Raw genomic sequence first — 69,389 nt, 5'->3', positions numbered from 1 at the left:
AGCAGGCTGATGGTGAGACGATCCCAGTCTTCTGGTTTGGCCCTCCGCCCCTGGCCTCGGGTGAGCTGGAGGATGCTGCCTCAGGTAGGTGTGAGGGGGGGACCGACCGGCTCCTTACATGGAGGTTGAGCCTTTATTGCCGGGAGGGGATACAGACCTACCCACTGTTGTGCAGCGCGTCAGGGCAACAGTCATGAGTGTTGCTCTTTTGGCATACGAGGAGGAGGAGGAGCGGGGCAGCCGGGGCATCGAGCCTGAGGCCGGCCCCACGACCCTAGGGAAGGATGGATCCGAGGCCGACTATGTGGACTGTGATCCATGATGATTTTAGCTTGGAACTGCAGGGGGCGGCCAAGCCGTCCTTCATGTCCTCCTTTAAGCGATTAGTACAGGTCCACTGTCCAGAGATCTGTTTTCTATGCGAGACTCGATTATCCGGTGCGGGGCTTAGACGTGTGAGGCAACGTTTGGAGAGGGACTGGGAGACCTACGCAGTTGACTCCCGGGGGTTGTCGGGAGGCATTTTGGTCCTGTGGAGGTGAGGAGTGGTGACCGTTGATGTTTTCCACAATTGCCCCCAACAGGTAGTCATGGTAGTATCAAAGCCGGAAGCCGCTCCGTGGATACTCTGTGGTGTGTATGCGAGTACGGATCACAGGGTTCGGAGAGTCCTCTAGCAGGAGATCACTAACCTCATCACCCAGGGCATCCCGACGGTGGTGGTCGGTGACTTTAATTGTATCCAGGATGAGAGTGAGAAGCGGGGAGGTGTTGCCTTCACTGATAGAATGGATAGGAGGGAGTTTCATGACTTTGTATTGCGAAACGGCCTGGTAGACCTTGGTTTTTCTGGACCTAAGTTTACCTGATGCAATAATCAGTTAGGTAGTGCTAGGGTCTGGGAGCGCCTAGATAGGGCCTTTGCATCTCCAGATTGGATCCTCCGATTCCCTACTTGCCGGGTCAGTCATCTTCCCCAGATTGCCTCTGACCATTGCCCCTTGCTTCTATCCACCTCATCGGCACACGTCCATCACAGCCCCTTCCGATTTGAGAAGGTTTGGCTATCATACCCCCACTCGTGGGATGTAGTTCGCGACGCGTGGCGTACCCCGGTGCGTGGCGATGCCATGCAGGCGGTTTTGCGCCGATTGGAATTGACTAAAAGGCGTCTTCGTCGTTGGAACCGTGAGGTTGTGGGCAACATATTCCGGCAATTGGAAGGGGTCGAGTCCTCGATTGCTGAGTTGCAGAGGAAGGAAGACCTAGGAGGTGTGCTTCTGGAGGACGATATGTCCGACCTTCGGGGGTTGCTAGCGACTCATCATTCGCTGCTACGGCAGCACGAGATTTTCTGGCGACAGAAATTTCGTGTGCAATGGGTGAGTGAGGGTGATCGCAACACCAGTTTCTTCCATCGGTCGACGATTATTCGGAGGCAGCGGAGCATGATTCATTCTTTGCGAAATGGGACTGGCCATCGGGTAGAGAGTGAGCAGGCGGTTCGGCAGACCTTCTTTGATTTTTTCCGCGCCAGATGGATGGAGGATGACGAGGCCGGTGACGGTGACCGCCCCGTGAGGGTGGAGATGGGTATTGGTGATGTTGAGAGGGCATCCTTAATTCGACCGATGTTAGCACAGGAGGTGCAGGAGGCAGTTTGGGCACTGGCTGCAGATAAGGCCCCAGGGCCCGACAGTTTTCTTCCTTTCTTCTTTCGGTAGTACTGGGGCATTATCCGCCGAGGTGTGATGGAGGCTATCCAGTGTTTCTTTACCCAAGCTGCTATGCCTGAGGACTGGAAGGCCACATTCATCACGCTTATACCAAAGCGTCAGGATGCGGTTAAGCCCAGTCACTTCAGGCCCATTAGCTTGTGCACAACCTTGTATAAGGTTGTGGCAAGAATTATGGTGGGCAGAATGAAGCCCCTTTTGCCTGGTATCATCAGTCATGAGCAGGGGGCATTTGTAGCTGGTAGAAACATCTCACACAATATTTTGTTGGCTCAGAAAATGATGTGGGATCTTCAAAGAGCACCGAAGCGGCGCAGCTTGATGGCCATCAAGCTGGATATGGAGAGGACTTACGACAGGATCAGGTGGAGCTTTCTTGAGCGAGCACTGGAGGCGTACGGTTTTTACAGGCAGTGGATTGGATGGATCATGGGGTGCATCCGGGGACCAAAGTTCTCTATCTTGGTCAACGACACACCCTCACTGTTCTTCGAGTCCCCCTTGGGATTGCGGCAGGGATGTCCTTTATCCCCATATCTGTTTATTATTTGTGCTGATATCTTATCACGAAGTTTGCAGAGAGTTTGCGCCGACCGGGAGCTGGAGGCGTACAGTCTAGCACCGGGGGCCCGACCTCTCTCTCATTTATTTTTTGCTGATGATTGCCTTCTTCTGACCAGGGCACGAGTGACGGAGGCACGAGTTCTTCGCAGGGTGGTGACGGACTACTGCATGGCGTCTGGCCAGAGAGTGAACTTCCTGAAGTCAGCAATCACTTTCAATCCCAATACGGAGATCAGAGTCCGACAGGAGATCCGGAGGATACTGCAGATACCAGAGCAGGAGGAGACGCTGACCTACCTGGGAGTCCCCATCAGTGGCCGGCAGCCACGAGTGGCAGAGTGCTCGAACCTGGTACAGCGGGTCTAGAGTAGGCTTGAGGGATGAAGAGCGTCTTCCCTATCCATGATGGGGAGACTAACTTTGATCAGATCAGTATTGGGTTCCATACCATTGTACCTCATGGCCAACACTGTGATGCCAAAGACGACTCTGTTGAGGATCGAGCATCTTCTTCAGAGCTTCTTGTGGGGATCACACGATGGGGGCCATGGCGTGCACTTGATGGCTTGGGAGCAGGTTTGCCGTCATACCAGTGAGGGTGGCCTCGGGGTGCAGTCCCTGATGGGGAGGCGTGAGACTCTCATCGCTCGGCATGCGGTTCGGTTTCTGCTTGAGCCACACAACCTTTGGAGTCAGGTGATGGCAGCCAAATATGGCCGAGGGGGCCTAGAGGGGGCATGGAGGGATCGCCGAGCCTCTTTCATGTGGCGCGAGATTGGAAGGTACTTGCCGACTGCATCAGCGAACACCAGGTGGCTGATAGGTGATGGCAGAAGCATTGACGTGACCAGTGAGCCGTGGGTGGACACCCTCCCATTGAGGAGTTGGCCGACTATGGTTGGTGTAGAGGCAGTAGAGGGACTACGGATTTGCGACCTTTTGGCAGCAGGTGGAGCAGAGTGGGATGATGCCAGACTTCGACAGCTATTTGGGGTACATCTAGCAGCGAGGATCTGGTCCCTCCCGTTACCAGGATGTGCAGGGCCGCATGTTAGGGTATGGAGCACTTCGAGCCGGGCCAGGGTCAGGCTGGGAGATCTCTCCCGTGTCATCCAGCCAGAGCAGGAGAGGGGGCCGGATTGTGCATAGATCTGGAGGTACGGTCTCCACCCGCGGGCAGCCCTCTTCTTATGGAAGGTATTCTAGGACCGCCTTCCGACGAGAGCAGCACTGAGCAGGCGTGGATGGGGGATCCCCGCAGAGTGTGGGACGTGTGGAGCCGTGGAGTCAGTGGACCATGTGCTCTTCCAGTGTATATGGGCGAGGCTGACATGTCAGTGGGCCGGGATCCCGCATGAGGCCCGGAGTGAGAGGCTACAATTTCTTCATACGATACGGCAAGTGGCTACTCAATACGAGGACGTGTCAGGAGGCCATTAGTGTTGGGAAGCCGCCCATGCCGCTGATATTTCAAAAAAAAAATCAGATGGCAGCGGAAGAGGCATGTGCGGGATCGACGTTCATCGCATGAACGTTGTTTCATGAACCGTTCGTAGTTAGGCAAGAATTAAAAACTTTTAAAACATTTAGGAAGATCAGATCTTCACCTTGTGTGGGTAGATGATCACCGCAAACTGAAGTTCGTGGTTTAGGATGAAGGTTCGCTTGAAGCCGTTCAAGTGCCCGGCCTCTACGGGTATCCACACGAAGCAGAGGACCGATCAAAGCTTTCTTGTCTTTCCGGGGTGCTAGCTCTCTTGCAAAGACTTCTTTTGATGGCTGATCTCCTCTCTTTCAATCAACCCTTGATTGTGCTTGAGAGGAGGAAGAAGAAGGATGAAGGAGAGGAAGAAGAAGAATCCCCACGCAGCCTTCTTTTCTTCCTTGCGTTGGATGAAGGAAGGGAAGGGGAGGAGGCCGCCAACTCTTGGACTTTTCTTCCTCTTTGCATGCGGCTGAAAAACAAGGGAGGAGAGGGGGCGACGGCTGAAAAGAAGAGAGCTTTCTTATGCCCTAGGGTGCCGCCACTCGCTCCCTTTTAAAGGCATCAAGGGCCCTTGATGTTTTACCAAGAGGGGCGCCGGCCCCTCTTGTGTTGCCGCACCAAAGAAGAAAAGGAGGAGGGGCGCAAGCCCCTCCTTCTTGTGATGCCCTAATCCTCTTTGCATTAGGTTTGGAAGGCCCTAATGTGGCTAAGCCCTAATCCAATTAGGTTTAGCCCAAGGGTGAACCAATTTGGATCCAATCTAGGTAAGTCCTAATCCAATTAGAACTTAAATCAATTTTGACTCAATTGAACACTTCAATCCTAATCCAATTAGGAGTCTTATTGATTTATTAGATTAATAATTAATTGTGACTTAAGAAACCCTAATCCAAATTAGGACATATTTAATTTTAGTCCTAATCCAATTAGGACTCTATTTGAATCCGAAGTCCTAATCCAATTAGGTCTTCTAGGAATCCTATTCCAAGTAGGAATCCAATTTTAATTCAAAACTCCTAATCTTATTAGGATTGCAGGAATCCTATTCCAAGTAGGAATCCCAGTCCTACTCCAACTAGGATTCCCAGTCCTAATCCAATTAGGACTCTAGGAATCCTACTCGAAGTAGGACTCTTGTTTTAAGTCCAATTAATTAATTTCCTTTGTTCCTTCTTCAACTGAATATCAATCGAATTGATTACTTGTGATTCCTAATCACGATTCAACCATCGGATCGGTCAATACTTCTAGTATGTGTGACCCCATAGGTTCTACTCTGACTGGTAGTGAGATATATTGCGATCTCTATCACAATATCATTGAAAACTCCTTTCAATGGGTTGGAACGATTCCAACTCAACTCATTAGGGTTTATCGATCATCTAGATAATCCCTATGAGTCCCACCATCCATCAGTGACACCTAGCAGCATGTAGTGGCTACCCAGTAGAATAGAAAGATGAACCTCTAGGTGCAGTTATCATGTGATACAGTCCCACTATCGTGGATCCCTACAGTACGGAGGTCATGGACAACTCGTCAAACCCCATCGTCTGTCATATGTGAAGATTTATTCGACTTAAGTTCGAGAGTGGAAAACTCTTTTTCCACTGTGCATATTGCCCCGGCCGAGGTCTTACGAACTCAGTCTTATAAATCACATAGGATCTCTCCTTATCTATCAAGGTCGATAGATTCCTTATAGGTGCATACCCTACTCCTACAGTGAACTTACTGCAGCCAATCTACACTGCATGGACCCATATGGCTAGAGACCATGTATGTGTGCAGTCAAACTACAATAACCTCACTGTGAGTAGCCGAAGCACCGCAGGTCAAAGGACCAGTCACACTACTGCAACATCAAGCAAGTCACTGACGAGTGGATAGACATCCAAGTGACTTTTGTCTTGGTCACGCTCAGTACCCTTGTTCTCTAACAAGCACCTGCACTATCACTTCAGTGTCCCTACACTGTGGACTCAAGTCTCATCCATCCAGAAGGAAAGTGATCTGTGCACTGATCGGATCGATCACCGTCCTCGTGATGATCCATTGATCAGGAGCATTTAGAAATTAATCACCAATGATACATGGCTCAAATTCTCAACTCTTGAGAATATGCATCATCATCTTATTAATTTCTTGGACGATTCATAGACACATAAATAATATGAATGAAAAGATGCCTTTTATTTATTCAATAATAAATAGTCAAGTACAAAATTATGTCCCTAGAATTAACAATGTGTCAGCCAGATTGGCTTCTAGGGCATACATCTAACAATCTCCCACTTGCACTAAAGCCAATCAGTCATATATCTAAGCCCCATCTTCTCAAGGTGGGCTTCAGTCTTTTGCTGACTTAGCTGCTTAGTGAACGGGTCTGCCACGTTATCCGCGGAGTCTACTCTCTGCACCTCTACATATTTCTTCTCAACATAGTCGCGTATGAGATGGAAGCGCCGCTCTATATGCTTGGACTTCTGATGAGACCTTGGCTCCTTAGCAAGTGCTATGGCGCCATTATTATCGCAGTAGAGTGTTATGGCATCTGATGACATTACATCCAATTCCGCAATGAATTTCTTGAACCAGAAGCCTTCCTTAGCAGCTTCAGAGGCGGCGATGTATTCAGCTTCCATAGTAGAATCAGCAATGATCGGTTGTTTAGAACTCTTCCAATTCACCGTACCACCATTGCACAAGAACACATATCCAGATGTTGACTTCCTATCATCGACATCAGTCATGAAGTCTGAATCTGTGTATCCTTCTACCTTTAACTCTGATGATCCTCCAAAAACCAAGAATAAATCTTTAGTTCTTCTCAAGTACTTAAGAATATTCTTCACAGCTGTCCAGTGTTCTTCACCTGGATTCGACTGATATCTGCTTGTGACACTCACAGCAAGAGCTATATCAGGTCGTGTACATAGCATGGCATACATGAGGCTCCCTATTGCCGATGCATAGGGTATCTTGCTCATGCGTTGAATCTCCTCAGATGTGTTGGGGCACATCTTTTTGGAGAGATGAATTCCATGCCTAAGGGGTAAAAGACCCCTTTTGGAGTTTTCCATACTGAACCTTTTCAGCACCTCCTCTATGTACATCTTCTGTGAAAGGCCAAGCATCCTTTTAGATCTATCTCTATAGACTTTTATTCCCAAAATATAGGATGCTTCCCCAAGATCTTTCATGGAGAATTCTTTTGACAACCAGACTTTGACCGAGGTTAGCATGGGAATATCATTCCCAATCAGTAGGATGTCGTCCACGTACAGTACGAGAAATACGACAGCGCTCCCACTAACCTTTTTGTAAACACATGGTTCCTCTTCGTTTTTGATGAAATCAAATGTTTTGATTGCGTCATCGAAACGAGTGTTCCAACTCCGAGATGCTTACTTTAGTCCATAGATGGACCTTTGCAGCTTGCAGACCTTGTGATCTCCATCACTGGAAGTGAAACCCAAAGGCTGCTCCATATAGATATCTTCATCAAGATATCCATTCAGGAAGGCAGTTTTCACATCCATCTGCCAGATTTCATAATCATGAAATGCTGCAATGGCAAGCAATGTTCGGATGGATTTTAGCATGGCTACAGGTGAAAAGGTCTCCTGATAGTCAATGCCTTCGCGCTGACTATACCCTTTCGCCACAAGCCTTGCCTTATAGGTCTCTACCTCTCCATCCGAACCTATCTTCCTTTTGTAGATCCATTTGCATCCAATAGGTACAATTCCTTCTGGTGGATCTACTAAGGTCCAAACTTGGTTGGAATGCATGGAGTCTAACTCTGACTTCATGGCTTCCAGCCATTTCTCGGAATCGATATCAGATATTGCCTCGTTGTAGGTTTTGGGATCCTGTATGTGATCCCTATCTCCCTCTAGGAACATTTCCTCGGTATCCTCTTCTAGTATACCTAAGTATCTATCGGGAGGATGGGAGACCCTACTAGATCTACGAGGTAGTCGAGGGACATCGTGTACTGGCTCTGTATGAATGGGTTCAATAGGATCCATGACTCGTTGCTTTTCAGAGACTTTCTCTTCAAGCTCAATTTTCCTCCCACTGCCTCTATCAAGGATAAACTGATTTTCCAAGAAGATGGCATGACGGCTCACAAACACATTGTGATCCTCCGAGACGTAAAAATTGTATCCTAATGACTCTTTAGGATATCCTATAAAACGAACACTTATGGTCCTAGCCTCTAACTTGTCTGCCTATAGTCTCTTGACGTGGGCCGGACATCCCCAAATCTTGAGATGACCAAGACTTGGTTTCTTACCATGCCATATCTCATACGGTATGGTGGGAACTGATTTAGAGGGAACTCTATTTAATAAATAAATCGCTGTGAGTAAGGCATCTCCCCAAAGGAACATAGGTAAATCAGTGAAGCTCATCATGGACCTGACCATATCCAATAGGGTCCGATTCCTCCTCTCTGACACCCCATTGAGTTGAGGTGTACCCGGAGGTGTCCACTGTGAGACTATGCCATTTTTCTTGAGATAGTCCCGGAATTCCCTACTAAGGTATTCTCCTCCTCGATCTGATCGAAGAGCCTTAAGGGATTTTCCAGTTTGTTTTTCTACTTCATTTCTGAACTCTTTGAACTTTTCAAAAGATTCAGACTTGTGTCTCATAAGATACACATACCCATACCGTGAATAATCATCGGTAAAGGTAATGAAGTACGAATAACGTCCCCTGGTTAGCACATCGAATGGGCCACATACATCTGTATGTACTAGGGTAAGCATTTCAGTGGTCCTCTCCCCATGTCCTACAAAGGGCAATCTAGCCATTTTTCCTTAAAAACAGGACTCGCAAACTGGATATGACTCGGAAGTCAATGAGCCTAAAAGTCCATCTTTATCCATTTTGTTCATTCTGTCCTCTCCAATATGGCCAAGTCTGAGGTGCCATAAATATTTTTGGTTTATCTCATCTCTGGATCTTTTGGATCCTTTGGCACTCACTTCTTGCTCGGTAACATTCACAGATACATCCATATGTAAATGATAGAGACTGTCAATCATAAAACCACGTGCAACTATTTTATTTCTGAAATAAATAGAACAGCAGTCTTTGTCAAAAGTAAAAACATGACCTTCCTGTGCTAGACTTGAAACAGAAATCAAATTTCTGCTAGCAACAGGTACATAATAGCAGTCTCTAAGCAATAAACTAAAACCAGACGGTAGTCGCAGATGGTAGGTGCCCACAGCCACAGCAGCAACTTTTGCCCCGTTGCCAACCCGAAGGGTTACCGCACCTTCCGCCAGCCTTCTACTTTCCTTTAGACCCTGCATGGTAGTGCATAGATGAGCACTAGAACCAGAATCTATAACCCAACTAGAAGTAGAAGAAACCGTTAGATTAGTTTCAATTATGAGCAAGTCTATACCTTCTGAAGGTGTGTCACCTTTCTTGTTCTTCAGGCTCTCGAGGTATGAAGGACAATTCCTCTTCCAGTGGCCGTCGACATTGCAGTGAAAACATTTTCCTTTGTCATTGGCCCTTTTCTTTTGAACTTCCTTCTTTGGCTTCTTGTCTTTCTTCTGCTTCTTAGCAGGCTTCTTTTTCTTCCAAGTAGACTTTCTCTTGGAACCAGAAGTCAACTCAGCAGCAAGGACATTGCCCCTTGAACTTTTCAAGGCTCCCTCAGCAGTTACCAACATGTTTATCAGTTCAGTCTTAGTGCATTCAATTTTATTCATGTGGTAGTTTACTATAAACTGACCAAATGAATCAGGAAGTGACTGTAGGATCAAATCCACTTGTAATTCCTTGTGCATGTTCATTCCGAGCTTCTCAAGCTCCTCTAGGTCCTTGATCATAGTCAGACCGTGATCATAGACAGACTGCCCTTCGCGCATTTTTGTCTTGAAGAGCCTCTTAGACACTTCAAAACGAGCTGTGCGACTCTGCTCACCATACAACTCTTGCAGGTGTGCCAGTATGTCCCTAGCAGTCTTCATATTTTCATGCTGGCATTGGAGTTCATTAGACATGGATGCCATCATATAGCACTTGACTCTAATGTCATCATCCATCCACTTTTGATGCATCTGACGCTGAACATCAGTAGGACGTGTTGGTAGTGTGGGGCTATCTGAATCGAGTATGTAGCCTATTTTCTCACAGTCCAAAATAATTTTGAGGTTTCTAAGCCAGTCCTTGTAATTGGTTCCGGTCAGTCGGTTGGTCTCAAGAATATGGGTCAAAGGGTTTGAAGCTGACATTGTATCTGCAGAGAGTAAAGATTCTAGTTAGACTTTTGTACTTGATTCTAATTTGTTCTAAGGTCTTTTAGAACAAATGTAACTCCCACTATTTTCTCGAATCCCTCACACTCCCCTGGTAGGGAAACGGAAATCCCACACGACTAGGGTTTCTAGTAGGTACTGCGGTCTCACCAATTTACATGCCACCTCACCTAACAGTTATTGGTGACACATAGATTGATGAATATACAACTCTTGTACAATGCTTCTCAAGCATGTTGCAGTGTAACTTGGTCTCTAAGCCATGAAAACCTCACCTAACAGTTATTGGTCCCATTTCTTAATTAAGTCAGACCCACCGTATAACCGTAGGAATAAAGTCGTCATTGGGTCCTCACCTAACAGTTATTGGTGCCCAACCCCACTTTTACCCTACAACATCTCATGTCTATAGAGAGGTCCAGCCCCCCGATGCAACTTGCCCACTATGTCCAGCCGAGACAAATCAACATCAGAAAGACCTTAGCAGCTCTACTACAGTGGAAGACCTATTGACTTAATATTGGTTAATCAGGTCTTAGTGTTTGCAACTTGAGCTCTTCATAAGAGGTAATCGAACAATTGGCCAGGTAAGCAGGTGGGAGGCTCCCCTTACTCAGAGAGTAAGGTCCTAATTAAGTAACCACCTTTCATGCTTTCCTAGACACCAATTAGATCAATTAATCTAATATGACTTGCTCATGTCGGTTCACTCTCGACTTGATTGAGGAGGTTTTAGTTTAGGTCTCAATTGGGTTTGCTACATCACATGTAAACCTATCTACCCGACTCTCATTCACATCACATGCAAACGGCACATTGCAGGCAGTTATAATCGCAGCAATAATTAAAGCTAAACTTTAAATAGGTGATGATTATGGATTCTAGTTAGGTCGTATTACAAGCACATGCACGTCAATCGATCAACTGGTCTTCAACTCTTGAATTGGTTCCAAGCCTCCTTGATCCGATCCTTGACCAACTCTTGATCCAATCACCATCAACTGCTTAGACCCCTGCTCATCTCATGCATCATCTTCGACTTGATCGTTGACGTTCATCACATCACAGAAATACAACCAGATATAAAATAAAAATAAAAATAAATTACATCTCCCTTTTAGGAGGCATGCAGGCCTCTCAAAACATCAAATAAGATGCATGCAAGCATCTGAAAAATTTCATGACATCGCAGATCACATCGCAGGTCATTACATTTGATACCAAAAGGGTTTGAATCCTATGATCATCACCATATGCAACAATTATAATTTTCAGATCTGAAAACTAACTGATTATATCATGACATAGGTTGCTGATTATGCTAATCATGATTCTAAACTTTGTAATCTCATTGACAATGCAATTAGAATCATCATCTTTATCACATAAAAATCAGCATGCAAAAATCAGCACCCCTGAAAAATCTGCATGCAGAAATTTTCAGCATGCATGATCATTCAATTTTTAGATCTAATAAGCCTTTAGATAATTAATTCTTAACTTAATCTACGAAGCCTAGGCTCTGATACCACTGTTGGGAACCCGCCCATGCCGCTGATATTTCAAAAAAAAAAATCAGATGGCAGCGGAAGAGGCATGTGCGGGATCGACGTTCATCGCATGAACGTTGTTTCATGAACCGTTCGTAGTTAGGCAAGAATTAAAAACTTTTAAAGCATTTAGGAAGATCAGATCTTCACCTTGTGCGGGTAGATGATCACCGCAAACTGAAGTTCGTGGTTTAGGATGAAGGTTCGCTTGAAGCCGTTCAAGTGCCCGGCCTCTACGGGTATCCACACGAATTAGAGAACCGATCAAAGCTTTCTTGTCTTCCCGGGGTGCTAGCTCCCTTGCAAAGACTTCTTTTGATGGCTGATCTCCTCTCTTTCAATCAACCCTTGATTGTGCTTGAGAGGAGGAAGAAGAAGGATGAAGGAGAGGAAGAAGAAGAATCCCCACGCAGCCTTCTTTTCTTCCTTGCGTTGGATGAAGGAAGGGAAGGGGAGGAGGCCGCCAACTCTTGGACTTTTCTTCCTCTTTGCATGCGGCTGAAAAACAAGGGAGGAGAGGGGGCGACGGCTGAAAAGAAGAGAGCTTTCTTATGCCCTAGGGTGCCGCCACTCACTCCCTTTTAAAGGCATCCAGGGCTCCTACAATTTAGGAGCCCTTGATGTTTTACCAAGAGGGGCGCCGGCCCCTCTTGTGTTGCCGCACCAAAGAAGAAAAGGAGGAGGGGCGCAAGCCCCTCCTTCTTGTGATGCCCTAATCCTCTTTGCATTAGGTTTGGAAGGCCCTAATGTGGCTAAGCCCTAATCCAATTAGGTTTAGCCCAAGGGTGAACCAATTTGGATCCAATCTAGGTAAGTCCTAATCCAATTAGAACTTAAATCAATTTTGACTCAATTGAACTCTTCAATCCTAATCCAATTAGAAGTCTTATTGATTTATTAGATTAATAATTAATTGTGACTTAAGAAACCCTAATCCAAATTAGGACATATTTAATTTTAGTCCTAATCCAATTAGGACTCTATTTGATCCGAAGTCCTAATCCAATTAGGTCTTCTAGGAATCCTATTCCAAGTAGGAATCCAATTTTAATTCAAAACTCCTAATCTTATTAGGATTGCAGGAATCCTATTCCAAGTAGGAATTCCAGTCCTACTCCAACTAGGATTCCCAGTCCTAATCCAATTAGGACTCTAGGAATCCTACTCGAAGCAGGACTCTTGTTTTAAGTCCAATTAATTAATTTCCTTTGTTCCTTCTTCAACTGAATATCAATCGAATTGATTACTTGTGATTCCTAATCACGATTCAACCATCGGATCGGTCAATACTTCTAGTGTGTGTGACCCCATAGGTTCTACTCTGACTGGTAGTGAGATATATTGCGATCTCTATCACAATATCATTGAAAACTCCTTTCAATGGGTTGGAACGATTCCAACTCAACTCATTAGGGTTTATCGATCATCGAGATAATTCCTGTGAGTCCCACCATCCACCAGTGACACCTAGCAGCATGTAGTGGCTACCCAGTAGAATAGAAAGATGAACCTCTAGGTGCAGTTATCATGTGATACAGTCCCACTATCGTGGATCCCTACAGTACGGAGGTCATGGACAACTCGTCAAACCCCATCGTCTGTCATATGTGAAGATTTATTCGACTTAAGTTCGAGAGTGGAAAACTCTTTTTCCACTGTGCATATTGCCCCGGCCGAGGTCTTACGAACTCAGTCTTATAAATCACATAGGATCTCTCCTTATCTATCAAAGTCGATAGATTCCTTATAGGTGCATACCCTACTCCTACAGTGAACTTACTGCAGCCAATCTACACTGCATGGACCCATATGGCTAGAGACCATGTATGTGTGCAGTCAAACTACAATAACCTCACTGTGAGTAGCCGAAGCACCGCAGGTCAAAGGACCAGTCACACTACTGCAACATCAAGCAAGTCACTGACGAGTGGATAGACATCCAAGTGACTTTTGTCTTGGTCACGCTCAGTACCCTTGTTCTCTAACAAGCACCTGCACTATCACTTCAGTGTCCCTACACTGTGGACTCAAGTCTCATCCATCCAGAAGGAAAGTGATCTGTGCACTGATCGGATCGATCACCGTCCTCGTGATGATCCATTGATCAGGAGCATTTAGAAATTAATCACCAATGATACATGGCTCAAATTCTCAACTCTTGAGAATATGCATCATCATCTTATTAATTTCTTGGACGATTCATAGACACATAAATAATATGAATGAAAAGATGCCTTTTATTTATTCAATAATAAATAGTCAAGTACAAAATTATGTCCCTAGAATTAACAATGTGTCAGCCAGATTGGCTTCTAGGGCATACATCTAACAATTAGAGCAACTTGCACAGCGCATCAGATTTGGCTGGCAAGGAACGCTCGTACTCTCGGTGAGCGTAGGGTGTCACCGAGATTTGCTGCGGAGCTTGCTCGTGTACAGGCTTCAGAGATCATGCCCACCCACTCTTTAGATAGGCCTTTGATAGCTTGGGACACCTGGGGCGCCCCTTCTGCTTCGGCAGTTCACCAGATGGTGTTTTTCACCTAGGAGTCCCCACCCCCGAGTTTCCTCAAGGTTAATTTTGATGGGTCGGTGTTGGACGGTGGTACGCGAGGCGGTGCAGGCTTTGTCATACGAGGCCCGCACTCTAGGATAGTGGCAGCAGGCGGCTGCCAGCTGTTTGACACATCGGTTCCGGAGGCAGAGCTCCAAGCTGCCTGGGCGGGCATGCGCCATGCGAGGATGGTCCTGCAGGCTAGTTCGATCATCTTGGAGGGCGACTCGGCCACGGTCATCGGATGGATCCAGAGGGGGGCGACGACTGATGGTACAGACCATCCCTTGATCCGTGACATAGGGATGATGATGGAAGACGGAAGGGCCTTTTTGGCTAAGCATGTATTTAGGAATGCTAATGGGGCGGCCGACTGGGTGGCGGCCCATGTGGTCCATCACTCAGGGTACACTCTTTGGGCAGGAGAGGGGGAGCTACCATATGCTCTCCATGAGTTGTTGTATTTTGACTTTCTTGGATGTATTCGTACACGTATTGTATGAAATACTCGTTTTCAGAAAAAAAAGAAAGGATATCTCCGGACGCTTTGTTTGGTCTTTACCGACGCTTTTAAGCGTCGGTAGATTTCCTGCCAATGCCCCCCAAAGCGTGGGTAAGACGTCGGGCAGGTGGGCGTGGGCTTGATTTAGGCCGACGCGTCAAAAAAGCGTCATCGATCTATGCCAACGCTTTTAAGCATCGTTCATCCGGGGGTAACCGACGCTTAAAAGCGTCGGCGAACTTGGACCAACGTTGTTGCTGTTGAACTAGGCCGATGCTATAAAGCGTCGTTAAAGGCGTGCCAGATTTCGTGCCACTTGCTATTTCCGACGCTTAAAAGCGTCGGCAATAGAATTTTTTAAAATTTTTTTTTTCGTAAAAGTAATTTTTAATACTCTGTATACATTAAATTCTAACAAAATAAATACACTAAATCACATATATAACAAAATACACGTCACAAACAAGAACTTTTCATTCAAAATATTCATATTATCATATTTGATTACATTGTACTTCAAAAACATTCTAAAAATATACATCTCAAATTCCTAAGTATACAATCTACAATATGTATCAAGGGTCGACGACATCATCATCTCTACGAGCAGATGAAGTATCAGCAACCTACAAGAAAAAAAAGTATTTTAGAAACTAAAAATACGAAAGTCATCACGCTCATACAAGAATACATTATAATTACATAAAATATTCAAATAGATTTAGTTATGTACCGGAGGAGCAAATCTCTGCAAAAAAGATGAAATATGGTCAAGCTGATCCTGCAAAGATTGTATCTTCAACTCTTGGCTCTGCTTCAACTCCGCCATATCAGTCATATGACTCTGCCTCATCTCCTCTATCCTTGTCTCATATGATTGCTTTATCTGTGCCATCTCTGTCTTCAAACTACAAACCTCTGCAGTGCTAGTACCTTGTCTGGCATCTTGGGTATATCGGCTCACTGCAGATAGCTGAGTGGGGGTAACTCCGACACCGTAACCCCTTACGCGACCATAACGTTCTGGGCTCATCAATTCAGCATAGACCTGAGCCTCGACGCGACTGGCCGCGTCAGATGATGATGACTCCCCGACACGCTTTGAAATAAGATTTGTAGCTTTTTCCTATATCTCTCTCAAAAAAAAATAGTCACATTAATATTTTAAAAGAAGTAAAATTAATAACAAAATTGTGATCAAATAAAAAATGAATACATACAACTATATCTCTTGATTTGTCCCGGACAAAGCTGCCATCTCGGTGAGTGTGGGTCATCTTATAAAACTTTACCTCACCAAGCTCCCTTCCATGCTCTACTATCTACACATACAGAAAGTATATTGGCAAACTATATATCATGATACGTGCTATATGTTAGTAGAGTTTCAAATAGTTTCAAAAGAATTTACGAATTCATTTCTACGTCTCGCATAACTCTTCGAGCCTGAAGTATGAGGAACTGCTTGAGATGCTCGTGCAGCTCTACCAATATTAGAATATGTCTGCCAAAATAAAAGCACACAGTATAATATGATTCAATGTATATATTTGCAATCTATATTAATAATAAAGATAATATAAGATATTGAAACAATATACGTGACCTGTCCTTTTTAGAAAACCAGTAGTAAACAAGCTCCCTCCACTGCTGAGGGTATACATCAGGAGGAGTCACACGAGCAACCTCCTCCTCTGTCATACCCTCGCGCTTGAAGTCCGTCTTCAATTTTGCTTTATAATCTTTCCATTTGCGGTTGAGGAACTTTAGCACCCAATCATGGCTCTCTGGAGGGAGTACAAACTTACCCTACAACAAGATATAGAATGTTATAATAATATTAAACCTCAAAAGTAAAATTATGGTAGTAAGCAAATTAACATACAGAAGGTGTCAAATTAAAAAGAACAAATTCAATTCATTACCTGTATGAGTCTAAGAAGCTCAAACTTATACGAAGAAAGCATGCCATTCCACTTCATATAGTTGAGCGGACACAACTGACTCTTGTGTGCAGTCGATCCTAAAAAGCTTGATAGAAGACTTCCAACTCTATTGATGGGCTGCCCTAATTCGTTGCATCGGATGATGATCTTCTCACCGGGAGGAAGCTTCCACACATCCTTCGCTTGAGTGGGTCCCCGTCTCGTCCTCACCGTCCCTTGTCCATCTATTCAAATTAAATAAAATGTCTTAAAAAATTGAAGACAAATATGAACATAAAATATAAACTTTAAATCGAATTACCCTAGATCTGGAGCTCATCCTCCGGACAATCAGCAGGAGGCTCGGGGCATATTGTTACCTGGTATGCACAAAAAAGAATCAATATTTGGTTAAATGATAAATTTATACTAAATAAAGGGCTAATAAAAGAGAATATATAACTCATTCAACGTATGCTTCATAAATTTTACTTACCATTATAAAACAACATTCTCATTCAACATTCATCCTAATCAAACTCGTTGGCACATTTACTTCATCAGTTGGCACAACATTATAAGGCATACACTGAGTATAAGTATCATCGTCCTCCTCTTCCAACCTTTTTCCCATATCATACAAGTCTCTAGGTTTCGTCTTAATAACAAGATACCAATTTTTATCTTTTGAGTTTTGCACAAAAAATATTTGTCGAGCTTGAAAAATTTACAAGTATGAATCTATTTATATCCTGCCTTAAACTTCTAGGTGAGTTTATATCCACCCAATCACATCGAAATAATACTACCTTAAACTTTTCATAATAATCCAGCTCATAAATATCTGTTAGAGCACCATAATAATTTTTTCTGTTCGCCTCAACCATAACTCCACTTTTTGGTTTTTTCTAAATTTTTCACGTTCTTTAGTATGAAATTTAAAACCATTTATAATAAACTCATCATATCTGTTGACAATATTATTCGGACCTCGAGCAATGACTATTAACTCTTCAGAATAATTTCTCTCTATCATCATTGGTACCTAAAAAAATTATGAAAGTAATGATTAATTTCTCTCTATAAAATTTTTTTAAGAAAACTTAATATATTAGGCATCTAACCTGTTTGAAAAGCCATTCTGGAAATAAATCCTTGGTGTAGGATGAATGTTATGGTTGAGACTTCGTTGAGCTATTAAAAATTCTCTGCATGATCTAAAAATTTTTAATTAACCATCAATATTATATTCTTCTAACATGACAGTAAATTTAGATTTTAATTAACCGTACTAACCTGCGAGACTCGGATATTATATCACTATGAAGTAAGACATAGCGATGTGCTTGTGCCAACGATTTCTGGTCAAGAACAACACTTTCAACTTTTGCCAAAACTCTTCCACCAGATGAGAACTTGTAAATATCTGCATTCTCTATGATATCACAATTTCTTTGAAGTCGATTGAAAATTGTTTCAACACCTTCAAGATATCTCGAACAAAATGTCAAACACTTCTCGGCAATATATCATTCAGCAATTGAGCTCTCGGGATAGGCTCGATTGCGTACATAATCTTTTAAGCGCACAAGAAACCTTCAACAATAAATTTTTAAAATAAATTTCAAAATCAAACTGATTATTAAATATGAACATTAGAGTTTAGAAAAATCACCTCTTAATAGAATACATCCATCATTAGTAAACCGGTCCACCAAGTTTAGCTTCCGCCGCTAAGTGAATGAGTAGATGAACCATAATATTAAAAAATCCAGGAGGAAAGATCTTTTCCATATGGTATAGTGTAAGTGCAACATTAGACTCCAATTGATCAAGCTCTTTAGGATCAAGAACTTTGAAACATAATGCCTCAAAGAATGATGACAATTGAGAAACAATTACGAAAATTTGTTTCAGTGTTGACGATCTGAAAGCCAATGGAAAGATATCTTGCATCAAAATGTGACAATCGTGACTTTTAAGATTTGAAAGTTTTCGCTCTTTGAGATTTACGCATCGTGAAATATTCGATGAGTACCCATCAGGAACCTTCATATTTTTCAGAACTGTTAGAAAAAAGATCTTTCTCTTGAGTAGACATTGTATAACATGCAGGAGGTATATAAAATTTATCATTGGCAAGCTCTGTCGGATGAAGCTCTTGTCTTATGCCCATATTTTTCAAATCAGGATGTACTTTCAAGTTATCTTTGGTCTTTCCATCAAGATTTAACAATGTTCCAATCAGGTTATCACAAACGTTATTCTCTATATGCATCACATCAAGGTTATGTTGAAGAAGATTATACTCTCAATAAGGTAAATCAAAGAAAATGCTCTTTTTTTTCCATAGTTGTTTCTGTGTAGATGCTGCCATTGAGTCATCATCATTTTTCTAACCATATACGTTGTCTTCATTCTCAAAAAAGTTGTCAACATCCTCAGCAACCTCTGCTACTAATCCTTCATTCATTGTGCTGGCAACATGCTCCCTTCCCTTCTTCTTTGAACATTTGGAGACCTTACCCGGTATATAATTGGTGCCATGCATTTGTCTAAAGACTTCAGTTCCAGTTGGTGGAATAGGGGCAGATCGCAACTCTATGGTACCATCAAACAAGTCTTTCTAAAATCGAAATGGATGGTTTGCTTCTAACCACCGACGATGGTCCATATAACAGAACTTTCATCCATGTTTTAACCAATATGAATGGGTTGAATCTCCACAAGAAGGACATGCAATACGCCCCTTAGTGCTCCAACCAGATAAATTAGCATATGCAAGAAAATCATTGATAGTCCAAATAAGAGTTGCACGCAATTTAAAATTTTGGCCAGCAAAAGCATCAAATGCATCAATACCCTCCCATATTTGTTTCATTTCCTCTATTAGAGGCTGTAGAAAAATATCAATATCATTACCTGGGCCCTTGTCACCTGGAATAACCATTAACAAAATTACTAAAGACTGTTTCATACACATCCATGGCGGCAAATTATATGGAATCAAAACAACCGGCCAAGTGCTGTATGTTGAGCTCATCGTTCGGAATAGATTAAACCCATCAGTAGCTAAACCAAGCCTAACACTCCGAACATCAGAAGTAAATTCAGGATGTCTATCATCAAATGCTTTCCATGCAGGACTATCCGCTGGGTGTCGTAATTAGTTATAATTAGTTAATTAAAAAACATATGCTTGTTAGGGTGGCAACTTGAGAAAGTGGAATATTCAAATAATTAGTTGACGTTGGGCCAAGAAGAGGAGGGGATAAGGTAGATAAAATCGAAGATATTATAAGGGTTTCACATGCATTTCCCTGCATGTGATATTGGGATAGCCCATGGATAAGAAAATAATTTGACATGATTTATTTAGAGGTCTCGTTTTTCGAGTTAATCCACTGGCGATCATGTTCATCAAGCTCCAAACAAACATTTCAGGTTTCCTGAAGTTAATTTTTGATTTATTTAGTCGTCTGAAAAGTTCCTCGTGTTCCGCAACTAAATGCCACTTGCTTGATCACATGAATTTCTGTGCCATGTCAACCAATGGAATAGTTGAAGACTGATTTAAGGAGAAATGAAATTATGAACTCCATCCATATATTCGGTACTGGATCTCAACTTATTTATTCAACTTTTGTCCTTTCTATTAGAATACCGATTGAACTACAGTTTATAAAAAAAAAAGATAAACAAAATTGGGACATCTCAACAAAGAAGATAAAGTCCAGACAATACTGAATGATACCAATCCATCACTCAAGTGGCTGATACCAATCATCTACACAAACAGATTAAAGAATCAACCCATACTTTACCACATCTTCTAGATGTACTCTGTCAGCAAGTTTCACCAGAATACAAGAATTCATTCCTTTATACAATGGGAAAGTGAACATATTCATATCTCTCAAATAGTAAAACAGACAGGAAAGAAAGAAATAAGGGTTACTTTATTTTATATATATATATATATATATATATATATATATATATATGTATATGATAAATACATATCCGGCACTGTGCCTTCTTGGCTGAAGAGTATACTACCAATGGAAGTGGTGTTGGAAAATAAGCAGCATAAATTGACCGTGCAAATCTACCAGAGCTGATGTTTCAATAGAATGGGAGCATATTGTTGTACATGGACTCCTCAAATAAAAGATCAGAATTTCGTATATATATATATATATATATATATATATATATATATATATATATATATATATATATATATATATATATATATATATATATATATATATATCAGAATTTGCAGTTTTATAAACTTTTTTGCAGTTATATTATATATATATATATATATATATATATATATATATATATATATATATATATATAATGATTCGATTGGAAATAAGAGGCATGAAGAAGAGCTTTTGCTTTCATTGTAAAAAGTGAAAAGTCTGGATTTAAAATCACAATTTTCGGGCAGTACCCATGACAAGAATTAAATTCTTTACCGTTAACTTATAAAAACAGGGAAAAAAATACATAGGAAAACGCAGAACATGCTACACCAGAATTTGGATTCTAGGTCGATCGATGAATTTGGTGTCGGCACAGAATCTGAATTGCATGTATTAGCAGCTGCGCATGTTTGCTGGGGATTTTGATCTCTTTGGTGTTTATGGTTTTGATTTGGGGTGGCTCGATGTTGCTGGTCTTGGGAGTTTTCGGAAATCGGAACTGCAAGGATTTATGTTATTGAATGTTTTGCTAGGATGGTTGATAAATGTTAAGAGTGATCCTGGTAATCTATGAGTAAATATTCTTATAGTGTTGCTTTCTGTTAAGAGAAAAGATATTTGATTTCTTTTTCTTCGATGGGTGCAACCAGATTTGCATTTGCGATCTTTATACCAAGCTAGTTCTTGATAAACAATCAGAATTTATGGCGGTATTAAGACAGCGCGGCACCCAAAAGAAAAAAGGCAATAAGATGTAATTATTTTATGTTTAGGAAAGGAAAAGGCATCCTTGAACCTTATTGATTCCTCCAGATGCATTTGATTTGTGCCAATCAGTTACGGCGAACATAGAGAAGAAAACATGTTTTGCCTTTAAATAGAAACAGTGGAGGAGAGATGAGGAAAGACATAAAGGATCGAAGCAGACTGAGACAAAGAAAGAAGAGGGGGGCTAATGTAGAGCCAATATACGAGGGCTACTAAGCCATTCTAAAGCAAAGATATCTACTCCTAGTGACTCTGGAAGTGACTTAGTCCATTATATGACCAATTTAGTAACTTCTGACATGTGCAATCTTCAAATATGACATTTTAAAGATGATAAGATCTTGATTTCCACTTTGAATGAATTAATGAAAACTATGTACTATAATTTAACGTAGTTCTTGATGATCTATTTCTCTTTCAATATCTTGATATCACAATTTGGCACACCAAACAAGCAACCCAATAGGGCAGAACATACTACAGTTCTTCTTATGAATCTATTGATCATTTACAAATTTAGGCACAAGCACAGGTTTGTGCGCCTCAACACCTAGTTGGAGTCAAATAAGGCTTCCCAATTCTTTGTCAAACCGATGAGTATTGCTTTTATCCTCCTAGGGACCTATGGTGCTGAGGTTAGTATAAAACACAACCATGTCTCTTCTACAAATCGCCCAACATATGCAGTGTAATGCAAGAATATCCAAAGCAATACAGAAACCGATATACGGCATGCACATGAAGCAAAAGAAAGCTTCACTCTATCCCGATATACGGCATGCCATTGTACTAAATAGGATGTCAATAATGTGCTGGATAGCTTAAAGAGAGATGTTCAGAAGCGGCAGAAAAGTAGATACAACCTAATGATATTCTGTGATAATTTAAATCAACAAGGGTATGCAAGGGATACCAGAGCATCTTTAGATATTTGAACATCAAACTACTTCACTGCACTAACTTGAACAGAATTTCACATAAGTTTTTGAAGCTTTTGGGATTTACCAAACACTAAATAAAATAAACAATTTACTTCACAAGGTCTTTCATGGAAGAAAATAATCAAAATCCTGGCTTTCGTTGACTAGCTAGCAGTCGGTGAAAAGCAGTATTAATAAACCCCAGTATTAATAAAAATGAGTAATAAACCCCAGTATTAATAAAAATTTATATAAATACTAGTAAATTACACATGCATTGTACATGAAATATCTAAAATTGTAAAATGAGGAAATAATATGTTGTGCAGTAGAAAGGAAAAAAATTGTGTATATCTCGTTAATGTAATTAATCAAGAAATAAGGTCCCTTCCCTAATTCTATCTTTTTTCTTTGATGAAGAAAGGTTGTTCCTTAATGTTAACCCAGTTCAATGGAGTTACCATGAAGATACTAAGGTTGTTTTCGAGAAATCATAGGAATGTTTCCTCCGGGTGGTAATGAAATCCCACCTGGGTTTTCCTTTAAATAAAAATTAGATAAAAAGAACAGTACCTCGTTGCTTCAGGCCGTTCGGTCGACGCCTGTCTCCGGAAAGGAGGGATACCGTTCGATCGAGGCTTGAGGGCTGCTCGGACGGTTTCGGAGAGGAGGGAGGAGGAGGAGATCCTCGGGCGGAGGCCAAGTAAGAGAATCAGTAAAATTTGGAAGAAACACCAACGAACACACGAACAAGAGGAGGCGGAGAAGGAGGGAGCGGAGGGAGGAGGAGAAAAATACCTCGGGCGGAGGGGTTGGGGTCGGTCGGTCGGCGCCGGAGAGGAGGGAGGAGGAGAAGGGGTTGGAATCGGATGGCCGGCACCGGAGAGGAGCAAGATGGAAGTGATGATAGCGTCGAAGAGGAGCAAGACGGAACCTAGGGCAGCGCCGGAGAGAAGCAACACGGAAGCTCGAGCAGCGCCGGAGAGGAGAAATGAGGGCTCGATCGGGGTCGGTCGCTGGGTTAGGGTGGTGTGCTCGCCTTCGACAATGCTTATACGCGTCGTCTAAAATAGACGCTTATAAGCGTCGTGTTATCCCAACGCTTATAACCGTCGTTGTAGATCTGGAAGAACAATGACGCGCAACAGCTTCGCCTTCCAGTTCCCACGCTTCCCAGCGTCATTTGGAATTGAGGACTATGACGACGCTTTTAAGCGTCGTGGATTCCTTTAAATTACTGACGCTTATTAGAAGCATCGGTAAAAGTTCTAGCGGCAGCCAAATTTGCCGACGCTTTTCCATAGCGTCGGCATTCAAGATTCGGCTTTGTTTTTTTTTTTTGTAGTGTTATGATGCTAGTACTAATAACAAGACTTTCTGCTTGGTCATTATTAAACTTCATCGCTCAATATGTAACAAAAATTTAGCTATTAAAATCTTCTATTTATTATAATATATTATATTATTATATTGTATTTCAAGAATATTTAGAAAAATGAGAAGAAAATCATATCTCATGCACTGCATAATTAAGTGCCAGCATGATGGAAAATCTTGAAGGCCACGTTAATCCGAGTAAAGTCTATTTTTAGTTTTTTTACAAGATTATTAACTTTGTTGGTTTTTGAATTGATGCTTTGAACATGCATAATTGCAGAGTGTGAACTCGAAATATTATGAAGTTTACCTATTTCTTTTTCCTCCTCCTCAACTTACTCGGTTCCTGCTCTAGAAGGGAATCTATCCTAATTTTTTATTTCTTTGTAAACCAGTGCTATGCATGTGCGAAAATATATTAGTCCAAAAAATGAAATGACCCATCACATACTCGACATTGTCCATTTTAGGTCATGTCTGGTGTTGTCCATATTAGGTTCCACCAATCAACACTAGGTGGCACTGGTTTCCTTTAAGAGCCTATTTAGACCCTGCAGTTCAAGTTTGCACTACAACTCAAGTTGCGCTACAACTCAAGTTGCAATAGTTGACTTAGGAGGAAGCTTAGTTCAAGGAGACTTCGGAAAAAGAGAGATGTCTTTGATAGTTATTCTGTTGAGCACCTTGTAAGTGGACACTAGATCGAAGTACTCAACGTATATGGAGACGAAGGCATTCTAGATGAAGAGGTTGATAATGAAACTGCCAGTGGCATGAGCTTAGATACCCATAGGGAGGGAGGGAGTAGTGGCGATGCAGGCTTTGAAGAGGGTGGAGAAGGTGGAGGAGCGGGCCAGAGGAGGTAGAGTGGAGGAGGAGTGCAACACGATAAGGTCCGAGGCAAAGGAGGTGGTTGTGGGTCTCTTAGATGTGACAAGGACCGATAGCAGCATTGAGGGTAGCAGTTAGGAGGGACTTGGGAGTAGGGCAACGGATGAGGAGAAGAGGTTTGCTATGATGAAGTTCATATATAGTGGGGTAGGTGGCCATGAGCCTCCTGGAGTTGGTAGGGCTGACGACGTCATCAAGGCAGCAACTTGGAGGGATACACACACACACACACACACACACACACACACAGAGAGAGAGAGAGAGAGAGAGAGAGAGAGAGAGAAGAAGAGGCTAGGGGAAGGGAAGGAGGAGGAGCAGGAGAAGAAGTGAGATGAAATCCAAGGCGTATGAGGTGGACATGGGCCTCCTACAAGTGACGGGGTTGGCAGTGATGTCGAGGGCGACTGCATTAGTGGAGGAGAGGGAAAGGAAGAATGAGAGATTTTTTTTCCCCTTAAGATCCTACTCAAACGACCCCAATTTGTCCTATGACCATGTTGATTGCAAGTTAATTATCTGTCATAAGATAGCTCTAAGTCGTAGCCCAGTGTCTATTTTGATTTCCATGCATCCAAATACGCAGGCTATAGCCTGCAACTTGAGCTCATGTGGCCGGCTTAGATGACTCCAACCAGCCTTTAAATTTATGCAAATGTCTATTTTCAATGTTGCTGGAGTGGTGACAATGGATGACCTTGAAAGAGAATGGATATTAGGGTAATGTTTGCAAGCCAAAAACAAATATTTGGACCAATAAGACATGCTAGCTGTATGTCAGTGGAACTTTTGAAGTTAAGAAAATAAGAAGAGGATAGGAGAATGAAAGATTTCACGCACTCTAATGGGTTCATTTATTTAGATTTTAAGAGATAATGCAAACCATTTCAAATTCAGGTGGTTCGTCCGATCTCGGGGAAGTTCAGATCTGATAACTGAAGTCCCCAGTTTCCTGAAACTCCTCCTCTTTCTCGCCTCTTCTCATAGAAAGCTTTCCATTTCAGAGTGTTAATCTAGGAATATCTCGTTCTAGCATCCAGAAAGCCCCTTGAAGCTATTCATCACAGGCGTTCATTTTACAAGTCGCATAGATCACACATGAATTAGAAAGAGAAGCGGTAGGAACATGTGTGAGCCAAAAGTAAATCACTTTGATGGATTAAAAGGCAAAAAAAAAAGAAAAAGAAAAATATTATATCTGGACCATAATATTAAGACTCAGTACTCAATTCCTGATCTTGTTGGATAAATGGTAATTCTCTTGGTTATGATCTATTTGTTATCCATAAATTTAACCATGTTCAAGTACGGTTTTCATCATTCTTTGATCAGGCGTATCATTAAGATGAGTTAGCTCAGTCAGCAGATTAACAGGCCAGATATGGGCTTCATATATGAGCTTGGTCTATCTTGAAACTTGTGGCCTTCTGTTAATAAATGGGCCGGGCTTAGTTGTCTTTGTTTGGCCCACTAGACTTTACAATACGTCAATAAAATAAAATATATCAAATACATGCATAAATAAATATCCAAAAAATTATTTGGTGGACTTAAAAAATTGCAAGACTTGGCTCCGTGTCAGTGTCTAATCAATACCACCCTGATTTATAGTAAGAAGTCATGCAAGATTTTCCATGATTTTTGACTGCTTAACTGAAAGATAAAATATCGTGCAGAAAAGGAATTAGAGCTCGTCCGAGTGATTATATCACTAATTATGTAAGTTTTTGATTTGATAAATTGCTGTTTTATACCTTTCATCGAAGAGAATAAGTAGGAAAAGAAAAGAACTACTAGGTGGTGCGTAGAAATCAAATCAAAAACAAAGTTTTAGATGATTTCATTCTCTAACAAAATTTTTAAGAAAAAAACATATTGGGGAGAAGAGACCGTAGATATAGAAAGCGGATTTTTGGAGAAGACTCTTGCTATTAATGGAGCTCGTCGATCTTGTAACTTAAAAAAGAAAAAATGCGATATGATTAATTGTTTGATTTGTATAATCTAGCCATATAGTATGTACTGATATAAAGTATATTTCGACAACTAATTTACTTGGAAGTTGTCACGCCCCCATCTGCGCGGGGTACGTGAGGCACCCAATGCCCACGTGGGGGCCATATGGAGGAGGGAACGCGGGGCTCCTCTGCCAGATATTGTCCAGTTCTGGGCTTCATGAAGCGTCCTTCACCCATTTCAAAACGCGTATGCAGGATTTGGAGATACCCGTCTCATATGCCCAGACTCTGGACCGAGTCTTTTCAATATGGGACTATTGGGCCTCACACCCTTTCCACCATCGAACAAGAGTTGTTCTCGGCTCTGATACCAAATATTAAGGCCAGATCTATGGAGTGCTAGGTTAGGGTCAGACTAAAAATGTGAAGGAGATGATCGGGAGGAGGAGAGGAGAAAAAGAAAGAAAAAGAGAGAGAAAAGAAAAAGAAGAAAAGAAAAGAAAAGAAAAGAAAAAGAAGAAAAAGAAAAGAAGAACGAAAAATAAAATAAAAATTGTTGTGGGCCGAATTGGGCCTGATTCCGGTGGTGGGCTTCATATGAATCGGGCTTTAAAGGCCCGAGGTCGGGCTGGGCCCTGGTCCAAGCCCAATATTCTTAAATCCAGAATTAACTAAACCAGTATGTAATTGACCCAGGCCTGAACCAGTAATTGGGTCTAATCTGAACCGGTATGTAATTAACCTAAATCTGAACCAGTAATTGGGTTAGATCTGAACCAGTATGCAATTGACCTAGACCTGAACCAGTAATTGGATCAGAACTGAACCAGTAAGCAATGGACCCAAACCTGAACCAGAAATGGAATCAAATCCGAACCAGGAAGTAGATTAGACCAGAACCAGAAATTGAATTGGCCATAGGCCTGAACCAGAAATTGAATTAGGCTATGCACCAGAAAATGAAATTGAGTCCTATGGATGGGATGTAAATGACTTTAAGATTATAAATAAATAGAAATTAAATGTGCAAGTGACATGTAATTTAATGATCTTGCTAAGTATTAGAGAATTGGTATTTAGTGAGCAAATTAAGGTAAGTAACCTATCTTAATCTTATTATGGATTATGTATCACGTTTTATAAGATGAACACGTATTATTTATGCAATTTGAATTGTGCATATGAATTGTGGAAAAAGTAAGTAATCGTGATATAATTTTATATTTTATCAAATACTTGTGACTATTTGATTATGAAATTGTATATGATTATTTATGTTTTCACAAAATTAGAATCAAGCATGTGTTAACAAATGATTGCATGATTTTAGATAAATAGCATCCATCATGATTATTATATTGTTTACACATGATTATGATGATGTAGAAAGATGTACGGAAAAATAAAGTTTTCAACATGAACATTAGTTTTATTTATCATGATGTCCTCATTCACTTTCCAATGTATCTATAAGATAAGATTCATGAAAAGCATGATATGGTTTATGAACTCTCAGATTGCTATGTATGGTCCTTGCCAACGAGGATTAATAGTTGGCAAAGATTATGGCCCTCGCCAGCGGGTTACAGTAGCTCGGCATACGGCTCTTGCCAGCGGGTTATAGTAGCTTGGTTTAGACCCTGCCAATGGAGAACAATAGTTGGCAAAGATTATGGCCCTCGCCAGTGGGTTACAGTAGCTCGGCATGCGGCCCTTGCCAGCGGATTATAGTAGCTTGGTTTAGACCCTGCCAATGGGGAACAATAGTTGGCAAAAATTATGGCCCTCGCCAGCGGTTATATCTTAGCATACGGCCCTCGCCAGCGCGTTATAATAGCCTGGCTTAGACCCTGCCAACGGAGAATAATAGTTGGTAAAGATTTTGGCCTTATCATGAGTAATAATAGGGACCATAGGTACACTATTATCTGAGAGCAGGAATTATGACAAGTACGGATTTCAAAGCATGAATAATGACAAGTACGGCTTTCAGATTATGAATAATGACAAGCACGGAATTCAAAGCATAAATAATGACAAGTACGGATTTCAAAGCATGAATAATGGCATGTACGGATTTTAAAGCATGAATAATGGCAAGTACGATTTTTAAAGTATGGGGTAATGACAAAAGTTTTATGATGCATAATCATGTTTATGAAGTTGCATAAATGAACAAGTATAGTTTTATGACTGGTTTGTTTGTATGAAATGCTTACTTTATTACAACTGTTAGTTTCTTAAAATAATGCACTCGCATGCAAAACATTATACTTGATCTGATAAGAATATGCATGGTTACTTACTGAGCTTTTATAGCTCACACCCATTCATTTATGTTCTCACAGATAAATAGGATTTCTAGGAGAAAGGAACGTGACATGCTTCTGGATTATGGAAAAAATGGAATATTAAATGCTGATATTTTTAGAAGCTCTGTATCAATCCTTAATGATGAAACATATGATTATATTCATGAATGAAATTGTTCATAATTGATTGGAAGGTTTGAAGTGGTTGCGTGTTATTGCGGCAAAGGTTTGCAATAGCACGACCGTGTCATGATCCGAATTCGGGGCGTGACATTTAGTGGTTCAGAATAGACCCGGCCCATAACCTATGTGGACTAGGGGACGCTGCAGCACGGATCCATTGGAGTTAACCACGGGCCGATCTTGGTATTTGTGATTAGATTTGAATCGATTTTAACTCTTAGCCTGACGAGGACGTCAGAGCTTAAACGAGGAGAGTATGTGAGGATCCGTGCGGGCGTGTGTTTAGTCTCACATCGGTTATTCGCTGGGTAGATCTTGGGTACTTATACAAGATCAAGGAACCCAAATAATACCTTCCAGTTAGCCATTTTGGGTGAGGTCCTGAATTATTACAGAAGTATGTATTGGATCATTATGTATTAATTTTCTTGAAAGTGTGCATTAGGTCGCTAAATAACTAATTATTAAGTATGTATCATCTGATCGTATACCGTATACTAATGAATACTATATTCTAAAAATTATATATCAATTTATTTAAATATATATATATATTAATTTACTAAATAACTAATTTATTTGTTGTGTATTACTTATATATATATATATATATATATATATATATATATATATATATATATATATATATATATATATATATTAGGATTTTCGGAGCGTTCTTGTTTTCATGAACACCCGACCTTTAAAAATGTTATGGAGACCCCGTCCTTTCCCCTTCCCCTGGTTAACGGGTTGGCTCAGCAACCTGGTCCTCTGCTCGACATATATATAAAAACATCTCAGGTATCTGCCCTTTTTAGTTTCCATTTAATCTACCAAGCTCGAACTCCATGCGAAGCTACCATGTTAGGCATATTTGAGTCCTATAATCTTTCCTTTTCTTTCTTGTTTTCCTGCTTTGAAATAAAAACTCAACAAAATTTTGTGTGATGTTTGGAAAACTTCTGGATCAACAAAATTTAGAAGGTAGATATGGATCATAGATTAATGAATATGGTATAGTGAATTCTTAAATAAGCAGCGATATTCGAACATATCAGTTGCAACAAATAGTAATTGTTTTATTGGCAGAAATATCAGAATCTGTAACCCATGCCAGCACACTAGAAAGATTGTGTTCTTTGAAGGAAAATCTTGGAGAATTTGGGTCGAAAGTTTTATTGAAATATTAAGAAACTTTGGTCCTATTATGTGTTGAAATCCTGGAGATTATGTGTTCTCAGGCATCTGCTCTTCTCTGGTAGCGTTTGAAGAATCTTTTGCATTATCACTTGCTATGAGTAGGAGGTTTACATAGGAATCCCTTATTTTCTCATCTGCTGCTTTCCAGTTTATGTATTTGCCTTGATTAGTTGCTTGTGGGATGAGAAATTAAATGTTTATTGCAAGTAATCTGCAATGCTTGTTACATGACCTACCACGTATTCTCTGATTGCTTGTTTGCGTGGTTTTTTTTTTTTTTCATAGGTTTTCATTCCATTGAAGTAAAATCTTCTGATTGATTTTAATCTGCTATGATGCGAAACAGTGTCCAGTTATAATTATTTAATACAATTGGCTTTTCAACACCTAAAACTTTTTCACAGGTGAGGATTAAACTGCTAAACCGTAAATGAGGGGAGCCACAACATTACCTGCAAAAAATATTCTCGAGCAAATCCATCCGATAAGAGGGACATGGAGTAATGTTATGCTTGCCTTTTATTTGTTTCAAACTTTCAATACATTTAATTTCTTTTCATTTCTTTTTTCTTTTTTTTTTGACTAAAGACACTGTATGAAGAAGATTCATGACAATTTCAAATCCGAATAAGCATGAAAAGAATGATGCCTGGAGAAGCAGGCCAAGTAACAAATAACAATGTTGAGCTACTGATAGCCTTTCACAAGCCACCTTTGCCACCTGTTCTTGGCGCATTTGTTGTTCTCTCATTACTGGAAATGTCAAGCAGCAATGGAGATGACAGCTAACGAAAAACTCTTGCATGGCATTCACAGAAAGTGCTTTAGAATTTTCTTTAGTAAGTTGAGCACGTAACCAAGCCCTCGAGCCACATATCTCCAAAAATTGGTGTAGTACACCAAAAATGGAAGGATCAGAGGCTCTACAAGCATCTTGTAAATCCTCATGAAGAAATGAACTATTGCATCAGGCTTGCGCAGGAAAGCTGCAGTTCAAATAATAGGCATGAGTTTCAATTGCCGTGACTGTGTTTAACTGCAATTCAATATAAAGATAATGCAAGTGAAAGGACATACTCTGAGCCAATTTAGGAAACTTGTCGAATAGTGAAATAATTATCTTCATCATTTCCTGAATTTTCAGTAAACAAGCCTACATCAGTAGATTTCAGTGGTGATGGTTGCTTTTTTTTTTTTTTTACCTTTTTTGACTACCTCATTCGGTTTCATGATACAGAGGTGCACTCAAATCACCATGTTTTGAACTAAAGGTCAACCTTGCCTGGGTTGCAGCCATGGCATCTAAACTATATTCTGTTTGTGTAGGCTTACCAGTGCAAGATCACCTATTTTCATTGGTGGCTCGGTGAAGACACGAGCTTCCCTGCAATACATGTGAACGTATTATGATCCATAGATCAAAAAGCTTATGGTGGGTGCGGTTGTTAAATTTCAGTGTTTATTGCTTGTTATCCAAGTTGGAAAGAAAAATAATCAAGTGAACTTGTTAGCTACTTGATAATCAGCTCCTCTCCTTTCTTTGAGCATTTATAGAAGCTGCAGCCTTTGCTGAGGGGGATGAACTCATTCTTCCATTCTGCAATAATAATATGCTATCAGAGAAATTTACATGCAGTAGCTGGATGGATCAAAGAGGTCTTACCTAGATGCCATGTTACTGCAACATTTAGCTCCTTCCCTTCAAACACCCCATCAACGACGAAACTCACATGTTTTCCCATGGCTCCTGTCAGTTCTTTGAAGTAGCGGCGGATCCTCTGCATACAAAGCACAGAAGTCCTAGTTCTTACTGCATTTCTGTCAAGCACATCACTTTAAGAGATCACGAGGAGCATGGATGAAGTATGTGACCTTTCCTTCTAGTGGTTTAAAGTATGTCAAATCCTCGAAGACACAGTCATCGGAGATGAGCCGCTCTAATTTTTTGAGGTCCTTGTCATTGATAGATGAGTAGAATTCGAGAATTGCATCAGATAGAGGTGAGTCTGTGGAATTCTTCAGAGAATGAGGCTCCTCTGGTCCCATTAATCTTCTGACACAGGGTGGTCTCCATATGTTAGTCCTCTTCAAATATGCTGCTCTTCCCTTGTGTTTATGATGAGGCCATTTCTCTGGTTTAAGAGCAACGAAGGTGCGGCGAGCACTGGTTGGTCGAAATGACCCATTATTGATATTCTGACTGAGTTTTGAGCTGAGAGCTGGAGTTTGAAGGGAGGCAGAAGCCATTATCTGGCGAATATAGATGAGATGAGAATTGTAGCAAAAATATTTGGTTGGCTGATGACTGTCTAATAGGTTGTCAGGGAGGAAAAGAGTAGGGGAGAGAGGGAACGGAGGAAAGGATAAAGACATGTCTGCAATGCATTTACTTAGCTGGTGGTTCAAGAATATTTTGCTTTGGTGAAACTTACGCTCCTTGCAGACGTATTCTGTGCTAATGGAATGCAGCTTTACTTAACGTGCAAGAGTAAATCTATGATGCCGATGACCAATATTTTGAAGTAAATCTGATAAATGTACTTTCAACTATGTTTTAATATAAGATCATTCTTTCCTTCTCTAACTTGAAGTTTATAAAGATTATATTTATCTGTAGAAAAGAAAGATATTAGTATAAGAAGTGAAGGAGGTGCCTTTTTTCTCCTGCTGAGAAGGGTTCCATGAATTGGGGTAGTGTTTGAAAGGTAAAGGATGGAGATGCATGGGCTTCAATCAGGAGTTTGCATTATATGTCATATATAAATGTATTGCATTATACATAAACAGATGATGTTGTCAGTAATAAGCCAATAAAGAGAAGTATTTCCTATATTATTAAGTAATAACCTGACAAACTCATCGGCATATAAATTTCACTTGGTTCTTGAAAATGCTGGGGATGGTAGAGACAGCAAACAAAAGTTACAAAACCAGGAAAAATAGATAAGAAAATTAGAAAAGGTGTAGAATATATTAATGTGGGTGGCCTCCCTTCCTTTCTCTCTCTTCTCTCTCTCTCTCTTAAAAAAAAGGAAAAAAATGAACTCAGATACGTAAAACCAACTGCAATCCATTTCCAACTTGTCAAACATGAATACAGGTGACTACCAGAAACCCATTGTTCCGTTGAATCTGTGATCAAGACATAATATTAGTAATCTATGACTGCTTTTGGTGCAACAAAATGTCGCAAGTCCTACTGAAGTGGTTCCAAGTTGTACCAAATCTACTTGAATTTTTCTCTCCACCAGACAACATGATAGGGATGCCACTGCTACTAATACTCTTTTTTTTTTTGCTCGTAAAACCCATCACATCACATTTCTTTTTATCCCATTAGTCCATTACCTGTCATAAAACTATGCAACAAAATACCTATTTATATAGAAGATCGAATGGTAGGTCACAAATTGGAAAATTTTGCACATACTCTGTTCCAATTTGTGACCTACCATTCCAATAAAACGATAATAAATCTCATTGTTAAATTCTTTAAATTTTAATAATATTTTTGAATATTAAATATTGATACAAATATTATTAATATAAATAGAAAAGTAAAATATTAAAAATCAAGCCTTCACCGACAAGCTACATGTCTTCTTTGAAGCAATTGTAAAGAGAGAGTCATGACCATCTTATATACTTCATATCAGGAAAATTCATGATTTGGAAGTTCATTTCAAAAGCTTTCAGCATCTCTTCAATTTCGGCAATGGGAGTGTGTCAGCTCCATGATCACCAATAGATTCATTGATCAATGGCTTAACAAAGGAAGACATGATAACCCTGCCTTTGATGAAATCGACAATATGTGGAATTTCATAGTTTGAACACAAAAAAAGAAGCGCAAGATAAACACAATCATGTCACAAAATGTAGTGTGTTTGGTTAAAAGTTTTCTTGTCATTTTGCTTTCATTATCGAATCTATCAAGCATCAGAGAAGATAATTTCCCTCTTTCCAAGAGGAACCTGACAATGTATCAGGACCTTGGGAAGCCTCAAGAAAATTTCTATGAAGAGATATATGTTAGCTTCCAAACTGGTGCAAAATCTAATGGCTGCATATAGAAGACCACCAATCTGTCTGCAATTACACTGACAGTTGATTTCCGAAAAATATAGATGTTAAGTTCTCATGAAGAAAAAGTAAAATAAAGAAAATTATCGTAGGGGAACCCTGTGAAACTTAATTCCTAACATCAAGCACACTGTAAACATCCTCAAATTCCCTGCTCTTAGCCCCTCCTGACTAGGGAACCTAAGCAGGGATTGTGAATATGTAAGAGGATCCATCCTACATTGTTAGAAATAGCAAAGAAAATGTTACCGATGATTTATATGTTCCAATATGAAATTTTAGCATTATAGTATCGAAGTAAAATTCATCATCGATTAAAAAAAAAGAAGTAAAATTCATAGTGCAGAAACAGGTCATGCTATAATTTTTCAGAATCATCTTACAGAAAGATAAAACTCCCTGATGACTACAGGCAAAAACTCCAGGCATAACACAACAGTAGCATTCAGTATCAAGGACGGACAGCTTACTAACAAACAAAAGCACACTGGAGATGAGTACATACAAGTCTGCTAGATAATCCAGTTAAAAATCAAAATAGAGATTGGCTCTGTCACGCAAAGCATTCCCTCCCAACATCCTATCGATGACAACAGTTGCAGCTCGGCGGCCAGCAATTGGATCCCATTGTGAGTTTTCTGCTATTTGCAGTGATGAGACAGCCTGTGCTGCTAGAAGGCCTGCTGAGATATCTGCTCCTTGACCTGCATGTTTGTAATAAGGCAATTGCAATTCTCTTGCATGCATTCCAGGATACAGCGATCGTCCACTCCCCAAGTAATTCCATGTGCACCAAGGGCCATAAGAAGCAGATAATGATCCTGGTCCTTCAGCAGAATTGCTTGCAGTGCTCTGATATCCCATGAAAAGGCCAGTGTTGCTGGAATGGTCTAAAGAATTGAATCTTTTATTGTTCTTCAGCATGATCTGGCATGATTCATCTGCATCTTCCTCCAGAAGCACATGCAGAGCAACAGCTTCTGCTATTGCAGCACCTTCCTCATCCAGACGTTCCTGTTCTTCTTTCTTCTTCTGTTTCTTTTTCTCCAGTTCAGACCGAATGGCTGCAGAAGCTGCAAGTGCTTTCTCCAGGCGCCTTCTTTTCTTCTCGGCTTGCTTCAAGCGATCAAGTTCATTTTTGGCCTGCTTTTTCTTCGCCTTCCTCACATGCTGGGATGCTTGACCATGTCCAACTTTCTCCATAACTGTCAATCTCTTTAACTACTGACTTTGCTTATTGTCTTCAAAAAAGAGTATATACTATGACAAGAAAACAAAACTGAAAACACATATCTGCTCTTACACTAATAGGACTAATTAATATATGCTATCACAGATCTACACCCATTCAGGCCTGAAGGAGTATCTCATCTTGCGAACAATGCAATCCCAGACAGACACAACAGGAGAAAGCAGAAGAGAGAAATGATAAACCTTGATCGATGCATATCTTATGGCATTTTGCCCCAGCTTCTCATAGCCCATGGAGCCACCCATTCTTAATCTCTGATTTTTGCAAAAAGCTTGGACTTTTTGACCATGCAGCTCAAGGCAAAACTACTGCCAAAAAGAAGAAGAAGAAGAAGAAGAAGAAGAAAGAGAAGAGAAAGAATACCACTGTCAAGATCTCCTGCACACAGTCTGTAAAATAGACTACAGCCAAAAGGAGTTGAAATGAATGCTGAAAGAACTCTTCTATCAACACAATTAATAACCACTCGAAATAAGATCTCAATATAGCACAAAGACTTCCCCTCTATATTACAGACTTTTCCAGGTTTTGAATGCTTTGACTCAAAAGTTGTCCACTTAAATCTTCTTCTTATGCTTAATATCTGATGCAGGATATCAGAATGCAATCCAAGCATCCTAACTTTCTTAATTGTTTACTGTCAGAAACATTTTTCTATTAACTTCTTTTGGAGCTGGCTGCTCTGGCAGCCCCATTGTTTGGTACTAAGTGCCCCTCCCTCATAAGCAATTTAATTAAAGTTACCACAGAGTCCCACCATTATGAAATCCTCAGACTGGAAGGAACTTTTCTTTCTGGGCAAGTGGATTAATTCTATGATGCTTGTGAAAAGGTTCTGCCATGTTCTGTAGATCCTCATCCTGTAAACACTTTGGCATGGGTATATGATATCTGAGTGTCTCAGGCACGTAACATGTCAAGTTGTCAACCACCGGAAAACTCCATAGAGGGCAATTGCATGCAAAGGCATATCAACTAAGAAATTTTATTTGACCTAGAATGTAATAAAATGCATGAGCAAGGTCTTGTAGTGATTGTCTATCAAATTTGCCTATATTGGATATTTAATAACCTGTTTATCAAACTTTACATCGAGGTTTTAAATACCATGGGCTGGGGCCATCCCAGTTTTCTCATGAAATGAGATGCCCAGCATTCCAACACCTGAGATAGTGGATGTCTTGAATCAACCTGGTCCATTTTCTGACTTGTCCCATCCCTATGACAATGGGAAGCCTCGTCGTCGCTCTGATATTTAAAACCTGGCTTTATGTCATATAGATCAACCATGAGCAAAACAGGAACAATATATGATTCTCCCATTGGATAAGAATTCCATTCAAATTCCAATATGGGTCATCTAGGTGATCTCTATCTTTTCTTTTATTTATTTTCTTTTCTTTTCCTTTCTGAGAACAATAGTGGGAGCATGACAACTAGAACTACCTAGCTTAACTCTTGCAAAACCTCCTAACAAGAAGAAGACGGATGCTACTACACTATATACCAGTTTGCATATGGCATCTATAGTTTCCTCATCTCAACACTACTTTAGGATAACTGCTGGTTAAGGCTGCAAATGGGTCGGGTTGACCCATGACCCGACCTGACCCGACCCGCTTAGACTCGACCCAACTCATTTTAAAGAATCTGTAAGGCTGGTTTGGGTCCCACAATTAGACCCATTCCACATTCTGGGTCAGGTCTAGGTTTATTAAATTTTGACCCAACCCGACCCGTTTGTTATTTGGGTCTAAATTGGATCTTATTATCCATTACCTGATCTGAACCAAGTATACTTGTTAACCCATGATATAAATAAAGCGCGAAGGCCGGGGTGGTGGTGGGGGGTGAGCCTGTCTCTCCCAACCTGGTGGAAACTCGATTTCCCCAATTTTTTCTAGTTCCTTTTTTAAAACTCTAGATTCTCCATTCTTTTTGCCTTTGATTAGCTGATTCTACAGTCCCCCACCACCACATCTCAACGGTTTGGTCCTTCGCCCTCCCCCTCCTCCACCACGTCGATCTCCTAAAGGATCTCCACACTAGTTCGACGCTGTTGGAGAACACCAGCTTCGCTACTAATTATCCGCACCAGTTCAAGAACGTTGGAGAACAGTAGCTTCGCAACTAATTATCCCCTCTCCTATATTCTCTCTGTTCCCCTTACTTTGCTTGGCACTCTTAGAATGTGGCCATAGATCTTGCCCATGTCTCCCATTCTCTCCATTTTCCCTTTTCCTCTTTTACTTCCCCAAGTACCCATTCTCGAAGCATCTTTCTTTTTGGAGGCAAGAAGCAAAGGGAAAGGGTGAGAGAGGGTTTAGAATGGGGAAGACAAGCCTCTTGGCTTCTCTCTTTGCTTATCTCTCCTCCTCTCTTCTCCCAATCGAGGCGAAGACCCCTGCCACTTCTTCACCTAGAACATCACCTACGGTGACATCTAGCCCCTCAGCATCAAACAACAGGTCCCCCTCTCTCTTCTTCTCATTTCTTAGTATTTTCTTCAAAATGAGAGAACTTTTTGTCAAAAAAAATTGTTCTTTGCTGGTAGATTGCAGGGAATTTTGATCAATGGCCAGTTCCCAGGGCCTCAGATCGAGATGGTCACCAACAACAATCTCGTCATCAACAACTTCAATAGCTTACCTGAGCCCTTCCCTATCTCTTGCTTGATGCTCTCTCTTCTCGTCTTTTTATTTTTCCCATGAAATTAAAGTTTCTTTCATAAATGTTATGCTTCTATTCATGGAGGTCATTTGGCGAGATCGAGAATGCAAGATCCATATCTGTATTTTGTTTGTAACAATATGAGTGATCTATTAAAATAGAGTGGTGGGAATTAACCGCATGGAAGGGATGCGCCATCTCTGGCTATCGCTTAATGCAAGATCCTCATTCATGGAATCAAATCTATTGAGTCCTAAGAACTTTAGAACTTCATGACTTCAGGCATAACTATTAGTGGGTGATATTTGACTTGCATATGGTGACATATAGTTGTCATGTTGTTGCAGTAAATCTATAATCAAAATTTACAGTTATGATTTCTATTTTTTTCCTTCGAATTATATTTGGATGAAGTATTTAATGAACCCTTACATCATGATATTGAACAGTACTTCAACATGTGTACCATAAGATGTGACCATAGCATCTGAGACAATGGTCCTAAGTCACTTTACAATTTATTTTTAGAAAACCTAGTCATTTAAGACAAATTATTTTATTAATACTATGTTGCAACTTGCAATAAGCATTTGAGATACCGATCCAAAGTAATCCAAGAGCAATGGTTACTATGATGTTAGCTTGAATGAAGACACAGAAATTCCACGGTGGCTAATAATAGTACTTTGTAACTTGAAAATAATTTTTGAGAAAAGTAACTTGAATTTATTTGGTGATGCAAATAGGTCCCTCCAGGCATGCCTATGGTGAATGCCCTTGCAAAGCAGAGAACCATGCTGGAGAGCATCCTGAGGGCTTGCATTGGCCTGGCTCCTGAGAATAACATGATCCTAGAGTATAAGTGAATCCACCAGAGAAAGAAAGAGGGTGGGTAAGGGGGTGAAGAGGGGGATGATGGCCCTTTTTTGTTGTATGGCTTGCTTTGTTCAAACTGGGCCTCTTTTCTTTTTTTACTTGTGTGGCCATTGGGCCTTTTTTCTTTAGCCGCTGAAGTCTAACTAGTGCAGGCAAATCCCATTGATGTATTTTTCAGCTTCAAATTTAGTGGAAGCCATTATTATAATTGGACCTTTTTTGGGAAAAAGTTATTTTTTGTGACCTGTGACTTTTATAATGGTTTCATGCATTCCTTGTCATTCCATGTTTTTATTTTTCAAAGAAGCTCAGCTTCACATAAGTACAATAATTAGGTGTCATGACTTCTTTTTGTAGAATTATGGTTCAGACTTTACATTGTATGACGTGACCTGACCCAACCCGAATCCGAATTTTTCGGATTAAGATTGGGTCATACATGAACCCGATCTGACCCAAATGACCCACTGAATCTAAAAATATTGGTAGTAGACCCGACCCGATCTTCTATTGGGTTGGGTTTGGGTCAAACATTAAGACCTGAACAAGAAACCAGGTCGGGTTGGGGTCAATCATTCTCTGGTCCGAGACCCATTTGCAGTCCTACAGTTGCTCATCCTAATCCCTTCTCTTTCTCTCTCTACCCCTCTCTCTACCCCTAACCACCTTAAAAACCTGGAGTTTATCCACCTCTCCTCTCATTTCAATGCCACCCTCCTCTTCTAACTCATAACCACAACCTCCTCTTAATTCCATGTTCCTATTTCTCTATGCTCTCTCCCTCTTATCTACTTAACAATGCATACCTTTCTTTTGTTGGGGAATAATTAAGTAATAGATGATATAACTATCGCACTTAATTTCTTATGCATTGTTTTTCCTAAAACATATCCTATTGCTTCATTTATTAAAGTATAACTTTCTTCTTTATTTGTAGTTCTTATTTCTATATAAATATTTTTTCTTATAAAATTGTTCTTTGCCCTTTTTAAAATTAACATGCACTGCATGTGTAAGTGGACTAAATAAAAATATTATCTTTGCAGCATGCAGCATAGACAAGTCATTAGCTAATTATCTACTTTCAAACAAAAAACAATCTAATACATTAATCATTAATTTTCCAGAGTTAAAGTGTTGTTTGCCATTTTCAAGTACTGAAAGTTCTGGCAATGAAAGATATTGAAAAGTGAATTGGCTATACAAAACAGCCATTACCCTCCCAACTATTTGATCAAGTACACTTGATAATAGCTTCAGCATCAATGTTGTTGAGGGCGTATGTGCAGCCCCATTGCCTCACCTACCTCAAGGCAAGGTGACGTAATCAAGGTCAAGATGCTCAAAAGGCATGCCTCACATACATGTTCAGACACAAAAAAGGGCATGCCTTTGTGACTATATGTTATATGTGAATGTGGATAGCTGAGTGTATTGTGTGGGTGTGTTATGTGCTGTGTATATATGTATGTATGTATGTATGTATATATATATGCACACACAAAAGCATATATTTATGAATGTACAATGTATTCATATCACAAACATAAACACATATATGTACAATATGTACATTTATTTACAGAATGTATTTATATAAATATAGGTGTCTGTGTGTGCATAGACATACACATATAGATGCATGCACACACATGTAGATACATATATCTATGCACATATATACACAGATATGAGCGATTGTACACGCACACATGCATGACACACACAAGCCCATGGATATGACTGTCTATAACCACACACCCCACACCTGCAAGCATGACACAAACATGACTTGGTGCGCCTTCAGCCTTTAATAACTTTGTGAACACTAGATAAGTGTGAGGAAGCATAATAAAGCAAGGGAAGGCGTTATTTAGTCTGCGTACAGGTGGAGGATAGCATCACACTCACCTCCTTCCTTACTTCTTATTGTGCTATCTGCAATCAGCATAATCAAGTAGTCCTTCCTCATGATTTACAATGCAATATTCTTTTAGCCAAACTAGTCCAGCCAAGCCTTGATGGCAAGATATTTTGGTGCATGATTACGTCAAGAACTCACTATCTAGTTATTGGATGATTGAATAGACTTAAGAACTGCATAGGACATAAAAAAACAACTACCTTCATTTTTCTGCAATTCAAAATCCCAACACCAAGCATATCTCAAACTCAGTTGAGATGTTTGGGACTATCACACTATAACAAATTCTGATATCTCACAATCTTGGTGATGAGTGAAAACAATGGTTGCATGTATGTTTCCTCACAAGTTGCAACTATAGGTAATTGGATTGGGATTTCACCCATCCCATCATTTTGACTCTCTGGTGGGGATTGACATGGCGTTGTTCTTTTTCACATTACTCATTTAAAGAATCCAGATGAGTTCTTCATCAGTTGGCACTCTTATCATGCACACGTAGATTTACAAAGATAGCAACCGCGTTACGTGCCTTAAGAGGAGATCATTACTGGTGAGCATGATCTTCCCCAATGATACCAACTTTCCATGCCTTACAGCGTGCAATCCCAACCTTCTAGCCATATAAGCTAATTACTGACGCACCGTCCATTTAGCATACAGTCTTTCCATTAGTTAGAGCATGCAACGCAACAGCTTCCCATCTAAGTACGGTAGCTTACCTGAAAATTATTATATATATTACATAAACTCTTGGAGATCTCGGTCTATGCACACGAACACGTAATTCGATCCAGAAAATCCTACATTCACCCTCTATAAACCTAAATTCAGCTTCCACGGGATGAAATTGCTGGAAACCCTAATTCTATCCAGAAAAATTAAGTAGCAAAAGATATGAAAGCATGCTTTAAGAACATCCGATTAAGAGTTCAGGAAATAAAGATCTAGATCTAAAAGAAAAGAACTGAAATTGAGAAGTATGAAGACGGGATCGAATTGGAAGAGAAGGCGACCTTGACCAAAAACAAGAGAGAAGGCGGCTACGGTCGTACCTTAAGAAATTAAGGGAAAGTTAGGCGGAATCGGCCCCTCTCCTTCTTCATAGCGAGTAGAAACCACCAAGAAACGATTGATAAAAAGAAATTGGGGATCGAACTGGTATGGAATTTTACGCGTTTGGATCGTCGCCGAACCAAATTCCACAGGGAGAGAGAAAGCGGAGTGTGACGGTGGTTACAGTCTTCGTATATAGAGGACAAGACCGACGGCATGCGAAGGGCGTGAGCAGTGACCGGCTAGAAGCAAACCCCACGGAAGGGCATTATCGTAGTCTGCGCTTGCGGCCAGGGTCGCCTTGGTCAATTAGCAGCATCAAGAACGGGCAAACTCACATGCGCTGCCGGGGCCGCCTGGTTTCACGATACCTGTTTGGTTATGGAACGTAGGCGGAACGGGCGCCTGGTTTCGTTATCTCGCAATGCCCGTTTGCATGATCCTGGGCTCATTAGAGGATGGCAGGCCCAGCTCGGCCCATATTAATTACATCTCTTCTAGCCCATTCTCTCAGGGAGAAAAAGAACTCTGCATGCCCCTTCTTTTATATTTATATATATATATATATATATATATATATAGATTTTTTTACATAAATATCTTCTAAAAATTTAAATTTGCGTGAATACCCTCTTAAAATTTATATTTATTTCTGTACTCTTATAAAAAAATTATTTTTACACAAATGCCCCTAATATAATAGTTTTCTAACACCGTTAATAAAAACCATATTTATTTTAATTAAAAATAAAGTAAAAATTTGATATTATTTTTTTGTCTTCCAACGCGATTCTCTTATAAATATTTGTTTTTGCACATCTATCTATTAAAAGCATTTTAGTCATTTTAATTTGAAACTGTTAATTTTTTAAGAGTGTTAGATGGTGTGGATACATATGTAAAAATAAGGATAAAAAAGAAGTAGAATAGTAAAATAAGTATTTTATGAGGATATATATATATATATGTGTGTGTGTGTGTGTGTGTGTGTGTGTGTTTTTGTAAATATCAATTTTAAAAAAATATTTATATAAAATTTGATATTTAGAAAAATATTTATGTAAAAAAAAAATTAACAATATCTCTTTCTGCAGTATTCGGGCTTCTTCTCTCAACAAACCACCTGGCCCTCTTTCTCTTCCATCTGCTCTTCTCCATCCCATGAATTTTGCTGAATGGCACAGGATTATGCGAAATGATGTGACAACCATGATTTGGGTGGAGCCCACAGGATATGCAAGCCGTATGATTTGATAAGCCTCGTTTGATCATGACCGTTGTGCCATTCACGAACGACTGTGGTTGATAAGCAGGCTCTCTTCAGTCCAACAGTGATCTGGAGGAGATCCAACCTCATGAAGTAACAAATGAAGATTGCTTTCTTAAAACAGATAAAATTCATATAAACTTATCTATGAGTATTTTATGGTTGGTTATAGTTTTATTGCTTGATGAAATGTCATGTCATATGTTTGATGCAATGTGAAGAGGTATATGATATTACTAGCTAGAGCTTAAGAGCCAAGGCTATTTGATTGATGCAATCCAAATGTTGAGCATTATAATGATGTATTTTGAGCGGTGTTCAAGTTTTATAGTTTTTCTTTTTCACTCTTTTGAGTTTTATATATTGTTTTCCCCATTTTGAGTTATTCTAAATATAAAAACAACCAACAAAGGAAGTTTCTTAATATTTTAGTCTCAATCTTGCATTAATAGGTTTTAGATGTTGTAAATTCATCAACTATCTCCTTCTCGTTTCATCTCTTCAACAAGGCTATTTAAACCTAAACTATGTATACTACGTGCGTTTGTGGAAAAAAAAAAAGAAATAAAAGGAAAAGAAAAGAAACTGGCAAATGAGTTCTTGAAGGAAGAAAAGAAAAAGTCGGAGAAGGTAACAACTGGGAAGCTTTGGTGGCGTTTGGCAGTCACCGGAAATGAAGGAGGAGGCGGAGACGATTCTTGTTCGTATCCAATTGTAACGTCTCTGTCCAAGTGGTATCATAGTCCTAACCATCCATACTCCATTACACTTTCCCTTCCTTCTTGTTCTTACACCGAGGGGTAAATAGAGGTGAGGGAGAGAAGTACTCAAGAAAGTAAGAAGTAGAAGCAAATTAAGGAAGGGAGTGTTGCTAAGGCAGGAAATAGCAGAGGTAAGGGTTTTGTTATCAGGGATTACAACTTCAGACTTGTGGCAGCTCAGGGCTGGCGGATCATCGACACCTTTGTCATTGGAGCTGAGCTCAGAGTTGCGTGGAAGGACATCTCTTATGCGAGGCATGCTTTGGGTGCAGTATTTTTTTTTTTTTTTTTGATTTTGTTGGAACAAAAAAAGAGAGGGAGGGCAGGAAGGAGCGGGAAGGAATAAAGATGAAGGAGATGATACTGCACATTTACGATGTGACCAAAAGCGGATCCGAGAAGACCAACAACACCATCCTCCAGATCAACTGGATCCAGATTACCCATTAATTCATAGAAATTGGTGCAATTTTATATTAAGTTTGTAAAAGCTGAAACTGAATTTCCTGAACTCATGTTGTGCTTGGTGGTGGTCTTAGTGGCTGTAGTTATTGGCCATATGGTTTTCTTCATGCTTTTGTAGTTTTTTCTTCTACATCTGTAATTCATAGTGAACAATGATCCTATACTTAATTATCTTTAATTTCCTGATGATGAATGTAAGTTATAGTTATATACAACTTGTGGTGGCTGGAATATTTCCTTGGTTGCGCTTTCATAGTTTATAACCTTGCAGGTTGGGTAAACCGCTTTGCCAATGCAGGCGATGCTGCCATGGCAGTTGCAGAAAATACAGCATCCCGGGTGCGAAACTCTTCCTCGAAGCATATTTTTGCTGAGTTGTGTTGCATGCACTATAAGTTTTGTAGATCATGTAGGCAATTTAAATGCTTCATCTTGACAATTTGAAATCTTTGGATGGCCCACCATATTTTTTGGCAATATTACTCTCTCTCTCTCTCTCTCTCAGCTTTCCTAAAATATCTGACCAATTATAATGTGCCTGCCTAGCATATGATGGTTGGTTTAATACTTCTTATTGTTGACCAGGTTTCCTTTCTCTTGGTGATTTCTGAGATGATGTTTTTAATATAAAATGTGAGATATTGATCATCAAGTTACGGAGCATTCATGAGTGATGATATCTTTTCAAGTTCTGTTAAAAGAATAATTCATAAAAGGTCATGGATCTATTGCAGCTTAATATGTGATCAGGCATAGCCAGAAGTTGAACAAGAACAAAATGGGTCTATTAAAGGCATTGGCATAGGATACTTGCTGAGCACCGCTAGACTAGTAGCTTTATTGAGTGCACTGTTGTTCATTTCAGAAATCATGATTTGTGAAACACATGATGAATAAATATAAACAATAAACTGTATTTCATCTACAACTCTGGCTATTTCACCTTCTTATCCAACACAGCACCCTAGCTGACTGCTACTTCCTGAATTATTTGAAGAATGATTCAAGTCTTGAGATAACACTAATACCAACGCAATACATGTTGCTTACTGTTGGTTTAGATATAACAAAGTTTAACCAGAGTCAGCTGTCAGCCAACAAGGACATACAGGAATTACATACCAAGTGCCAAATGAGAATCATAGTTTTGGCAACCATTGATACAGTTCTGAATATCATTAAACTTGTTGCTAGTTTAACCTTTAAAGGAATTAAGATTAATGTCATGCTATCTCATTTTAAGCACAAACATTTGTGTTCTTAGAAGATGATGAATTCCATGATGGATTTTATGCCATTCCAATGCCAGTTTCTGCACTAAATTTTGAATGTTTGTTATCATTCTTTGTACTTGCATATGGTGTATTATGGTGCTCTTGTTTCTTTTTGGCAGCTGCGGCAAGCAAAGACAGAAATCATGACTGCCAGCAAACTGGCATACAGATTCATGGCTGGTCTGGCTTCGAATTCAAATTCAAATTCATGGCTGTTTGAATCCCCTAGCAATTCAAACAGAAGCTCCCCTAGATTCCTAGGTACTTGGTTTACAAACTTGTTATCTGTTGGTGCCAAGCCTTCTAGTAGTGCTTCAGCAGTTCCAGAAGGGGACAAGGACACACTTCCACTACAGCAGCAGAAAGCAATGGAACAACACCAACCAGCTCCAAGCATAATATTTGACAAATTTAAAAAGCATCATCATTGTTGCTTGAATGTGTACCATTAGAAAACTTAAAAACTGAACTTGTTATTCATGCACAAAACTGCAAATCTTTGCCTCTAGTTTCTTTTTACATTGTATTTGCAACAAAAACAGAAATTTGAAAATTTGATCTACTTCGATTGACTGTAGATTTACATTCATCCAACCATATGAATTCCAAATGAACGATGGCTAATTCACCTTTCTTCAAAATGGATTTCTGATCAGGATGCTACTGCTGTGAATAGCCCTCCAGAGTACAGAGGCGATGGAGTGTATTGCAGTTGTAGCTATTCGAGACTTGATCTTTCCCCGCTTTGGTATGGGTCTTCTTCCACGATTGCTGAAAGCGGTGGCAAGAACAAAAGCAGCTTTGTTGCTCATTGTGCTTGGAAGGTATGCTGTATAGCGAGGACGCGTGACTGTGGTGTTAACGCCTGTGGACTTGATTCCATAGCTTTGATATTGTCCTATTTATAGAGTTATCACAAACTACCCAGCTTTTCAGAGAAGGAAGGATTTGGAGGGGGGGTTGTCTGGTGGGGGGACAAGACAGCGAAGCCGTCCCGCCGTCCAAAGGTTTCATGCATTCTAGAAGACAAAAAATTGACTCTCATGATGTTTCCACACCCTTGACTTTATCAAAAATCCGTGGATTGGTTCTGATTCTGAGGGGCCTATGCTGGGTTGGTGTCTGGTGTTGGAACTCCGTGCGGGTTTCGATTCTGCTTGGCTAATTGGCTTTGGCTTCGGTTTGATTGGCTGCTGACCCATTGGTTTATGAAATCTGAGAGCTAGATTTGGTCGGTGTTGGTTCGGAGGTTTTTGAAGCGTGGCCTCTTTGAGGTCAATGCCACTATATTAATGAAAAATTTGTTTTGCCCTTTCCCTATCAATGAAGACAGCAGATAGATGTATGGCAGTACTTTGATGGTTTTGTTTATCTTTTTCGCGTTCATTAAGGTTGGGTTTCTTGCCCCACCCTAATTTCCTATGGATGTCCTTGCGTTTCTTAAGCCAATTAGCAATTTGTTTTGGATCTTTTTTTTCGGTTTGTGAGAGATCTAATAATCGTTCAACGCTGCAAGCAGATAAGAATGGTGCACCAGTGTTCTTAAGTACTGGAATCTTTCCCGCAGGCTAATACCTGATACTGTGGGTGGCCATGGCTTTCTTCAGCCCTCGGTATTGCTTTGGTGCTCCGGCTGACGCAGAAGCCTTATCCTTATGAACAATATTTCTACTACAGTAAAGAAGTAGTCCGTTGTGTGTAAAGTTGATGTTTTTACAACGAGTACTAATGATCACCACCTGCACCTGATCACTGCCGGTAATATAGCAGTCGGGGATTGAAGCCCAAAATGAGAGGATCGATGGTGTCAGCCAGATCCCGCCTGTGCTCACCCAATCACTGAGGGATCTCTCGGTGAACTGGTAGTGATCTATAGCATTTTCTTCGACAATTGACATGGATGAATGCAGAAAACTGTGATCCATAATGTGCTTTTTGCCTGCACTCATACTGCTTGCATGAATGCCAGAACCAGCTTTCTTAGATGGTCTCTCCACACAAGAACAGACCTTGCTTCCTTGCTGTACGTGATTTGAAGGATTGAGCATTACATGGTTAACTTAAATCTGGTTAAATGGGGTAAGCACTAATCTTTTGATGGCACCGGTTTTTAAGTTTTCCCTGTTTCTTTCGCTCTCGACCAGATTGCTCTCCGAAAAATCCGGATAAATATCTTGGAAAAAGAATCAGATTTCAGGTCTCACTGAGATTATGACTAAATGGATGAGTGAAAAACATTGAAAATACACCAGGTTTTAGCCCCAGATGGTGTCCACAATTTTTTTTCAAAAAACAGAATAATGACCTTCTAATATTGAACCCAACGGATGCATGCATCCTGTTCATCATCTTAGGGAGTATTTGGTATAGGTGATCATCCCAAGACCAAGAATAATTTAGGTGGAGGTGATGAAATTACTATGTTTGGTTGCACAACGGTGATTCTTTGCAGCAGTGATCGCAAATTATCCCTACTTGAATCACCGCCCAATCCAGCGATGGACTACTCATCTTTCAAGTTGGATATCTAAGATCACCACACGACAGTAATCTTGGGCTAAAATTTGAGGACAAATATCTCTCAAAAAAATTGGTATATCAATGTAATATTAATATATTATTATATTGTATTATATTGAATTATATATTATATTTATGATATATAATATTATAATATATTATTAATTGTATTATTGTCATATTATTATTCAATGATAAGTCTAAATTATAATAGAAATATATTATTATATTATTATATTTATATAATGAAATTATTTAATATATTACTTCTATTTGCCTTATTTTTATAATCAAAATGAATATTAGTATTAAAAATGACATATTATAAGTATAAATAAAAATATTAATTCTATAGTAACAATTCATATATCTTTATAGGACTAATAATTATAGAACTAATAAATATATTTTTATGAAATATATTAATAATTAGAATATCAATAAATATATTAAAATTCTATTATAATATATTTTATATAATTAATAAATATATTTTTGTGGAATATGACAGGGATAAATTTGGTATTATATAGTCAGTGAACTTGAATTTTATGAAATACCAAATAGGTCACTCATAGATACCCGAGAATCTTTCATCACCGAAATATAGCATATCAGATATGACGATCTTAGGTCATTGAGGATCATATTGCCCGGGGATAAGGATCGTCCGTGATCTAAGATCACCTTGATGATCCTATTTAGGTCACCAAAAGCCACCTTAAGGACTCGTTTGGTTCGCAGAAAAAAGTTTTTCTCACCGAAATATTTTTTTCTGAAAAGATGATTTCTGAAAATATGATGCATGTAAAAATAGTTTTGGCATGTTTGATTGATCATTGGAAAGTAGCACATTTTAGAGTAGCTTATATTTGGTTGAGTTTCTACTTTCTAGAAAAGTTGTATGAAATACCTATTATACCTATAATAAAGAAAAAAATCTTATCTATGGATTTTAATGGCTTAAGGATGCTTTCAAAAAAAATGGCCCCAATTTTCAACCACTAGGAAAGTAGCTTTTTTATATTTCTCATAAGTTTTTTTCATAAAATATAAGAATTTTATTCTCATAGAAATACTACTTTCTTATTTCTTTTCCTTGAAAACTCAAACCAAACAAGAATCATTTTTTTATTTTTTTCATTGATTATATATTTTTTCTTTTTTTCTTGCAAACCAAAAGAGTCTTTACATAATAGAATTATCTGCTCGGATACATATAGACACACTAGTTCTCCTTCGCTCTACAAAATGAGGAAAATATGAGGCTATGCTATGCGTATACACCCACCCAAGCATAGGAACCATAACGATCCACCTGCTGCTGCACTCTTGGTCCGACACTGAAACGACCCACGACGTCAGAGATATTGGTGTGTAAGGTTGCAAATGTGTCGGGTTGACTTATGACCTGACTTGACTCGACCTGCTTAGACCCAATCCGACCTATTTTGGAGGACCCAAGGGGTCGGGTCGGCTCCTAAAGTTGGATTCATTCCATTTTTTAGGTTGGTTATGGGTTTACTAAATTCAGACCCGATCTATTTGAAATTTAGATAATTTTAGATTTTCAATCCTACGACTCGATCCGATCCGAATTTCTAAAATTATTTGGATCCGCGAGAATGTAAACAAATTCTGAGGTCATGGATGGGTTGACCCAAATTGAACTTAACTTGGACCCGAACTGAATCTAGATTTTTGGGTTGGGTTCTGGTGATCCATGGACCCGACCCGAATGACTTGTTAGGTCAATAATTATAGCAGTGAATCCGATTTGACCCGATCTTTTATTAGGTTGGATCTGGATCCAAAATTAAAATCCAAACAGAAAATTAGATTAGATCGAAATCATGACCCGATCCGACCCTACTTATTTGGACTCTGCTGGCAAGGTGCAAATATGGAGTCCATCGGGCACACTCTTCGGCTGACCTCTCCAATAACTCTTCCTTTTGTCCGCGAGGTTCACAATGGTGTCGCTCGTCATCTCTTGCTACGTTGAGAAGAACTCCAAGCTGATTTACCGAGCAGTTGAGAGGATGCAAAGGCCATGTCTCTGATGTCAGAGAAATCCTGGGACGGGTGGTGGGCCACCGTGACCGTGTGGAGAGGGAGTCAGTGGGGGTTACCGGAATCGGTGAGGGTGCGGCCAAGAAAGTGTTGTGTGGGACTTGGTGCATCGAAGGCAGAGGAGGGCTCGGGTTTGGGATGTCTACGTTCTTAAAAGATTTTTTTTAAAAAAAAATTTCCCCTCTTTTATTCCCTTTTGGGTGTAATCGTGGAGTGCCTAAATGGCCAAAAGAACGTATTTGCGAGTAGGATGGCACTCCTAACGACAATTTAATTCTAGTTCTTAACTTTGTTTTACATAAAAATTAAAAAATATTTTTTTCTCTTTATTTCTCCTTCCATTAGCATCGTCAACTTTTATGAAAACTGATATCGTGGAGGATCATTCGGCAAGGTCACCAATAACCTCAATTTTATCACGCTCTTACTTTATTTTTATCACTAAATTTGTTGGGGTAAATTTTTTGAATTTCAACTATTAATTTATTTCATTCATATCAGGCCAACGATCGAATCCTTTTGATACTGTAAAGAGATACATTTCATATATGTTGGGATGAGGGGTTTGGGGGACTCCTACCAGCGCACTTGTAAAAGTAAAAATCTTGAAAAATAAAGTCCTTTGAACAACCTAAGACGTGAAATAAGTAAATTAAACTCCTAGCTTAGGAACCAAAATAAGCAAAACCCCTGCAAAGAATTACAGAAACAAGCACCCCCATAAATATGTTGTGTGCATGTATATCCATCTATACATGCATGCATACATATGTATATACATTTACACACACATACACTTATATATGTATACACACACATGTATGTATGTATATTTATATATATATGTATGTATATATTTATAAAAGCAAGCCAACAATCTGAGAAGGCAAATCCCTAATCCCAAAAGCAGGAAAAACCAAATGCAAACCGAAACACATTAGATGTAATAACATCAGTAGGAGCTCCATGTTCACCAATATTAGCATTCCTGATAAATTTAAATTTTAGGCTTTGCATGCTTGTTATATATCGTGCTACATTTTATATATTTTTACAGTGGAGGCAAGCAAATTAAGACAAACACTGACCGGCAGCAAACTGGCATAGAGATTCAAAGCCGGCCTGGCTTCAAATTTGTCAGCCAGTGCTCCAGAGTCTTCTTGCAATTCACACAAGCTGCACCAGGTTCCAGGGTGTGTGGTTCCGAAACTTTATGTCCTTTAGTTGGGTGTCAAGCCATCCATAGAACAATTTCAATACAACACGAGCAGATCACTTTTGACAGATTCACAAAACACAGTACTCTTTGTTGCTCAAATGTGAGCCAGTAGTCAAAAAAAGAAAAAGAGAAAAGAAATCATTAGTAGAGAACCTATACATGATAACTGCAAGCAAATTTTTGCCTCTAAATACATTTTGCATTGTCTCTGCAAGAAAAAGAAAAGATCAAAAAAATAAATAAGCGATCTACTCTCTGAAAGCTTGCAGATTTACACTGGGCTCTTTCATCATGGATGCGCGATAACGATGCGACTGCTATGAACAAATTTCCAAAGTATAGCGGCAATGGAATGGATTGCAGTTGCAGCTATCCGAGACTTGATCTGCCCCCGCTTCGGTATAATCCTTCTTCCGCCGGATTCTCCGAGATTGGCGAAAGCACCGGCCAGAGCATCAGCAGCTTTGTTGCTCATTGTTCTTGGCTAGAGATCAGGAAGATGTCTGTAGGAGATCAGCGGCTGTGTAAAGGAGGCTAGCGACTGTGGTGTTGATGCTTGTGGACTTCATTCGATCACTTCTGGGGTGGGCTATTTATAGAGCTCTCACTACAAACAGTACCGAGATAAAAATAACTACAGGGCCTGTACATACAAGTGGGGATTTGGAAGGGGGTTAGCTGGTGGGGGAACAAGCCAGCTAAGCTGTCCTGGCTGTACAAAGACTTTGACCCTACTGATGATTCCACACCCTTGACTTGGAAAAAGAAAAAAGAAAACGTTGGAATGCTTCTAATTCAAGGGAAATTAGATGAGTCCGCGGTGGTCTAGTCTATGTACCTGATGGGTTGTTAGGTGCTGTTTGGCTTCTCTGACCGCGGACCAATGAATGGGTCGTGAAATGTGGGAGCTATATTTGAGGCTCATGAGCTGTCGTAGTTTGGCTGTCTTTGAACCACGCTCTCCATATATTCTAATGCAGCAAGACAGATTTTTCTCTCAAAATATAAGAGGTTGCATGGCACATCACTGCTAAAGATATAGAAGGGCACATGCATGGCAGCAACTTTCGGTAGTCTTTTGATAGCATTAACTGAGGCTTGCTCTTAATTGCCCCACACTAGTCGCCACTTGCTTTATTTCTCATGATCATCGTCCTTTGGGCGACAAAATGATACCATTCGTTCCTTTACTTTTTTAGCTTTTTGATGGATGGAGGAGATGAGTCGAGCCGCTAACATAGTCCTTTCAGTGCAAGGATGGATGGGCATGCAGTATCCTTTTTCCTTTGCCCTTTTATCTTTCAATGAATGTAGCACCATTCTCAAGTTCTAGAATCTTAATTTCTCACAGGACACTGATCAACCTGAGGCTATCCGTAGCTGTTGGCTTCAACTTGAACCAATGAACCTTAAAGTGAAGTTTTCTTCGGCCCAAAGTATTGGTGTGCTTTTCTGTGGGAGGTGGCAGTTGCTCTCATGAACAGTAGAAGAAAGAGCTCGGTGTGCATTATTTACATTAATACTTCATGTGAGGTCCACAGCATACGTCATCTTCATGTGACCTCTAGAGATCGAAGGACACCTTGCGACCTTGCTATAGATTTTCTCTTTTCAATAGTAACGATGCCTAGAAACGGGCCAGTCACTGGTCACTACCTTAGTTTATTTGGCTTGGCAGATGATGGGAAGAGCCTAGAAGAGAAACCAAGACCAAGTTGTATTTTTTTTTTTTGGTAAAATCAGATATATTAAACCAATCTTGTAAAAATGCATCCTATGAGAATCAAAAAATAAAATCTACTAAAATATTAAAAAAAAATGATACAACATTTTAGAAAGTTGTTCCTGTATGATTAGCTATATATATTACTATTCAATCTGCTGCACTATTTGCTTCTATGCAGCCATGAGTCACCACATAAGATAGTAGAGAAGTAACCATATTTCAACAATCGCATAGTATAAGAGCTGTATAAAGCTGAAAACTAGTCTATCCATGCAAATTAAGAAACATGTAATTGTATTATTGGTACGAGGTGGCCATTTTATGTATTCCCATGAGAGGATTAGTATAATTCATGGGACTCGCTGTTATTGCCATGCTAGTGCTGTATGGTCCAGCTATCCTAGCAAATAAGAAGCAACTCTAATCAAAAATGCAAGATGCCAACGAAACGATCAAAATTTTCATGGGAGCTTCCTGATTTTTTTGAACAATGCTAACATAACTTTTAAAAAAATGTCCTTCAAAAATGTTCGCTTAATAGATTCGACCCATTTTTATCATTCCATTCCTAGAAAATTACAACATGCTATTCCCATTGCATAATAGTTATAGAGCAGGCAGTCATATTATGACCATATAATTCTTGTTATTCAAATTCTAGTTTGACAATACCCCTAACATAACTTGAGGCAATAATGGCCCGTATTTATTCTAGTTTGATCACTTGGAAGAAGTTTCTCCTCTCATTTTGTTGGCGAGGTATACCGAAACAACGGTAGGGTAATAATTAATGATTAGACTCCTGTGGGGTTGGCTAAAGAGGGGTGGTGTCGAATGGGGTCTAGAATTTGAATATCAGGTCTCGTAACTTTCTCTTTGTCGCAGGGAAAGGGGTCAGCGAGACGTTCAAGCAGGCCACGAGTTAAAGAAGCAGAATAATTTAGTCCCACATCGGCTAGAAATTAGTTCTTCTTGCACCGAAAAAAAAAAAACATTCGTTCTTCTTCTAGCCATTCAAAGCGGCATCCTCCAACTAATAAATCTAAATTGAACATTTTATGTTAAAACAAAAAATAGATAGTCTAAGAATATTTTATACTTAAACGAGAAAATAAAAGGTTTTCTAAATTGGTCTATTTCTATATTATATTTACTTCCAAAAGAAAAGATTAGAAAATAGAAAGTTTCTAAATAAGTTTATTTCTATATCCTATTTATCATTTATAAGATAAAGATAATAAAGTAGTGGAGGGATTTTTTTAATTTCAAAAATTATTCCTAACAATTCAAAATAAATAGTTTTATTTAAAAGAGAATTAGAATATTTTATATATTTTTTTCGTATTTCATTTTTTAATGGAACATGATTATTGTGAATTTTAGGGGACATTTAGTATTGATGTATAGCTTCGTATATGGAGGTAGGGGATGTAGGGTGTGCCTTCTATTTATAAATGGAGGTTTTGGCTATTGTTCTTATAATTTTTTATTTATCAAAGTTTTTAAATCTAATTCTCCATCCATAAAGGATACAAATGTCATTTTATCTTTTAAATCTATATTGTGGTGGGAAGATCAACTACCAGGAAGAGAATTTTTTAAAAAAGAATTTTGAGGGAAAAATGTAACATAGAGATATCCAGCATGCATGATGTAAATGAAAGGCAAACTTGGTGACATCTATTGTTTAATTACGGACTTATGTCTTTGCTTCTCTATCCAATTTTCATTGCCACAACTTTAATCAAATTTTTTTTTTCTAATTAAATTGAAGAGTATTTTATTCTAGTATCTCACTAGATAAAGCCTTGATTTGAATAGGATTTCACAAAATTATCATTAGGAACTTTTAGGAGGAGAGGGTATTCATATCTCTTCCAAGTCCAAAATAAATAATAAGCATACAAAATTGAAGTCACTATTGATCATATTTTATACTACTAAAATATCTAAAACTAAAAAATTTCTTATTTGATGATCCTTAGCCTATTTATTAAATAGAATAAAATAGACGGTTTCCCCCTATATGCTAAAATATGTAAGAAAATATTTAAATTAGAATTTATCTTATTGATCAAGATCTATCATTTTAACTGTACATTTTTAGATCTATTTGATGCTTGAGTTAGAGACTATGAAAACATATGATTTTTGCTTTCTACGTACTCTTAATTATATATATCATAATTAATAGTATGGAGGTGTGAATTCTCAATTTGGATATCCAATTTTTGATTTTCAACCTATCCTTTCAAGAGAAGAATAGTCCATGTCATATATGGATGTGGGCGCAATGATTACAAATAGAACGGTTTTCTCAATTTTCTACAATAAGGGAAAGAAAATATGCACCTTTCTTCTCTCCCTTCCATGCCCATCCATCCATAAGAGCATTATATTGGCGCATATGGTATCTAGGGTTAGCATCTGTAAATACTGCAGCCCAATCCAATCCTGTGCCTAGCTATCCTGTAATGTGCTAACCAGAATAAAGATAGGAATATCGGGCAAGCTGGTGCCTGGTAGTAGTGGCGGAACAAGTCCCCGCAACTAGTCCATAGAAAATTAATTGGGGCCCGTTTGGAGTTCCGAAATTCTAACTCTACAGTAGAATTGCTCTAATTAAGGAGCAAATTCTATTAGGAGTTTGAGGGAACGGAAGGCCTTGGGATTAATCAGTTGTTTCATCTTTCAAACATAGTGCAAACCGATGAAAATATGATTTCTGATATTTCTGGAAATTGGGACAATGGGATCTTAGGCTCTCTGACTTCATATATTTTACAAAGAAATAATGTTGGGTCAGAAATTTTTTTTTTTTTTTTTTGGTTAGAATGGATGAATTACACAAATCTAGTCCAAGTACATCCACAAGAGTTAAAAAAATAAAATATTCTAGAAAGAGGGTGGCAGAGCTAGCTATACCGTCTGTCTATAGTATTTCGCTAGAACGATCGGCAACAAAAGATGCAACTCAATTCACGGCTCTATTTACCTCCACTGCAGTCTATTCAGAATTTTAGACCATTTCTCGATTTGAGACTGTTCAAATATTCTTCAATTTGTTCTTGAACCAAAGTGGTAGACCGCATGTTACAACTGTCCAAGCATCAAAAGGGCTGCCCTCGATGCTGCCAGCCCGTGCAATGCACATCCCACGGCGCTATACACTGTGTAGGGCTCATGCAAGAGCACGCTGCTGCTCGCACGAACAAAAATCATATGGTGCGTGTACCATACTAGATCATATGGTACGCGCTCCTATTTCGGCCACGTCCAAGTATGGTACGCGAATCTCAAAAAAAAAATGGAAGCCTCACACTCCGCCTCGAGTCGCTGCCGCACCCCACGTTTCTAAGTGCCCCCCACCCTCTCAATTCCCAAAATACCCACCCACGTTCCCAGACTAACCCCCTTCTCTCGCGTTCGCTTTCTTTCGCTTCGTTTTTTCTTTGACGCAATGCTTGGGCCGCCACCGAGCTAGCTGTCATTTTTTATTCCTAATGGGAGTCCGTTAATATCTAACATTGAGAGAAATAATTATACCACCGTATCCTCTTTCTTCCTTGTGTTCCCGTATCAAGAAGAGAGACTATTCATATCCTCTTTCTTATTCGTCAAGCTTTCCCTTCTATCCAATTCTTCATCAAGCCATCTCTCCAACCCATCTCTCCCATCCTTCTCTTCTCGAGTTCCTTTCTCCTCCAAATTTCTCTTTTTTAAGATCTTTGTATCTAAGAGTTCATGGAATCTGAGGAATAGTATGTATATAATTTTTTATATTAGAAAAAAGTAAAAAGTTTTTTTATCATTTTGTTATTTTTTTTCTTCTCTTCTTTTCATAAATTATGCTAGGAAAAAGTTGGAAGAGTACTCAAGAGATGAGATTTCAAGTTCTAATACAAGTCCCATTCGGGATATGGGACTCACCAAAAGCTATGGTATTAGTTAAAATTAATTTCTATGTTTCATCTCTTATTTGCAATGCTAAATTATATTACTTTATATATGCCGATATCCGCATATTACGTTGTACTTATGCTAGTACATACAACATATTCAAATAATACATACTTATACCTAGTTGAAATAATATAATAAGAATAACTGCATGCATAATTTTTCTGATATAGATATAATATCAGTTAAGTTCACTGTAATTATTGATGTACTACTTTTGAATGCATTACCATAATTATTTTTTATCTTGAAGAACATGACATATTATTTTTTCTGCATTATTTGATGTTGATAGATATCTATTCAAGATGAAAGTCATTGCAAAAGATAGTTGTTGGTTCAGATTCAAACCCAAAAGTTGGTATGTTGTTTACTTCAGAAGAAGAAGCATATGAATTTTATAACTCATATGCGAAGAGAGTTGGTTTTAGTGTTCGCAAGGGTCACCGTAGGATCAGAAAGGATGGAAGCATACAGAGTAGAACATTTTTGTGCAATAAAGAAGGTACTCGTGGTTCTCATCCTACACATATAACTAAGAAACCACGAGCGATTGAGAGAACTAATTGCATGGCTCGTGTTGAATTCAAAATTGATCGTAAAAATTTATGGGTTGTGAGTAAAATTATCATTGATCATAATCATCCTCTAACAAGTCCTGACAAGGCATATATGCTAAGGTCGCATCGCAAACTACTTTCTGTTCATATGATGGTTATTGATCAGATGGAAAAAGCTGGAGTGAATCCTTCACAAGCTTACAATTTTTTTGCTGAAGGATCCCAAGGTGTTGAACATGTCGGCTTCACAAGAGTTGATTACTCTAACTATTTGCATACAAAGAGAATGAGACTATTTAACGTTGGAGATGTACAAATTCTCTTGGATTATTTGAAGAGTTGGTAGTCAGAAGATCCTTCATTTTATTATGCTATACAGGTCGATGAAATAAGGCAATTGGCTAATTTCTTTTGGGCAGATGGGAGATCAATTATGGACTATGCATATTTTGGGGATGTGGTTTCATTTGATACTACTTTTAAGACAAATAAATATGAAATGCCCTTTGCTGCACTTCTTGGTATTAATCATCATAAGCAAACGATTGTGTTTGGGGCAGCTTTATTATTTGATGAAACAATTGATTCATTTGTTTGGTTGTTTAAAACATTTTTAGCTGCCATGTCAGGGAAACAACCTAAAACAATCTTCACAGATCAATGTGCCGCCATGTCTAGGGCGATCAAAATAGCCCTACCCAATATATGCCACCGTCTATGTTTATGGCATATATTTCAAAATGCTGCAAAAAATCTTTCTCATATATATTCTAGTCATCCTGGATTTCAAGTCGAGTTCAAAGCTTGCATATATGAATGCCGCACTGTGGAGTATTTTCAATCACAATAGAAAAGCTTAGTTAAAAAATATAAACTCGAGAAAAATCGATGGATGAATGAATTGTATGAATTACGTGAGAAATAGGCTCCAGTATATTGTCGAGAGTTATTTTGTGCTGTTATGATAATGACACAACGAAGTGAGAGTATGAATGGTCACTTCAAAAGCTTCTTTTGCAAAAAATTATCTCTTTCAATGTTTATAGAAAGGTTTCAGAAAGTAGTAGGTCTATTTCGAGAGAAGGAATTATATGAAGATTTTAAATCAAGACAAACAAAACCAGTTGTTTATGTTTGCGGACTGCCTATGTTAATTGAAGCAGCTGAAAAATATACAAGACATGTTTATAGTGATTTCGAAGAGGAGTTCAAGAGCCAACTTGCATGTCTTTGTGAATGTACAGGATGTGAGAGTGGCACATACACTTATAAGATTACTCCATCTGATGGTTGTTATCCTGGATTTGTTGAATTTAATTCGCTTGATATCTCAATTAAATGTAGCTGTTTAAAATTTGAGAGTATGGGCATTTTATATTTGCATGCACTGAAGGTTCTTCATCATAATAATATTCTTCATTTGCCATCTAAATATATACTAAAACGATGGACTAAGTATGCAAAAGATGGAGCATTCTCAAACAGTCATCAACCAGGGGTCCATTCAGATGGCAAGGAAACATTGGCTTCTTATTATACCAGAGTATGTCAAAAGGCAATCGCTGTTGCGGTCAAAGGTGCTATTTCAAGTGATATTTTAAATATCATAGAAAATGGACTTGATAAATTGACTACGGAGGTCGAAGAAATGCTACATCAAATGAATATAAATAATGTTGACAATGGAAAAGAAAAGAATGTTGTATCAAAAATATGTAATATGGAGATACCTAACAATCATATAACAATCAAGCCCCCACCTATTAAGAAAGGTCCAACCACTAAAAGGATGAAGAGTGCACTTGAGAAAAGAAGAAAAAAGAATAGAGACGCTACATCGAAAGAAAATACAAGTAAGTGATGCTAATTGATAATCTATGAATTATAATACTTAATATGTCAATTGAATATTATAACTTGTTGTGTGTGACAATTTCTTATTAACATCTATATGCTAGGAGGATCTGGTGATGTTGTTCCTTCTCAATAATCATCTATTCTTTCATAAGAGCACATAACACCTTATCATGGATGCTCCATCAATGTTCGAGATTCAATAATGCATGGAAATATGAATCATTTAGTTAATTGGACTCCTCAAACATGCCCATATCCATATCCAAATTCTTCGATGCCTTATCATCTCAACCCGCATATGGTACAAGTTAACAACATTTTTAGTATTAGTTGATATCTCTCATTAATATATATCATGATAATAGATGTATTTATATTTTGCAGTATTACATGGTTCCAAGTCAACAACAGTTGGTGCCTCACAAGCTAAACTTTGAGAAAAGGTATGGATATTTAACTAGAAGTCTTTACTTAACATTACTATTCATATTTCATTTTAAAGTTTTAAAAGATCTAGTGAACATATCTACTGGAGCTCATCAAGTTTTTATTGCATTGCAGGTAATTGATTGGAAAGAGGTTGCCACTTGGATTATACGTACCCTTTTTTGTTCATTAGAAACTTTTAGTTGTAAACATCTCTCCATTTTTGGCACTTTTGTATGCATTAATGTGAGATGAATATACCATTCAATCATTGAAAATTTGGAGAGTTGACATATTCTGACTATAGATAATGTATCAAAAAAATCATAAAGTATGTATTGGCGAATACCATATTTTAAATATCATATTCTGAAAACTATGTATCAATATTCTCTCTCTCTCTGTGTTATCCTTTGGAACCAATGCTCTGTTTTTCTCCTTGGAACAGAGGAAGGGATGGGAGGAGATGCTGGTTTAAATAGAGGAGAAAATAGTAACGGAGCGCATTTTGGGAAGGGAAAATATGGGGGTTAGTCTGGGAACGTGGGTTGGGTATTTTGGGAATTGAGAGGGTGGGGGGCACTTAGAAACGCGGGGCGCGACAGCGACTCAAGGAAGAGTGTGGGGACTTTCGTTTTTTTTTTTAGATTTGCTACCATACTTGGACGTGGCCGAAATAGGAGCGCGTACCATACGATCTAGTATGGTATGCGCACCATATATGCATTTTGGGAAGGGAAAATATGGGGGTTCGTCTGGGAACGTGGGTTGGGTATTTTGGGAATTGAGAGGGTGGGGCCACTTAGAAACGTGGGGTGCGACGGCAACTCGAGGCGGAGTGTGGGGACTTCCATTTTTTTTTTTTTTGAGATTTGTGTACCATACTTGGACGTGGCCGAAATAGGAGCGCGTACCATACGATCTAGTATGTTACGCGCACCATATGATTTTTGTTCCGCTCGCACATAAACGAGTGGCTCCTCTGCCACATGGCACAAAGGCACGGGTGTAACACATAAAAATTGGTGCAACGAGCACTCGTGGCGATGAAAGCTTTGGCCATATGGACGGTGGGGACAGAAGGGGCACGGGCTTTGTTATTGGAGACTCGTGCTCGAGGGTGGGGGCCGCTGGTGGCCATCAGCTCTCTTACACCATTGTACTTGGAGCCAAGTTGCGAGCGGCTTGGGGGGGCATTCGCTATGCTCGTTGTGTGTTGCGGGCCGATTCTATCATTCCGGAGGGTGATTTGGTTACAGTGATAGATTGGATTCAGGGGGGTCCGAGTGTCTGGATGGAGACCACCCTCTGCTTCGGAATATTTGGTCGATAGCTGGGGACAGAATGATGTTCTAAGCCAAGCACATTTTTAGAGAGGTCAATGGCGCTGCAGACTAGATAGCTGCTCATATGGCCAATCACTCTAGTGGTATATTGTGGACCTGAGGAGATGAGTTCCTTAGGGCATTTCATGATGTGTTGTTTTCTGATTTTATTGGATGTGTCTATATGCGTGTAGTCTAACTCACCCGCTTTAGCGCGGAAAAAAAAAAAATCCAGCAGCTTTGGCCATCTCACCAAACTGCTCGAAGTGGCTGCGTATGTTGTCGCCCTCGATCTCCCAGGCCACGACGCCCCTCCCACGAAGGTCATGGTGTAGGCCGCTGCCGTCCTTCCGGAGCCAGCGGCCAACAAGAGGGGACAGCAATTACGACAAGAGAAGATAGAGGGGATACGCTGTAGATGATATATATTGCTCTCGGTATATTCGTAGAGCTCTAGAGATTTCCAATCTTCTCTTTGGAATTCTGCCCAAGCTCGATCTGCTGCTTGTCCAGCTGACCAAGTCCTTATGCCGCTCCAATTCTCCCCCTCCTTCCTTTCCTCCCTCCCTCCCTTTTTCTTCGTCTCTTTGCCGGCTGAACCAGTGAAAGCCTCCATCATACAGCTTTCTTGCCCATGTCCAAATCAAGGCCTGTAATTCAATATTTTCTAAAATATAGAAAATGACTTGTGGCGAATCTATGGAAGCGAACCTCTCACCTTGCTTCTATATATCTATATATATGTGGCTAATTGATTGGTAAAATGTATTATCCAACAACCACGAGCTCAATGGAGAATGATTCTTCGGAATACCATCACTCCGAGGAGGATGAAAGTGTTCGGAAGGAGGACAAAAGTCCTGAAGATGAGGTAATATAATTCTGCTAGCAAAGAAAGTGTGTTTTATTTTTGAGTCCTGGAGTTTAGTTGCAGGATCATGTGGTAGCAAGTAACTTTCAGTGCATGCAGTGAAGGCAAGGGTGCATGGCCTCGAGCGGATCCCTTGAACACTCATCTACCTAATTGAGGGTAGCAAGTAACTCATCTACCTCATCTCTGCATGCACGAATAAGGATATTTGTGTGTGACCATGGATCGGCCATGGCTTAGATCTTATAGTCCCCTTGAATCAGTTCGGTTCATTATGAATGAGATCTAATAGTCCTTTTGGTGTGCCCGGTGCGAAACTTGCTATTGCATGGAGCTGCAATCTAAGCTGCTTGAATGATTCCGAACTGCATTACCTTTGGCTATCTTGGGCCAAAAGTAGCAAGTCTGACTTTCTTTCAAGTTGGAAAGAAGAGACAACCTTACAGTTGATCAGGAACAACCCTTTTGCTTCACACCACAAATACCATCCTTTGTCCGTTGAAGTCAGTCATTTGAGTTTTTTTTTTTTCAGATATGCATTGTCTCCTCAATTACTTAGCAAGGGTGGTCCAGTGCATGAGGATCCCACCACTGTTGGGTCTGTTTTATTTTGCATGCAGAGATTCTATTTTTATATTTCGAATCTATGACACGCGGATCATAATTAATGAAACAACCTTACCGTCGCATCAAAGCTCATCCTCTATTTGTAATTATCTTATGATTTTAGTAAGTATTACACCAATACTATAGATTATTATTTTAAAATTACGGTTTCTAAAAGATGAGATATTTTTTATTTTTATTGGTGATCCATATTGTTACAAATTCATCTAGTTGGCTAAGATGAAAGGTAGTGAAAATATGAAAAGAAGAAAAAATATTTTTGAGATGTTGGCCATCACATATAGAAACTGAAATACAAAATATTTTCGGTTTTTTTAAGTATTAATATTAATATTTATTAATAAAAGTCACATATTTAAAAAAAGAAAAGGAAAGCCTGAAATATCTTGAGTAATATATCATAGTGTCATTAATTTGAGATATTAGGACTATCTGTTTATATTGGATTAGATAACCAAGACTATATGCCAATATATCAATCCATGCACCATTGGCTATGATCGCACACCAACAAATATAATCATATAGATGCATAGCATGACTAGGCAAGTGAAAGAATCCAATATTTTAGGAAAGACTTCGACTTGAAAGCCAGCATAAGGTTGTCGCTCCATTCCCTAGACCACTTCTAAGCTATCTTATACATTTTATTTATTTAGTTATTTGATATTTAATTTTCTTTAGATATAAACTTTACGAAATACCCAACGTGATTAATTTTCTAACATCAACTTGACTTGATTTTTACTCAATCAAATTGGGTGAGTTGGTGAAATAATTTAGATGCCTCCTAAATTTCATGAACAACGGTCTTTTATGCGAGACTTTGAACTTTTCAAATCTTAATTGATCTCATAAATAAACACGCCATCTAGCTTGTATTATATCATCATCCATATATATTGTGAATCACATTATATCACAGGAGCATGGCTATTTTCTCAACCTTAAATTAAACAATGAAAAGGCCCATTCTCATTAACAACATTAACTGGACTTGTTTCCTCATTACCGTCGTATTTTCCCTTGATGTCAACTGAAACGGTTATTGGAACACGGATGATAGATATAAGAGTTGATAGCTTCATTGTTCTTGTTCCTTGATCAGCTAACAACTGAATCAAGATACCTTACTACCTTTAAGTAACTCTTGTCATGCATTGCATAAGAGAGAGAGAGAGAGAGAGAGAGAGAGAGAGAGAGAGAGAGAGAGAGAGATGGATTAACAATCATATAGGGGATCGATAGCCGTCCATGTTTTAGCAATAGATGTGTCAAGTACTAATAAAATAATGCCATGAGCAAATAGAAGCCTTGATATTGCTTGCATATATAAGGTAGTTTTGACTAAATTTTAATCTAATATTTGCACATGCAGAGCTTTTTAACATTTATTATTGGAACATATATAGAGGCATGTTTTAGATTAAAAAAAGCATACATGATCTTGCTTCTCTTTGATTCAACACTAGAATCGGGATAGCATGCTGCATGGTATGGTGCATTGAGGGTAGCAGCATGATGTTTTTAACATTGTCAAGTTCAGCACATATATTTCCAATACGACTTAGCACCTCATTCTAATTTATAATTTAATTAGTCGATCGGCACACTGACTAACTTTTAACTTGGCTTTTGAAATGCAATTTGGCAGGTGGAAAAACGTTTAAAGATTAGAAAGGATGCATATGACCAGTATATGGATAAATTACTAAAGCGAGCAAATGAAATGGCCTCTCAAAAAGACAAGTACCAGTATAAAGAGGATGACTCGTAATCTTGTTTAATCTTATTGTCATGGCCACCAAAAGCTGCAGCTGAATTTCATCAACTGTTATCATCATCGTATGTTTTTTACGTGAAATCTTTTACACATATGATAACATATTGATATAAGTAAGTATAATTTCAGCTATTTGACGCATACAACCCCTGTCACAGATTTTGTGTTCACCAACCATTTTCATTGTCTTAAATACGATCTTGTTTTTATTCTTGTTCCAGAAAGCATTATAATTTGGGTGGATTTTGGGTTCATGCATGCGCCTTTCTTCTCCTATATAACAACAATGGGGTTGTGTTCTTTGGTGAGGTGCAAATGGGGAGTCCAATTCTTGCTCCTTTTCCCTCTACTTTGGTCGAGGATGGGGTTATCTGAGTCTCTGAGGGGGTGTTGGAATCGGAGAGGGTGCGGGTGAAAATTAAATGCTTGGAGATAAGAATTGGTGCGAAGAATGGGTCTGAACAAATTAATTGTGGAGTACCTCGCAGAAAAGGATATTTGCTTGGAGGGAAAAAGATGGCATCCTTCCAGCATTATCTTGTTTTTTCCTTTGATATATTTGTCATTTTCGTTAACTAAAATTAAGCCCTTTCTATGGAAAGGGTTCTGTCAAACTAAGCATCAAAAATATTTTTTTTAATCCTTGAATGTCGAAAGCTTCGTTGTAATCTATTTTAATTCTTCCGTAAGAGCTTTTTAGGTACGAATTCTATAAAAAATTCACTTTTGTGTAAAAGACGAGGATCAGTTCAAACTAATCTTGATTCAAACTGCTTCAGATTTTGAAGAATCATGCATGAACCATGGTATCTTATTCCAATTCACTAGAAATCGTTCAAACCCGAGCTATAATATGCCACTTAAAGCATATTCGACCAAAGTTACCTGAATTTAATCGTCAAGCTAACTTTCATTGTTTCATAATTTGTGCTGAGCTAAAAATTCAGCATATTGGAACACATTCATGAGAACTTATAGACGTGCTTATTGCATGCATAACCAATGTTAGACATTCATTCCAACACATATAACATATTCGAAAATATGGCTAATTCATCTTGATTTTGCGAGGAATATCATGACAGACGCAGACTTTGGATGATATTATTCAAGACATCAGTTAATGTCATGTTTGTTCTCAGACTGATACCAAGGTCTAGGCACCTGACTGGCAACCTGAAAGAAAGCCTTCATTCCCCGTCATAAGGAGAATTTTCATTTCTAGATAGAAAAACTAGTGATCCACAATATAAACCCAACCATAGTAGGATTCGCAATATGTTAGGTTCTAATCAAGCAAAGGATTTAGAGGTGAAAACTTAATTCATTTAGGGGAGAGCAAAATCTCCAACCTTACCATGACCAGTTCATTCCTCTCAAGCAGTTGGGTCCTGTTGAGAAGACGTGCTTACACCACAGCTAATTTGGATCAACCAATTAAGTTATTGGTCAATTGAATGATCATGATTTGGGGTAAGATTTTCGACTCTGTTATGCGCTGTGCCTGAAACAATACGGTTGGCCACCTTGTCCTTCATCCAAGAGGTCACTTGAAGGTAGTTCTTACTGAAATTAACCACCAAGGAGTAGTTTTTCATTAAAGAAAAGCTATTTAACGAAGTTCTTTTCATCGATGACTACCAACTTCTTCTTCACAAGAGCATAAAGATAATTTTAGTCTCTCCTTTCCCAACACACGGCACTATAACGACACTGTTATTAGATACCCATTGCCCTCTACTTTAACCCTTGACATCCCATGGAGTGTGCGGTGTTCTCTGTTCCTAGAATCTCTATAGCTAAAGTATCCAATGAAGTGCTTGGTTTGATGATCCCCTTCCAACATTTTAGGATTCTAAATCTTTCTCGGCGGAAGAGAATTTTTCAATCATCAATGGATACAACATGCGAAGGTTCAACCTGCATGCACATAGAGAAGCTCTATCCATAGAGTGAAGGATTGATCTACTCACATGAAGTGAAATTGATGGTGAATATCTTTCTATTTTCAAAGGAGCAGCGACAATATTGCTTCTGTGAGGACCCATGCGGGCGTGTGTTTAGTTCCACATCGATTATTCACTAGATAGATTTGGGTACTTATACAGGATCAAGGAACCCAAATAATATCTTCCGGCTAGTCATTTAATTTGGGTGAGGTTCTGGGTTATAAATGGTATCAGAGTTGATCCGGCCCATAACCTATGTGGACTAGGGGATACTGCAGTATGGATACATTAAAACTTATCACAAGCCGATCGTGATATTTGTGATTAGATTTGAATATATTTGAACCCTTAGCCTCACGAGGACGTCAGGGCTTGAAATAGGGGAGTATGTGAGGACCCGTGCAAGCGTGTGTTTAGTCTCACATCGGTTATTCGCTGGGTAGATCTTGGGTACTTATACAGGATCAAGAAATCCAAATAATATCTTTCGACTAGTCATTTTGGGTGAGGTTCTAGGTTGTTACAGCTTCTATGATAGATTCATGTAACAGAGGACGTGAAATATATTGTGTTGTATTACTAATATTCAATAAGCAATGAATTTTATATTTCTCTCTCTCTGATCTCTTTTTTTAATCGTAGGCGAATTTTAAGTCTTCTAAGGCTTGAAAAAGATCCCACGCAGACCCACTTCTATTAACCACAACCATCCTCACGGTTAGGTTGGTGGGAGGCTTAAAATATTGTGAAGCAACATGTTTTTTTGTTTTTTAAAATGCGTAAGCTTAACTTTGATACATCACAAGTGCTTCGATGGATTGTAATAATGCTAACTCAACTCAATTATCATAGTGTCAAAAGGATCAATCTGAAACTAGAAAAAACCTATGTAATAAATAGGTCAGTTAGATTACCCGTTATATGACCTAAATCTAATTATACTTAAACATGCAACTTTTTGCCAAGTTAAGTTGGATTGGCAACTTCTGTCAAAAAACTGCCAAACTTTAAGTTGTAGAAGAAAAAAATACTATTACAAGGTATAAATCAACACCATATAAATTTGTGTCCTCCTCAATGTGTAACACGTTGTAGCACAATTCTTTTATAGCCGGCTGTCACAACTCAAGACCTCACCTAAAAAGATTAGCTACAAGATATTTTTTGGATTCCTATATAAGTATCCAAGATGTCCCTGATGAATAATCGATATAGGATTAAACATACGCTCGCGTGGATCCTTTTAAGCCTTGATATCCTTATCAGGCTAAAGGTCCAAATCTATTCAAATCTAATCACAACCACCACGATCGTTCCGTGTTTTATTTCAATGAGCCCGTGTTGTAGTACCCCTTAGTCCACATGCGCTATTGGCCGAGTTCACTCTAATACCATTTATCACAACCAAGACCTTATTCAAAAAGGCTAATCAGAAGATATTTTTTGAATTCTTTAGTCATATATAGTACCCAAAATCTCTTCAGCAAATAATCTATATGGAACTAAATATACGTCTGCATGGGTCCTCATTTATATCAATTATCTGACACACAGTGTAAAGGGACCTTGCTACTTGTAGAATTTATTTACAAGGGAACAATAGTACGAAGAAGACACCTAGATGTTATATATTTAAAATTTAGTAATGGAATAAAAAAAAGAGGAATTTTTTTTGAATTTTTTTTACTCCTCCGAAACTTGGTATCTAGCACCATAGTTGCAAAGCATTCAAGCGTTTGAAACAAAAAAAAAAGTTTTCTACAAAACTGCCGCGATCGATATACGTGCCATCATGTTAGATGATGACAAAAATAATATATACTTAAAAAATCATATATATATATATATATATATATATATATATATATATATATATATATATATATATATATGAATAGACTAGTTTATTAAATTGTCTAGAAAGATAAATTTGGGGCAGCATGAAAAAAGCAGCACCACAAGTAGCTAGGGCTGCAATGTATTACCTTTTGTTTAAGCTCGTGCCAAGCTATGACTTGAGGATCTAGATAGAAATCTTTTTACAGATGCATCAAAATCTCAAACCAGACATATCTACTTAGTAATCAGGTAATACAACTTAATAAGTGCAACCTATTCAATGAATAAGCCGGGTTGTGCTAAGGCAACGTGGTTGGCCTGTTAACTCAATATGATCAATCCATTGGCCTAAGTTGACATGGCTAACTTATTAACAAATGTTAATCAATTAATGCTAATGTTATTAAACTATTGGTTGCATAATGTACAAGCCTAAATTTTGCGTATCTTTACATTCATATTCAGTAGTTCGATGTTTTGGTATTTTGCCACCATAGGCTTGGATTGTAGTTGTGTTGACTAAACTCAATTATTACATATATATCAAAAGAATTAATTTGAGTCGAGTCTCTAGACTGAGAACAAAATACATC

General features: G+C 39.1%; 3 protein-coding genes across 3 annotated transcripts; 1 reads left to right on the top strand and 2 right to left on the bottom strand.

The window, feature by feature from the left end:
- Positions 1-30,950: 30,950 nt before the first annotated feature.
- On the bottom strand, positions 30,951-32,909 carry LOC103698273 (uncharacterized). The gene is made up of 6 exons (XM_008780266.6): positions 32,306-32,909; positions 32,097-32,211; positions 31,949-32,030; positions 31,766-31,817; positions 31,511-31,565; positions 30,951-31,419 (listed from the first exon to the last, which is right to left on the bottom strand). Exons 1-6 carry the CDS (start codon positions 32,804-32,806, stop codon positions 31,244-31,246), a joined length of 981 nt encoding a protein of 326 aa, XP_008778488.4. The 5' UTR covers positions 32,807-32,909; the 3' UTR covers positions 30,951-31,243.
- Positions 32,910-34,854: 1,945 nt separating this feature from the next.
- LOC103698272 (uncharacterized) lies at positions 34,855-42,677 on the bottom strand. Its single transcript, XM_039123517.3, has 2 exons — positions 42,294-42,677; positions 34,855-36,076 (listed from the first exon to the last, which is right to left on the bottom strand). Exon 2 carries the CDS (start codon positions 35,717-35,719, stop codon positions 35,042-35,044), a length of 678 nt encoding a protein of 225 aa, XP_038979445.3. The 5' UTR covers positions 35,720-36,076; positions 42,294-42,677; the 3' UTR covers positions 34,855-35,041.
- A 15,875-nt stretch (positions 42,678-58,552) lies between these two features.
- Positions 58,553-60,068, top strand: LOC148714389 (protein FAR1-RELATED SEQUENCE 9-like). The gene is made up of 2 exons (XM_088719337.2): positions 58,553-58,832; positions 59,166-60,068. Exons 1-2 carry the CDS (start codon positions 58,553-58,555, stop codon positions 59,978-59,980), a joined length of 1,095 nt encoding a protein of 364 aa, XP_088575463.2. The 3' UTR covers positions 59,981-60,068.
- Positions 60,069-69,389: the final 9,321 nt, after the last annotated feature.

Source organism: Phoenix dactylifera, chromosome 3 (genome assembly GCF_051530095.1).
Source record: "Phoenix dactylifera cultivar Ajwa chromosome 3, Ajwa_hap1_PhDact_Kaust_v1.1, whole genome shotgun sequence".
Classification (NCBI taxonomy): domain Eukaryota; kingdom Viridiplantae; phylum Streptophyta; class Magnoliopsida; order Arecales; family Arecaceae; genus Phoenix; species Phoenix dactylifera.
This window is presented reverse-complemented; position numbering and strand designations above follow the sequence as displayed.

What these genes read in the sequence shown, in the direction of transcription:
- LOC103698273 (XM_008780266.6), bottom strand. Translation starts at nt 32,806, where the DNA reads ATGTCTTTATCCTTTCCTCCGTTCCCTCTCTCCCCTACTCTTTTCCTC. An exon ending in TTAAACCACTAGAAGGAAAG is followed by an intron (nt 32,212 to 32,305) that starts GTCACATACTTC and finishes CTTTGTATGCAG; the next exon opens with AGGATCCGCCGCTACTTCAA. An exon ending in GGAGAGGAGCTGATTATCAA is followed by an intron (nt 31,818 to 31,948) that starts GTAGCTAACAAG and finishes CATGTATTGCAG; the next exon opens with GGAAGCTCGTGTCTTCACCG.
- LOC103698272 (XM_039123517.3), bottom strand. Translation starts at nt 35,719, where the DNA reads ATGGAGAAAGTTGGACATGGTCAAGCATCCCAGCATGTGAGGAAGGCG.
- LOC148714389 (XM_088719337.2), top strand. Translation starts at nt 58,553, where the DNA reads ATGGACTATGCATATTTTGGGGATGTGGTTTCATTTGATACTACTTTT. An exon ending in CCTACCCAATATATGCCACC is followed by an intron (nt 58,833 to 59,165) that starts GTCTATGTTTAT and finishes CAATGTTTATAG; the next exon opens with AAAGGTTTCAGAAAGTAGTA.